Raw genomic sequence first — 69,517 nt, 5'->3', positions numbered from 1 at the left:
ATGCATTAAAGATTTAGTGAATCTGTGGGTTGTGGCAACACAGAACCGATCATTGTCTATGCTTGTGCAAAAATTAGGACATTTAACAGATGTACAGAGCAGACTCTGCCAGCTGTAATCCGCACTGATGGTTACATTCACTGACTAATGCACCATGATGCTCTCTGTTCTTAATTTGTTCACTGCCATTTGGTTTTAGGTCAGAACTGACCTGAATGTACCCTATTAAAGGTCCAGTGTGTAGGGTTTAGGAAGCTCTATTAGCAAAAATGGAATATAGCATTTACAGTTCTGTTTTCAGAACAAAAATGCCTCGATTGGGAACAGACTGGCCTGATCAGACCAGATTAGACGGAATATTTAATCCAGTTGAGAGGGCTGGTGTAACCCATTGATAATCTGTTGAATAGGAAAATATTAGGGCCTAATAACAATGTAAACATTTGATATGATCACTTCTCTCATGATGTGAGGTGACATGTTTCAGGAGAGGGAAAGAGACATTGATATATCCAAGCAACAGTGTTGAAAATGTGGGTCTATCATCGTCATCTTTTTCTATTGAACAAATTCAGCATTATCGATAATGCAGATTAAAATGTCCACAGTGGACAGGACCACTTTGCACGTGTCAAAAGTTCTTCTCTGATTGCTATTTTGGGTCATTTAAAAGCATAAATCTTATTTGATAATTTCGTCTTGCGTCCACGTAAACAGCTAAGTCACCATAAGTTCTCCAGCATGGGAGGGAGCGGTATTCAGTTGCAATCTGCAGCCCCACCACTAGATTACACTAACCCTACACACTGGTCCTTTAAGCAAACATAAACGGTCTGTAAATGCAACTGAAAACATGAGAACAGAAATAAAAACAAGTCACTGGAAGGAACTGAAAATGAAAAGTGATCATTGTGGTCCTTACACCAATTTCCTTTTTGGATTTGACAAAGGTGCGAGCGCAGGGTTCAGGATTCTTGTTGGCGCACTGGTTGTGGACAGTGTACTTGCAACCTGGGGGGAAAAACAATGTTGAGGGGAGAAACCACTGTGTCACTACGGCACAAGTAAACTGGCATTTCCTACAGTTCACTGTTGGAGGATATGAGGTGCGTGGCTGCCCCCTGGTGGCAGCTGTGAGCTCTTACATGTGCAGCAGAGTCCCTGCTTCCCGAGGCCGAGCAGCATGCTCTGGCACACGCTGCAGTATGTCGGCTTGTTAAAATGCTTCATCCTCCAGATGTGCTGCCCATCCTTCTCTGTCATCTGTGAGAAACAGGGCCCACAGTCAATCAGCGCACAACAAGGCGGCATTTTGTCCTTGAGGTATTGAGCGGAGCTGAATCACTCCAAGTTGTGTTAATATGAAAGTGGAGGTTGTGAAATATTGTGTGTGTGTGCAGTCGGACGTTTGCTTTTCACCTTCAGACCAAGCAGAACAAGTAAAGGCACATTGTTCATGCCTCCTTTCACCCACTCCTCCAGAGTGACGGTCCCGCTGTCGTCCACATCGATCGCTGTCATCATGTCTTTGAGCACCTGTCCGATCACAAAATCCCTCATTAATTATCATTAAAACTCCTGTGTGGTGGTCTCTCATTTGTCATGCTTACACACCCTTATGAGAAAGCAGATGACTTTGGGATAAGTGTTTCAAAAATACATCATGCAGGCTTATTTTTATTTTTATTTTTTTTAAAAAGAAGAAGAAAAAGAAAACATGAAAAGGAAACTCATACAGGTCTGAGTTCGGTCACATCCCAGCCGAGATAGTCAGCGGCGCGCATCATCTGGGTGATTATACGATCCACTTCCTGGAGGAGAGACAACAGACTTTGGATGGGTTTGGGTGTAACTATATCCATGTTAATCAGTGTGCAGTGTAGTACTGTAACTTAAGACAAAGGTCAGGTGCCACAGTACGTACATCGAAAACAACACTGAACCTCACAGTTATGAATGTGAGGACTATCTGCAGCCCGGGAGATGGTGCAATTCAAGTTTAATGATGTAAAGGCTGCTTCTCTTTGCATAAATAGGGACTTTTAATGGTTGACTGTAAATAGTGAGATATAAATCAGCTGGCTGTTTACTGTCAGAAGCGATTTCTGTGCGACTCTTTCAACTGTGGACTAAATTGTACAGTGCAGTCGACTCCTTTCAAGCAAAACGTATCGTCAGCATATCTGCAGTTCTAAATGAAAAGCATCCTCAGAATTCTTTTTACAAACATGCAGCAGAGTGAGAAACTTATTGTCAGCGACACTGAGCAACTTACAGAACTGTCCAGGAGCCCGTTGACATCTTTGTCGTACAATTTGAACGTGACTAGGAGCAAACAAAGTGATCCAGATCATCAGTTTCTATCATTTACCAGCAGTAAATGTAGACAGAATAAACACTGGGATAAACATGTCACAAAATGTTCAAAAATGTAAAATTAAACCAACATTCAAGCTTCTCCCGTGGCTGTCCTTCCTCCAGCACCGAGAAGTAACAGGACACATCGCGAAGAAAGACACTGCCTGGAAATAAAGAAACGTACAGAATCTGTGAGCTGAAAAAAACTTTAGTGCGTCAGTGAGAACTAAAAAGAGGAGGCTTTTTGTTCCAGATGAAAATTACTTTATAAAAAACAATCTTTTATGATAGTTCTGTTATTAGAACAGGTGCACTAATCTCCAAGGCTACGCCTACAGCCTCATTTCTATGACGCAGCACTGCGAGATATAAAAAAAAAAAACACACACTCAGACAAACAAGTGGGCGTTGGACAAACTGTCCTTGCAGCATTCATTCTTTCTTTGATCATTTTCAGGAAGCACATGTGCCGACCACACGGGATCGTGGGCCGAGGAGGACTGTAAACAATGCTTGTCCTCCAAACATCCGCTCCGTGCTGGTGCTGGCCTAAAAGAAGAGGGGGCATTTCTAATTCTTCACCTGCTTTGGACTGAGGGCACCTCACGACCCCCTCTTGCTCCACGCGCTGAAAATAGCGAAAAAGGCGCTGGCAGAAATCTGCAGGGAAGTCGTCCACTTCTAGGTAGGTCTTGAGAAAGAGGGAGAAGCCCGCGGCGTCGACGCACTGAAGAGAGAAATCGAGAAATGTCGTCAGGCTACTTCAGAACAGTGACAAAGTTCGGTGGTTTCGTCTGATGTTTATGCACAATTTGACCCCCAACAAAAAGCCTGGAAAATCTCCTAGAATGCACAATATATTTTGGAATTAATAACAATTAAATTAGTGTCCCTACATAAGCATAACATGTAAAACATATCTACAGTCAAGCAGACAATATAATATGTCCCAGTCACAGGTCACCAGTCCATCGCGGGGCAGACACAGAGAGACAGACAACAGTTTGCACACAGATCAATGGCCTACTCAGAATAATCGATGAAACCTAACATTAAAACGCAGGCACAGGGAGAACATGCAAACCCTGCACCACCACGACAGCAACGTCCAACAGGAAATTAATAGCATTTAATAAATAACAGTAAGAAGAATAAGAATGAGAGGTAGTGCCGGAATTTAAGTAGAAATAAAGTGTTATCAAGTTGAAATCAAGAGAAATTAAAATACTGAGTTACCTCTCCAAACCTGTGCTGCGCCAGGCGACCTCCAGGTTGAAACTCCTTAATCACGTCTTTCACCCTCAAGTTGCTGTCTGTGGGTAGGGGGGAAAGATTGGAGAGGTCAGAAGGTGAGTGAATCGTGGCGACCTGATAGCAGAGTGTTTAGGGATCAGACTACATGTGTGAAAATTCTGTCTTCAGCGATAAGCCGGCGGTTTAACAGACTGAATTTTGGCTTTGGCACGTCTGTCAACATGTTATTAGTTTGTCTCCACTGTTACTGTCTAATAAAGGCAAAGTGCCATACTTGTCTGCTGTATGTCTTATACATTATAGTTGTGGAGTGATCATTGTGAACCGTGGCTGTGCTGTTTGCACCGGACATATAACCTGAGTTTGGGCCCTCCACGCAGCCGTGCTTTTCCCAGATCCAAAGAGGAACCGGTGTAATTATCCATTCATCCATTATCCACTGTGCAAATACTCTCCTAAAAGCCTACAGACCCGTTTCATTTCTTTCAAAGCCCCTGAGTGGATGGAGGAATATTTTTAGACCCACCTTTTGTTTCCTGTCAACATATAATTCTGCATTATCTCTGGTGTGTGCACTTACATTTTCAGGGGGTTGTTGTTTGTGTTTTTGCACGGATGCAGAGTGATCCTCCAGAGGACACTGTGAAGTGCTCTTATGTTGACGGCCTTCCTGCGCTCAGCGACTACAGACGCTTTCGCTTGACGTATTACACAGGCTTCAGGTTTTAAATTAAAATAAGTAAGTGATCCAGCAAAACCTGCAGGCCTAGTTCAGCTAGAGCACACTTTTACATCAAATATTTGCATTTTTAGTGAGCAGGAGCAAAACAAAATAAAAAAAAAAAGTCGCTTCCGCTTGAGCTGGCTGAAAACTAATCATCCGAAGTGATTAAAAAAGTAATCTGATCGATTTGGGTGTGTGCTGCTCTTCTTGTTCCTGCTGGACTTTGATTGCAATTACACTCGCCTTTCTTCTTATCTTGTTTTTTATATTTAGTACAAGTATTCAGGTCTTGTAGCACAGACTCAAGTACAAGCACATTTTATGCATTTAAAGTCTTAAAAAATATACATGTAATACGTACTATGGACAAATAATCTCTTGTTACAGTCTTATGTGTTACAAACTGTAATTGGTGTTGCATTAAAGCGTGCTGCTGTAGCATTTGGCTGTTAGTTGGTAAAGCTGGAACTAATTTCAGCTACATTATATACAGTTGGATGGTTTCATCTGTCTAAAGTGTGTCTTTGTGTGTGTAGTTAGCTGAAATGCCGTAAACTTACATTCCATGTAATGCTGCAGCTGGATAAAATCCACAGGGGTCAGAGAGCCCTCGGTTTCATCAGATGAGGCCATGTTGATCAGATGCTGCAGAAAAGAGAGAACAATGACTGATGAGGACAACAGGATGAAGTGCTAACCTCCACTTAGGCTGCAGAGACAAAGAGTCTCTCTCTTTCTCTCTCTCTCTCTCTCTCTCTCTCTCTCTCTAGTAGGTCTTAGGCCATCCTCTCTCTCAGTTAGTGACTCAGATGAACTGGTTTGCCTCCATTCCTCTGACTCAAACACTCCTCTCTGAATGGATACTGATCAACCACAGGGTTGTTTCAAACTGTCTCTGGCTGACCTGATAATTAAGGAGGAATCATCAGTGGAAAAATCAGGGCTGCACTGTACAATGAATGTGGTTCATTTTATTGGATAACAATAATAAGCCGCAGCTTTGAAAAACACAGTCACGGATGGGTCAAAGGTTTAGAAACAACATCTGGAGCAACACTGTCCACAAGTCTGCACTGTTTTAGCATGGACACCTGACTGTCCCCAGTATACAGATATCCATCTATTCAACACCAGCCTGTTTCTGCAGGTTAAGTGCGTCCAACTAGAACCACTTCACACCATCCTATCAGCTCAATCAGCAATGTAGAAGTTCAGAAATCAACAATTAAGACCAGCTTTTAAAGGGTTCATAGATCAGATCAGGATCATGAAGTGAAGCCAGAGTGAAATGACTCAGAGGTGCCACCTCTTTCACTTTCTTCTCTCCGCACAGGTGGACAGACAGTAAGAGGACTGAAGTTAGACGCTCCCAGACGCTCTTACCTCGGTTCTCTCTCTCTCTCTCCCTCTGTCCCAGACCGACGGTGGAAATAAAATAAAAACTGTCCCAAACACGGAGCTGCACGACCCGGATCACTGATAACGTTTGCTGACGGCAGTTGGTGCTTGTGGGAGAATGTCTGCGGCGGTATTAGCGGATATAGGGGATTAGAAATGCGCGGAGGAGGAGGAGCTTTCAGACACATAATTACAGTTAGTGGCACCGCCTCGCGCGCGCACGCACGCACAAACGCACTCACGCGCACACCCACTTGTATGATCTGTTGTACCCATCATCCAAGTCATCGCATTTCCTAAATACTGAGGCTTTAAGCCTAGAAATCACAATGAGGCTCATGCTCTCTGACCTCCGGCTTCAGGAATGAATGAACTGATGTGAATGAATGGAATAAGAATTCATGAATTGGCTCTGGAAATTCACAAGCTGCCTGCTGATTATTCTTTTTTTGTGGGGTCATGACAATGATTAGAAAACCTATGGTTAGTACTTAGAGCTGCAGAAACACAAAATAAAAATGTGTCTCTTTGCCTTTGTAACTGATGTGGTTGGGGTTTTTTTGTTTTAGCTCTGGTTGGATTGTCAGGGTTTTCTGAAAGCTAAACCCTGGTTTAGTTTGAAGAAAAAGCTGTAAGTAGGATCATCTGAAGACATTTTGCTGTTCATTTGTTCGTTTGTTAGTGGTTTAGTTGTTTAGCTGGTTAGTTGATTGGTTGTTTAGTTGACTGGTTGGTTGGTTGGTTAGTTAGTTGATTGATTGGTTGTTTAGTTGATTGGTTGTTGGTAAGTTAGTTGATTGGTTGGTTGGTTGGTTAATTGGTTGGTCATTTAGTTGATTGGTTAGTTGGTTGTTTATTTGATTGGTAGGTTGGTTGTTTAGTTGATTGGTTGGTTGGTTAGTCGATTGGTTGTTGATTGGCCGTTTAGTTGATTGGTTGGTTGTTGTTTGGTCAATTAGTTAATTGGTTGGTTGGCTGGTTGCTTAGATGATTGGTTGGTTGGTTGATTTGTTGGGCGTTTAGTTGATTGGTTGGTTGTTGTTGTATCCATGGCACCAAGAGGACGAATACTAACAACTTTAGTGATCTCCTAACACACTTTTTCTCTCCAGTCCATTTTTCACTTCCTGAAAGAAATCTCGATGTACCTATCTCATGAACTTCCTCTAGCTTTGGTCCCAACGGTCATGGTTCCCAGATGATGAACTGTAATGATCCCTGTCGATCTTTGGTTGTTTAGTTGATTGGCTGATTGGTTGTTTAGTTGGTTGGTTGGTTGAACCTGTGAGGTTCACAGCTGTGGATTTGAGAAATATATTTCAACAACTACTGGACATCTTGCCATTAAATTAGGTTCAGGCTTTTACGTTCCCTTCAGGATGAATTAACAGTTTGTGCTAATCTCTGAAAGTCACTAAAAGCCATATGTGCAATGCAGGGAACACTCATAACAAAATAAGAACTTATTTCTAAAACTTTGGATTTAAACATATTGGATTTTTTTCTCTCAGAATAATGGAAGGATTAGGGAAGTCTGGGGTCCAGAAATCATGTCAAAAAAGAGATAAGAGTGGTTCATAGGTTTAAGGATTTGTGGCGATACAGTAACAATGTGCCAGTTGGCCATTAAGAAATTACAGATTAAAAATGCTGACAGGGAAGAGATTATCAAAAACAAAACAAAACACTCTGTTACCCATTAGAAACAGAGTGAAGACAGATTAAATTTGGTTTCAGTTCAAACACACACACACCAGCGCAAAGGAGGAGTCTTCTGTCTGTACCCGGCTGGCCTTAGGCAGATGGGTCCCTCCATATGAGCTGGGTTCTGCTCAAGGTTTCTTCCTGTTAAAAGGGAGTTTTTCCTTGCCACCGTCGCCTTCAGGCTTGCTCTGGGGGTTTCAGGCCGGGTTTTTGTAAAGCGTCTTGAGACGATTTGTATTGTTGTTGATGCTATATAAATAAAATTGAATTGAATTGAATTGAATTGAATGAGTTGAAGGTCCATTCGTTGAAGCAAAAGAAAAACACATATCCAAGACAAAATAACACTGCATTTACTTATTGGTCTTTCACACACCACATACACTACTTTTGTGTTTAGATAGACACTTGATACCCATTGTTAAGGAAACAAATCACAAATATCTAAAGCAATTTTTGTCTTGATTCTGACTGTACAGGGCCTCTAAATGTGTTTTGCCTTGGATTTTGGCACAAGGGATTGTAACATCTATTCCTGTGTATTAATGAATGTTACTGGAGCTAAATATATTCTTTACCACCGACAAATGTCAGACTCGGACAGAATTTACTGACTGGGTTAAGCTGATGACTGATAAATAATGAGGTTAAAAAGATGCTAAAAAGAGAACATTTAATCAGATATGGGATCTTCTTCTTTTGTTTTTGTTTTTTATTAGAAAGATTTGGTATGATTTATGTTGTGCTTTGTTATAGTCCTACACATTCTTTATCCTTTTTTTTTTTTTTTTTGAAGTGGGATGTATTGTGGATAATTTGAAATGTTCATTTGTTTGTTCTTTTCTTAATATAGTGTTTGACTCATCCAAAATTTAATTGAATACTTCAATTATAAAAGGTTAGGGTTAATCTGTTTTTGTTGTTATACCTTATTGCAAACCATGTAAACCTGTGGACAGCGTTGTATTGTTCTTCCCCGGGGCGATAGGGGGCGCTAACCCACGTTAGTGACAGATGACAGCAGCAGTAAATGAGTCGTAGAAGAAGAAGCGGTTTACGCAGATGTTTACGTTCTCCTACTTCCGTAGCTTCCAAGAGCGGAATAACGTTATCGATCTGACGTTAAAAAGCGAAATTTGACAACAAACTCTCGGTCATGTTTATTCGTTTCAACTCAAGTGCCAGAGATGCTTCGCAAAACAATATGATTGAGGCCGTTTGCTGTCCTTTGTAGGCGCCATATCGCGACTTATCCCGATCATTCATCGCAGGCGAAGCTAAAGCTAGCGCTGTGTTAGCGGCGCGTCAGCGGCTGTGGGCATAATTTAATAAATCATCGCCTGGTCCGCACTTTGCCCAGTGATAGTTTAGATATCAAGAAAGGCAGTCATGGCCACTAGGCGTCTGACCGATGCCTTCTTGTTAATGCGGAACAATGCGATCCAAAACCGGCAGATATTGGCTGAGCAAGTGAGTACATACGACCCCCGTCTGAGTACACGTAGCAATGCTGCGGTGAGTGGTCTGCATCGTTTTGACATCTTACTGTGTGTGTTTGCAAATAGCCAGTTACTGAGTGGTGTTAGCTAGATTCATGTGTGTAGTAGTAGCTGATGACTATTATTTAAGGGCGGTTTTTACGCCATTTGTTACTTGCGTGGCCCGAAATTCACCCTTTGGACTCACTGATGGATGTGAGGTGATGGAGGAGGAGGAGGAGGAGGAGGAGGAGGATGAAGGGGGCTGTGCAAGCATGTTTTGCAGCTCTGCCACTGCTAAATGTCTACAGTAAACTAGGGGAGTAACTCTTAGTGAAATCTAGGCCAGTTCTACGAAAATGACACATAATAATAATAATGATTTGGAGATTATTTGTAAATTAAAGCATGTTTTCATTTACGTCCACATGTGTTCCTCACAGGTAACAGCAAAGGTGTAGCCCTTGACTAGTAGTTGACCTAGAATTTAGTTTAGATTTTAATCCTGCACTAATACAAAGGTGTGACAGATGCAAAGACGATGAAAATGCCTGATAAGATTCATGCACATTCTAACGCTCTGGTTTGTTTAAGCTCTAGTGAAGCCTTAATGAAAAGCAACCACGCTGCCGTGAAACGTCTACATTCCACAGTACAAGCTGCAGTTAGATATGTCTTCTTCTAATACTGTCTGCAGTTATTGCAGCTAACTTTTTGTGCCTTTTCCCCCCCGCAGCAGTAGTCCCTAAAATTTAATGGCTTCCGCTGACTTTGTTTAACGTTGATCAGTCAGCACGATAAGGTCAGCGTCTGGGCCGACACGAATCCAGCAGATAAGATCGATTCAAGAATGTTGTTCCCTGCGAGTGACTCACTATTCCGTCTCTTTCAAAGGAAAGAGGAAGGCTTCACAAACACGGGAAGACCTGTCCTAATCTTCTTGCAGGTTTATAGCTGAGCTCCACTGCAGTATGTAAGTCAATGCGGGTTCTCGACGTTCCCTGGTTAGAGCCGGTGGAAGCACGCAGGTGTTGTCTATGTGTGACTGTTCGCACTCTGCAGTGAACGTTTTAGCCGGCTACCTGCTCGCCGAGGTAGATTTGTTCCTTCCTTGAAGATACCATCAGTTGCGAGGACTGCATTTCTGAAAATCAAATCCTTTGTAACAAAATATTTTTTGTGTCATGGCCAGTTCTGGTGCAAGAAGAGCAGAGAAAGTGGATCTGGAGAAGCCGACTTTTTAGGCTTACAAATAATTTCAACGCACACTACAGAGTGAAGGCTGTGGCACCTGGGCTGACACTTTACATGAATCCATTTCTCTGTAAGACACAGTGTAGAGCGACGTGTTCTGTTTATCTCAGGAGCTTCAGCAGATAGATTTGGAGTATAGGAAGTGATGCAGTGGGCCCCCAGAGCTGACAACATTTTATGAAGGGTGATTCATGCCCAAAAGGGCAGCTGGTGTGTTGATGCAGATAAACTGCTCATGCACTGTTGTTTCTCCTACCGAGAGCCCAAAACACATTACCTGCTCATTACTCAGTCAGTCGTCTGCAGTTTCCCTGCAGAATAACACTTATTTAGACTCCCAGCTTCAGACTCTGACACTGTGCACCTGTGTTGTTCTGTGTACGTCTTCATACCACAAATAGAATAGTAACATGTAGAATAGTATCTATCTATATGTGCTCAAACAGCAAATCTCTCCACACCGGACACTTGGAGTTACACTGCTTCAGCCATGCTATTTGTTATGTGTCTGAAACTGAGAAAGCTTAATGTTCAGCTGTTCACGTGTTTTTTCTGATGTCCTTCCGGTCGTGCAATGCTTGCGCTCAGTGTTTGTTTGGTGTCATTGTGTTACGCTTCATCTCAGTGTTCACACTCGTTAGAGAAGATGTAAATTAATAATACATAACGTAAGAAAATCATTTACAGTTCAGAGGGTCAACCAAGAAGATAAACACTCAATTTACCGACTGACTGACTTTGCAAGACGGCACCGTGGCCGTTTGTCAGGTTGAAATTAAAATACAGGAGACAAATGAAGTCTTAAAGGATTTAGTGACCGGTCGGTTATTGACGGATGATGATAAATTAATAGTAATGAGGAATTCTAGAAATAGAAACGTTCCTTTCTTCTTCTTTCATCCATCTCAGGTGACTTTAAATCTCACTCACTCATTCTGTTGCCATTTTCTGGATGATTTATTCTCACACTCACAATTTTTCACTTCTGTACCAGGCTGGAATTAATATCAGCTGTCAGGCCTTCATTTCAGATTAATCTGGTGGTGGGACCTGGATGCAAAAATTCAAAAGTTGTTATTGGCTGTTGATTTCCTGGGCCTCACTTTCTGTTCCTTCTGTCTTTCCTTCCTTTTCCTTGTTCTTTGTTGGATGGGACCACTCTACTATCTGCCAATCGCATTAGGAGCTTGACGAGGTACTTCTGCCGTTTCCCTTTGAGATAGATTCACCTTAGAAGCATAAAACAATCCACCATCACCGCCACGCTGCTGAAATACGATGTAAAATGTTTTAATAGTTTAATGTTTTTCTTTTGAAGTTGGCCGACGATCGGATGGCCCTGGTGTCGGGGATCAGTCTGGATCCCGAGGCCGCCATTGGAGTCACCAAGAAACTGCCTCCCAAGTGGATAGAGGGGGTTGATGAGGTAAACCTGGAACTGGATCGGAAATATGCAGAACAATATTTACTAAGAATGAAGTAGTGGCTAAACCAGTCATTCCTGTAGTGGCTGACTGCTAATCTCCTGCCTTTCAGATCCAATATGAAATCACAAGGGTTCGGCAGAAGATGAAGGATCTGGCCTTACTTCACGACAAGCACATGAACCGTCCCACGCTGGATGACAGCAGTGAAGAGGAGCATGCGATAGAAATCACTACTCAGGAGATCACACAGGTACTGTGATATGCATGATGTTTATTTTTTCCGCCATTGCCAGGAAATCTGGCGTCCATGTGGATTTGAACATAAATTACTCTTATTAGTAGTATTTATGGCTGACTGGGCCTTTCTGTGTGGAGCTTGCATGTTCTCCCTGTGTCTGTGTCTCCAGGTACTCCAGCTTCCTCCCACCGTCCAAGGACATGCTGGTTAGGTTCATTGGTGATTCTAAATTGGCCATAGGTGTGAGTGTGAATGGTTGTCTGTCTCTCTCTGTTAGCCCTGAGATAGACTGGAGACCTGTCCAGGGTGTACCCCGCCTCTCACCCAATGACAGCTGGGACAGGCTCCCTGCGACCCTCCAGAGGACAAGCAGTTACAGAAGAAGACTGAATAAATGAATGTATTAATATTCATGTAATTTACGTGACGGTAGATTAAAATGAACACCTGGCTCTTTTGTGCTCATGCAGATGTTCCACCGATGCCAGCGAGCCGTGACGGGTTTGCAGTCCCGCTGCGGCCACTGCACCGAGCAGGAGGAGAGGCTCTTGAGAAATGTGGTGTCGTCTCTGGCGCAGAGCCTGCAGGACCTCTCCACCAACTTTAGGCACACGCAGTCCAGCTACCTAAAACGTAAGAAGCGCAGTGAAGCTGGTCTTATCTCATACTGCTGTAAGAGATAAGACACGTCAGCGCTGTTATCATGGCTCATAGTTAGTCATCAGTTTTATCCTCGTCTTGTCTTAATGCCGTTATTTATTTATTTTATTTTTTTTATCAGGTATGAAGAATCGTGAGGAGAGATCAAAGCACTTTTTTGACTCTGGGCCCTTAATGGAAGAGGATGAAGATTTAGCTCTTTATGACAAAGTGAGTGATTTTAAGAAGGCAGTAATTCATTCATATGGACTATATTGTTACACAGGCCTCAGTGTACATGGTGAAATAAAAGTAGAAATATTGCATACTATCATCATAAGCACAAACAAGATCAGGAATATACACAAACTCACTCAGTGGTTCACATTTTAACTTAGTTACAGATACTAAATTTGGCTTTATATAAGGATGGACTTCATGACATAACCCTCAAAATTACCTTTTAGATTCCGTTCCCATCTTCGCTGTACCTGACTCTGCCTAACTCCCGAATAATACAAAAATGGGAATATGGGTGCAGCTAAGGTGGGCGGGTGACACCTCTCGACCTGTGATGACAGCCACCTGTCACTCAAAACGGCCTCTCCCTTGATTATGTGTAACTTTAAGCCTTGATATATAATAAAATATATACAAATTCATAGTTGTCATGAATGGAGAAGTAGACCAGTAGTAGTTTTTTTACTACCAGGCTGTAAACAGGTTTAGTTTTGCTGTAAAGTCGACCATTTGGGGGTTTGCAACTGTTGATACTACAGCAAATGTCTCTTGTGTTTTGAGCATAACATTGTATTATAAGGGTTTGAATCTCTTTTCTTTCAGGGCTTCACAGACGATCAGTTGATGCTGGTGGAGCAGAACACGGTTATGGTTGAAGAGCGAGAGAGAGAGATTCGACAAATAGTTCAGTCCATCTCAGACCTGAATGAGGTTTTCCGGGACTTGGCCGGGATGGTGGTGGAGCAGGTATTTGGCCCGAATCTGACCACTAAGAGAGGAGCATCCCCCCGTACAAGCACATAACCTGATTATTGACATCTTAAATTCATTCATTTTAAATTGTTATTTCATTTTGTGTTTATGTTTTGGGTCTTTTACTCAACAGACTATGAACCAAAATTATTTAAGAGAATCTAAAAGAAAGACTATTTGAACTGACAGTTAAAGCAGATGGAAAGTACTTAGCTACACCAACCACTGCCAACATACTCTGTATAAATGAAATAACCTACAACTGAAATAATTTAATTCTTCCTCCTCAAGGGCACCGTTCTCGATAGAATCGACTTCAACGTGGAGCAGGCTTGTGTTAAAACAGAAGATGGGTTGAAACAGTTGCAAAAGGTAAACGCATCTACACGTATGTTTTACTTTCAGTGGGACTTTGGGTCGCTATCCCCCGCTGCTCCTTTACACCACCAACAGGCGCAAGACACAATTATGATACACTGCCTGGTCAAAAAAAAAAAAAGTCACCACCTGGATTTAGCTAATCATATAGGTAGGAGCCTCCTATTGGATAATTACTGCATGGGTGATTATCTTTCAGCTGGCAACACGTTATTTAACCCCAACTGGTGCAATGAGTAGCTTCTCATTTCTTAAACAACCATGTCTAAAGACACATCCTGTGGTCGTGGAAAAGATGTTAGTCTGTTTGAGAAGGGTCAAATCATTGGCATGCATCAAGCAGAGAAAACATCTAAGGAGATTGGAGAAACTACTAAAACTGGGTTAAGAACTGTCCAACACATTATTAAAAACTGGAAGGATAGTGGAGAACCATCAGGGTAAGAAGAGAGGCAGATGAAGTGATGCACCCATCATGCCTAGTGTCTACTGTACAAGCCTGTGGGGCCAGTGCTATGATCTGGGGTTGCTGCAGTTGCTCAGGTCTAGGTTCAGCAACATTATGTGTCCAAAGAATGAGGTCAGCTGACTACCTGAATATACTGAATGACCAGGTTATTCCATCAATGGATTTTTTCTTCCCTGATGTTCACGGGCATATTCCAAGATGACAATGTCAGGATTCATGGGGCTCAGATTGTGAAAGAGTGGTTCAGGGAGCATGAAACATTGTCACACATGGATTGGCCACCACAGAGTCCAGACCTTAACCCCACTGAGAATCTTTGGGATGTGCTGGAGAAGGCTTTGTGCAGTGGTCAGACTCTCCCATCATCAATACAAGATCTTGGTGAAAAATTAATGCAACACTGGATGGAAATAAATCTGGTGACATTGCAGAAGCTTATCGAAACAATGCCACAGAGAATGTGTGCTGTAATCAAAGCTAAAGGCGAAATATTAGAGTGTGTGACCTTTTTTTTTTTTTTTGGCCAGGCAGTGTATTTTTGCTATATGTGTTTTTTTTTTAATGATTTTTTTTACAGTGAAGTCACAACTTTGTTAAATCAAAAGCACTGAAATGTAAAATTTGACATTGTTTTGATTTTTACCCGCAGGCGGAGCAGTACCAGAAGAAGAACAGAAAGATGCTGGTCATTTTGATCCTCTTCGTCATAGTCCTTGTTCTAATTATTATTCTTTTCGGAACAAAGTTTTAATCATGCATTCCTTTGGCTTGTTTCTCTGTCTGCGTGTTTGTTGTGCATCTGTGTGGACTTGGACTGGCTTCTCCTCTGAACAAGAGCGACTGTCTTTCATCTGCAACCAGGAAACGTCACGGCGCACTTTGGGCTCTGCCAAGATGTTTTCTGGTTGACTTTAATGAAAGAAACAATCGACGGTCTGTTTGAGCTGTGGCTGTGTTTTTTAATCAAATGACTGCCGGGACTGTGACGGAGGTTTGTCAGACCCGACCGCGCTGATAAGTCGTGCCTCAACGAGAGAACACACTTCTTTGTGTAGTGTAAACTAATGCACTGCCGAGGTCACTAAAGAGAAGCTGCTTCGACTCAAAGCACGAACTGTGACGCGGTCTGAAGAGGCATCGTCATTTGTGTCCAATATCGTTACAGACTTTTAGTTTATGTGGAAGAAATGTGACGAGAATGAATGTTTGGGGAAAAAAAGCATGCAGTAGGTCCAATATCACTGCAAACACAATTTCTTTTGACTAATATGTTCTGGCTCAGTATTTACCTTGAAAGACTAGAGAATGATTTGTATTAGAGCACCAACAGATAAGATTAAAACAGCCATCCAGTACCAAAAAATATTCATTTGGTTTAAGGACCACCTGTTGTTTTTATTTCCATTAGCCCTCACTGTGGTAGTTGTATTACTGAGGTCCTTTTTACTCCACTGAGGAGTGTGTACACAGCCACAAGCCTTCAGTCTTAAATCCATCCCTGTCTCACAGTCGCTGCGCTTGTGCTCCTTTTAAAACTTTATTTTGTTGTTGTTGTTGTTGTTATTTTCCATGGTCCTTGCATAAAGTGCTACCTTTTTAAAAACTCTTGCAGTTTGCACATTGAGGCCGGAGGGGGAGGGGACTGGGTCGTGTTATGGATGTAATACTACTGTCATCTGTATGATAAAAAAGAATTTATTTATTTTCTAATGACTTCAGATAATCCAGAGGTGTTCTGTTTCTGACAGATGTGCTGTACATTGAGTGTGTGTGTGTGTGTAGCCCGACAGTTGTCGTCCACTCCACTGAGGAAGCTGTGATGTAGTCCCAACACTAGCAGACGTCTGAAGACAGCATTATGATTTTATTCCCCTTTTTTTTTTTTCAAAACCGGACACATTACATGTCACTTGACTGTGTTGGACGCTCGTGTCCCCCTGTGTTCTGTACAGACTGATAAGCTGAAACAACGAAGAGCTTTATTCGACATATCTGTGCTCGACTCTACACTTTATACACCTGTTGAATCATCTCCGTCATTGATGTGAAGTCACGTGTGCGTGAAAACAAACGGTTATGTCTTCGTGCTGCCTCACTTGAGTATTGTTTTACCCAAACAGAGCAGGTTGAGGAAACGGCAACTCCTTTCTTTTTATAAATAAACTTGAAATGTGACGGTGTTTTGTGTGTTTTCGCCTGCAGCATTGCAATAGAGCAGCAAATCGAGTTTAGCACAACCAGATAATCACATATGCAGTGAGGCTAACGGCAAACTAAAATCCTTTCTAAACACTTAACAGCATGACATTTAATATCTTAAGTCATGCACAGAGAACAATGTTTAAATGCAATCAATTCCTTTAATAACTGATTAATCATTTACGTTATTTTTAAGCAAATATTCCCGGGAAATATTTGATGCAGGCTTATAATCACTATGTTTATTAGCCTGCATCAAAACCAGAGACTGGCTGCATAACAATCACCCAGTTCCTAACTTTTATACACTCACTTGCCAATTAATTTGGGTACACTAGTAAAGATTAATGCATTTTAATATAACAGTGCAGCACTACATCTTATCTTAATGTTCAGTTTATGTTGAAATGTTGAAATTTAGTGGTGCTGTTAACGTAGATTGAATTAAATGCAAACATTTTCTATAATTTGGCCTAGTTCACTGATTAAATAGGGGTTTTCAAAATAATAGAAACGTGTCAGTACAACACAGTACAATAGAAATACAACAAACAACCTCCCAACATGAAAAGTTAAATCAGTTTAAGTTTTAAAAACGAATGCTAAGGACAATAACCTTCATGCAGATAAGATTTAGAGCAGTATTAATGCCACCAGTGTACCTAATAAACTGGCAGGTAGGGTTACGTGTAGTTTGATGGCGTTAAAGACACTGCAGCGTTTGATAGGCTCTCTGACCCGGAAACTACGTATGTTTGTGTTGCCTTTCAAAGTAAAAGCCTCTTGTAGTCCCTAACTAAATTTACAGCTCTGGCTTTTACATTCAAAATACAAATTTAAGCACAATTTTACCCCCCGCTAGTTTTAGCTAATATTGTAGTAGTGTTTTTACATTTATAGGAAATCAGTGTAGAATGAAACTACAAGCGGAGCACCTAGCTACCTCACCGAACTAGCAAAGCAAGTGTGTAGCTAGCAAGTTAAAAAGCCAACATAACAACAGTGAACACCAACAAAATTCATTAAAAAAAAAAAAAAAAAGATAACCAGGTTTAGTAGCTTAAGTTAACTGCTAACGAACAATTCAATAAACTTTCCGACACTGCCCTTATAACTTGCTGCTAACTATAGTAGTCGCTAGCCGATGCTAAGCTAAGCTAAGCTAACGCCTCTCGACCTGGAAGCGGCGTTCAAGTGAAGTTCGAGTGAAATTAGTTTTGTTTTATTCAACATGACATGTGCGGAGGAAGAAGACGACCCGTTCCCCGCGGACGACTGCCTCTTCGGCGACACGTTTCACAAAGACTCCGTGTACGAGTTGATCGGTGAAGAGCTGAAGATAAGGCAGGTGTTCGGTGCCAACCTCGGCGTGGCCGCACCGGTCTGGGAGGCAGTAAGAAGAGCGGATCTTATATTGTATTTAATAACCTGAAAATATTATAATGCTGAGGTTACAGTTGGCGCAGTGGTGTATTTGTGTGTATTTGTGTGTGTGTGTGTGTGTTCACAGGCGTTACATCTGTGTCGCTACTTCGAGGAGCAGTCCGTGGAGTTGAGGGGACAGCGCGTCATAGAGCTGGGAGCAGGCACCGGTGTGGTCGGGATCTTGGCAGCTCGGCTGGGTACGTTTGGCTCTGTTGTTTGATCAGAATCGTGTCGTTTTTAAAGCCTCCTAAACTTTCTGCGAGTATTTTAAAAGTGTCGGGTGTCTCTCTTTCTGTGCATTTGGCCTCACATGTTCCTTAACACCGAGCAGCTGTTTCTGGATCTGCCACGTTTGCAGCCCTGCAGGCATGTGTCCCTCTCTGCAGCAGAGAGACACTGTAAATATTTACAGTACACACCTACATGTTGCTTATAGAAATAAAATACATAAATGGGCTTTTTTTTGGACAAGAATTTACAAAAAAAGGAAGTTATGTACTGTCAAAGTGAAAATAGATTTCTCAAAAGAGATGTCAATTAATTAAAAATAGAAATACTACACAATAAAGTAGTTATTATTATAATTATTCAGTAAATATTCTCTCCCTTCAAGTCAGTTTTACCTTTGGCTGCAATAACAGCACTGCCTCTGTGTAAATAGGTCTAAATCAGGCTTGCGCATCTGGACACTGCATTAATTAATTTTCTGTAACCACCCCTCGCCCTGGGTGGGGATCTGCTAGAGCCTATACCAGCTGTCACTGGGCCAGAGGCGGGGTACACCCAGGACAGGTCGCCAGTCTATCGCAGGGCTAATAGACAACCATTCACACTCACGGCCAATTTAGAATCACTAAGGAGCATGTCTAAGGAGAGAACCCACGCTGACACAGGGAGAACATGCAAACTCCACACAGAAAGGCCCCAGTCGACCGATGGATTCGAACCCAGGACCTTCTTGCTGTCGGGGGGCTATCCCAGCTGTCACTGGGCCAGAGGCGGGGTTCATAACCTGAGGCTGTAGTCCTCACCACAGCGGCACAGGTTTGATTCGCAACCTGAACCCTTTGCTGCATACGTCATATCCTCTCTCTTACCCAGTTACTTGCTCTCCACTACTACCACCATCAGAAATAAAGGCACGAAAATTATCTTTAAAACTGTGGTACGCATAAACACATGAAAGAAGTGTTTTAAAACTTCATTTAAAAGTAGATACAGATGCTGCAGATCTCAGGTCAACAGGCCGTTTGTTGCACAGCTGCAAAAAATCGTTCCTTAGCTTTATTTGAACTTTAATTCAAGATGCTTTCATGTCTGAGGAATCCAATTGGGACACACAGTCACTTCAGTAACTAGCACTCAACACTAAATGACCACCTCTGTATTGTGACTGCATTGGTCCCCATTAAATACTGTTTGAAGACACTGAGGTTCATGATTCAGATCATCAGTACCACAGCAACACAAGCTGCAATTGCTCCTTGTATTATAATAATAATAATAATGCAATAATCAGATTTTCACATCTTTGTCTTTCAGGCGCAGACGTGACGCTTACAGATCTTCCTCTGGCTCTTCCACAACTCCAAGCCAACGTCTCTGCTAACATGCCCCCCAGTGGCTGGCCCTCCGCCCCTCCCACTGTCCTCCCTCTCTCGTGGGGTGAGGACCACACGAACTTCCCCTCCGACTGGGATCTGGTGCTTTGCGCAGACATAATTTACCTCCCGGAGACGTACCCGCTGCTCGTGGAGACGCTGGCTCACCTGTGCAGTAACGGAGCCTCGGCTTATCTCTCATCCAAAATGCGGAAGGAGCACGAGACTCCGGGTTTCTACGAGGAGCATCTGCCGAGCAGGTTCGACGTGGAGCTCGTGCACCGTGATGAGAAGCAGAACAATAACATCTACAGGGCGACTCTAAGAACAGGACAGTGACAGCAAGGAATGGACTTTTTAAATACGGATTTATTTATACGTTTATTTATGTGTCTCGCTATTTTCAGTCACTTCAGGAATGTGTGATGTCCTGATCATATCTGACTTGTTACAACAAAGATTATGTATTTACAATAAATGTTTTAATGAACAAAACTAAATGCGTCATTTGTCTTTAATAAGTTAGTCTGATTTGTTTGTCTTTGAAAGCTGTCTAAAAGTGTTATTCTTTTGTAAAACCATTTTAAAACAATAAATCTGACTTTCAATCAAGCTGACACGGTTCAACTCTGTGGTTACAGCTTCATAATCGCCTGACTGAACTTTCCCGGTTCCTTCCTCCAGTATTCATAGAAGAGTGTGAAAAGATTATCAGTACATTTTCTTCCTCATTTCTTAAAATCACATATTTCTTCTCCTCTGATATTATCCTATCAGATAACAGATTACGATCTCTATATCTGTCAGTACAGGAGGCGCAGCTGTTGCTGTTTGGGTGCGACACAGTGGTGTGGTGGTTAGCACCGATGCCACAGTGAGAAGGTTGTGGGTTTGAATCCACTGGCATGTTTGCATGTTCTCCCTGTGTCTGCGTGGGTTCTCTCCGAGTACTCCGGCTTCCTCCCACCGTCTAAAGACATGCTCTATAGGCCTATCGATCCCTCTAAAGCAGCTCGGTAGGTCCTCCACCCCATCGTGCCCTAACCCAGCGAGCATGTATTTGGACAGTGGGAGGAAGCTGGAGTACCCAATAAGCCGGAGTGCCTATGGAGCACATTGTTGCAGCTTTAGAGGCCATGAAAACCTTTTCTGAACCAGTAGCACAAGGTATAACAGAAGTGCACCCTTACGGTTTCCATGAAGCATGTTTTTCTAACTTTGATTGTTGCTAATTTAGTCACGAATAGTTAGTGTGATAGCAAAATACTTAAATCCAGGTGTTTTTGGGAGTTCAAATCAAGTCAATACCTTCATCCACTTGGGGTGAAGGGAGTATATTTTTGTAAAGAGTATATTTTCCTATATAAATGAATTGTTGTTGGTTGATATGGGTAATGACCTAAATTAAAATTTATTGTACTTTTTAACATACAGTATAATTTTGATACAAATGTGCTTAAATGACATAGATTGGGTATATGTACATGCAAGCTATAATATGCAAGACATGGATTTGATGATATTTATTGTATTCTCTGGTGTGTTAGTGTGTGGAGTGTTCTCACTGGGTCTGGTGTGGTCATGTGATGTTGCTACCATCTATTTCACCTGCGGATGTCAGATTGACTGTGAACGTGAACCTGATGAAGCAAATTGCGAAACGCGTTGTTCACGCCAAATAAAGTCAGCAAAATACTCTCCAGTGTGTGATGTATACTACTTTTTGATTTTGTAATAGTTATATTGCACACCATCAGCACCTGGAGGAAGAAGGGCTGTGCACAGGGACTTTGTACCTTGATGGATTACTTAATAAAGCAGCTTCATCAGGGACAGAGGTTGGTGTCTTACAGTCTCTTTGATTTACTTTTAAAAAATAAAAGTCAATATTGTGAAGCAAACAAACACAAGGTGTACCTTTCAGCAGTTATTGGACTAGGCCTCATCTTAAATTCTTTCTCATAATAATAAACCAGGACGTAACAGAGCGTGAAAATATCCACCCTTAGGTGCATGGCTTGCCGAATACAATTTTATCTTTGCTCAGATTTGTAAAACCCCCAAAAAACAAAATTCATTTCCACCCCAAACTATTCCGTCAACACCAACAGACTGCCCTCGCTGCAGCCGACTGTCTGTACGCGCTTCATCCTGCACTCTGCTGAGGTACAGACTTTCTGTTCAGGAAAGGAAAGCCTGTTTGTTACGCTGGAGAGTTTCAAAGAAAGGGAGACGAACCCAACCTCTGCCCGTCACTCCCTCCGCTACAATTGAGCCCGACAAAACAACAGATCCCTATCTCCGCGCAGAGTCTGCTCGCCATCACGGCCCAGCACCCTCCCACGCGACTCTCGTGTAAAGTGCATGTCACCAGTTTTGTTGATGTTGTCTGGGCAAGAGCCATGAAAGCTTGGGCCAGGAAGTGTTGATGCTGATTAGAAAACATCCCATTAGAGATCAGAAATTGTCAACTTTTGTATTTTAATATCTACCAAGTAGTAGTAGTTAATCCAAACTATGGCAAAAAAATAATTTTGCTTAAAACATTTGTCTAAAGCTTCAAAATCAAAAACATGAAAGTTGATTTTATCCTTTTTGTCACATTTGACTGCTTCCTCAGTGGTATTTAAACTGGGCATGGATGAAAGGAGGATGGGCTTTCAATGGCAAGGGAGTGTGTGTGTGTGCTTGTGTGTGAGTGTGTGTGTGCGGTAGAGGTGTGGGAGGGGGACCGCAAACCACCGTCCTCTTAAAACAAGTTGTCCTGTTTGGACTTCATTAGACTTCATGTCACCTCGATAGCAGCGAGCGCAAGAATCTAAAACCACCAGCAGCTGAAGGTACGTGTTGACGGTTAACTAATACATTTCTGGTGAGACTTTTAGATTTTATGCAATCTAAGTGCATGTGTAAAGTTTTTTTTCCCCTCCTGCATGTTTCAGACCGGTATATGAGACCAAATGATGGAGTTCTGGCAGGAAAATCAGGGTCATTCGCACCTTTACTCCAACTTCGGTACCGTTCCTGGGAGAAACTGTACACACAAGTGAGTTGAGAGCGATGAAGATTGTTTAAGTCAGATGGTGAAAGAGTCAGCTGGCATTTCTTTAATACTCGTTTGATGAATTTACAACTATCCACCATTTTACTCACAGCTATCACGACAGACATCAGTCAGCCCATTATCCGTTGTACTGTGGTGAGCAGCTGGATCAAGGCAGAGAGTCCAGTTACTGGACTGTACCGGGATCAAGAACGGGAGGAGCTCCACATGAGTACACCAACTGGAAAGACCCAGAGCTGACCAACCCTTCCTCTTCTTCTTCTTCTTCTTCTTCCCACTTCCCTTTTATTCTGGACCGCAACACCCAGCACCACCGAGACCTGGGAGAATATCAGCCGCATGAAGCCAAAGACAGAGAGTGGACGACTGCTCACCGAGCCGCGAGGGACTACGAGAGAGGGTTGAGGGAGGGGTGGCAGAGGAGGTGGGAGCCCTGCAGCACCGTCCGCTACAACAGGGAAAGTTGTGCAAAGCGGAGCGACAGCAGCTACCGGGAGCTGGAGGCTTGGGCAGCTCGATACAGTCACTCTCTGCCGAGGAGGAGACGCATAGAGGCAGAGCTGAGGGGAGCCTCGCAGGGCCTGGCGGAGAGCAGCAGGAGTGGGATAGATCCTCAGGTGGCAGCGCTGCAACATCCCCGGCAATCTGCAAACATAAGAGAATCCGGATTGTGGGACAGAGGGGTCAGGCAGCAAGCTCCGACCTACTACCCGTCACAAAATCCCAACGCAAGCCAAATGCTGGACATGAAGGGAAACACCAGCTACCAAAGGAGGACATTCAGCCAACCTCCTGGCTATATCGCTCCTCCTCCGTACAACAGCCCTCAAAAAAATGTGCCTGTAATGCACCATGGTGACACCGGCTATGAGCAGGATGGTAAGAAACAAACATACTGGTCACAGCCAACAAAGATAAACCAGAATATCTCGGCGGATTTGCATGATAAAAGAAAGGTAGAGAAAGAAGTATTTACGTTGCCTAATGAAAGTACAACCTGCGCAGAGTTTGACGGATTAAAGCACCAAAATCAGGAGGCAAGCGGTCCCACCAGTGCACAGAATACACCCCTACAGCATGAACCTATGATGGAAAAACCAGAAGAAGTCAAGAGTTCAAAAATAGACAAGGAAATATCCTCAAAGGTCATTGAAGGAAGGAAGTTCAGGCTAAAGAAAAAGACAGGTGGGATGACAATATTCTGCCTGGTGTCTCGAAGAGCTGGAGCCACTGAAAGCTCAACTTTGCCACTCCGAGCCTCCCAAACAAACACCGAAAGCACGGAAGTAGGAAAGGTTTGTAAAGCTCAAAGAGACACAGGGGAGTTCGGTGAAGTGCATGAGGTTGCAGATGAAGTAGACTGCAGAGCCCCAACACTCAAAGAGCAGTCAAAAACCTCTGATGAGACACCGGCCTGCACCGACAGGGAGACGCTTCGAGATAATCTCTCAAACAAAGAAGAGACTGATGTTGTATTCCCAGAAAAAGCCAAGACGAATGATTCTGATTTCACATTTGGGAGACAAGCAGGTCAGTCCGCGTCAGTCAAATACCCGTTGTGGAGGGAGCCTAGCTTCACGAGCAAGGCCGACGCTGAGAGCGAGGAGAAAGAATCAGTTCAGAACACAAGCAGTCATCCGATAGACATAGAAGTAAGGAGACTGGACATCAAGGAGGACACCGAGGACGGTAATGGCCTTCTGGTTATCGACACAACCTGTGTTGTTGTCAAAATGGAGCTGATTCCATCACCCAAGAAGGAGCACGTCCAATATTTAGGGTCCACGGAACATGGCGAAGAAAGTCTATCAGATATTGAAACAGCTGAGCTGAATCGAGATGTGACTGCGGATCAAAACACAGACGCAACCCCCTTGCAAACAAATGAAAGTCTCGAGATGGATTCGGCTTCAGCACTTTTTGAAAAAGAGGAACTCGAGGCAGAAAGTGAAATCTCTGTCCCCTGCATGACGCCGTCTCCGGTTCCCAGAGGAGAAACGTTAGAGGAACGCGCTGAAAGAATCCTAGGAATCCCTCTGCACGACTGCATCCCTGAGCAGCTACCTGCAGATGTAAATTCAGTCAGTGATCTGCATTTTGAGGAGCAGTTGGGGGAGGAGGAGGAGGCTGAACCTTCTCCAACAAACAATTGTGTTCACAACGCAACCGAACAAACTGAAACAGAGGAGGCAACGGATGAGGACCAGTCACAGAATCACTTGGAGGTCGTCCAAGCTGAGGTGTGTTTGAGAGGCAGCGACGTCTCCAGGGATCAGGTGACGAATGAAGAAGTGGAGGGATTAGCAGCAACGTCTGAAGAGAACGACTCCCAACTCGAAACATCAACGGAAATCAGAGAAGAGCCTCTGCTTGAATCCACTGGTGAGGACGGCACAAGTGAGCAGGAAGAAAATCCGCCCGTTGAAGATGATCAGTCTTCTCGTCAGTCTGATTCCTGTAATTCTTCTCCACTTTCACATTTCACGCCGCCGTCGTTTATCTTAGATGCAGACGAAGGTACCGATACCGATTTGGCTCCTCAGGATGAAACCTCATCCCTTCCTCCTCAGACACCTTTGCACCAGCTGCCATCTCCTCTTCCCCTTCTGTCTCCTGACTCTTCTCCAAGCTTCACTCCCCGCACAGACTATTCCCCAAGCCCTCCTCCGCCTCTCGATTTAACAGGTGAAGCTGCCGAAGTAATGAGCTCCGAGGTCCAGGATGAAGAGGCTGAAGCATCACAACTTACTGAAAACGAGGCCGACAGTGGGTCTGCTGCCACAGATGTGACGGAGGAGGTGTCGTCATCACAGCAACAACTCGAATGTGATCAAACGGACGACGCTTTCTGCGTCACTGACGAGCGGCAAACGGAAGAAGCTGAGGAGGAACAAAACCTTCAAACATCTGAAGGAAAGGCTGTAGATGCAAACACACTTTTGCAACAACAGATCGACTGTGTCCCAACAGAAGATGCTGTAGGTGTAGAAGACAGTAATATGACTGAAGAACAAGCGCCAACAGAAGTCAGCGAGGATCCCACAGACCTTTCGGGACATACACCTGAAACAGATGAAGAAAAAGTCACGGACAGTTTGACAGGAGTCACAATTTTCCCGCAACCGTTTGATTGTAGCCAAGATGAGGAGGCTTTATGTGTAACAGAGAGTGGCATGACCGAATCACAAAAAGATCCAGATGAGCTCCCTGAAGGTCTCTGGGAACAACAGACGTCGTGCAAAGACGAGGCAACAGACTCTCAGACTGAAACGTTGGAGGACCCTGAGCCCCAGACTGAGGCCTCCATCGCTTCTACTCCTTCAGCTTCAGACTGTGAGGTGTTGCCTTTGGATGAACACTCACTCCCTGAGCCTCCCTCACCTCCACATGCATCTCTTGAATCAGACACAGAGTGTGTTTCTCTTTCGGACCTGGACTCAGTCTGTCCTTCAACTCTAAACCTTGACTCTGCTGCTGCTGCTGGCGGCGTCCCATTAACTGTTCCTCCTCCTCTTTTTCTGGATTCTTGTGAAGAACCCCTCCAGTTTTCATCTTCCCCCACCTCTGACTCACCTCCTCCTCCACTGGAACAAAATGTAAACCTTCCTCTAGATTTCCCCCCATCTGCTCAAGACAAAGAAACGTCCCAGTATCCAAAGTCCCTGTGGGATGTGGTGAATCGCATCAGGAAACACACAGCACCTGACTCTGAGAATGAAGAGGAGGACGCGGGCGAGCCGTGGGATCCGGAGAATGTGGGCGAGGCCTTGGGCTGCCCAGACATGGTAGCGAACACTGAGAATACGTTCTTTGATGAGGCAGAGCGGCAGGAGATTTCAAAGTATAACGCCGAGATGGGACCAAGCAGGCGGGATCACAAACAGTCGAGCGCTGACGAGGACACGCTGTCCTGCAGCAGCACCAGCAGCCACGGCTCTGGAGACACCGTTGTTGTAGCGAATGAGGATGAAGACGAGGAACTTGATGCCAGGACAGAATGCAAGACAGACACTGAGGACTTTCACACGGCTGCAGAGGAGCTCTGCTGTTCTGGTGAAGTAAAAGATGAGAGCAGAGCTGAGGAAAATGAAGAGAAGGATGGGGCGGAGTGTTGTCAGAGTGAGGAGTGTTCAACAGAGGTGGCCGAGGGAAAGACTGAAACTGAAAACCTCTGATGGGCTCAGGTTGAAGGATGAAGAGAAACAGCTTCAGGATGAAAAGGTGAATCTGTAAATTAACCAAATAAACAAAATAACTTGCTAAATCTGTATTGTTCCTAATATGAACGGAGGCCTTTTCATTAATAACATTAAGAAGTAGATTTGCAGATTTCTAGTATCAGATTTTTGTATCAGTGCAGTTTTGGAGGTTTTTTGTATTTGATGGCTGAACAGTAAAACCATGTGATTAACTGTTGTTAAAGTAGAAAGCTGACATTAAAACAGCTTTATTTATTTCACAGAACTATTCTTATGAAGAGGGTTTTCTTGTAATTCTTTCTTCAAATATATGTTCCTATTTATCCGCTACTTCTAGAGAGCAGAGTGTGAGAGCACATAGGATTAAACAATGTATTATTTGGTGTGATTTCTAGCCGTTGGAGACTATTATATGTAAATAAACACTGGAGTGCATTGACAAAATTATGAATATAAAGTTCATATTGTCCTTTAAAGACAGGGTTTTGTCTCTTCTGGTTTCTAAGGTGGAGAACATCCCAGGACGCATATTTGAAAATGTACAGTGTATATTCTCAAATGGACCAATTCAATGTGTCACCTACGGTTTGCAAGATCAAATATGAACTTTTAAAGTTTCTAAATGCACTCTTTTTTTATGTGCATCAACTCTGAGAAGAGACATTTTGCAAAATGTCTCAGTTTAATGGTCTGCCTGTAGCGTGTATCCTAAATCTTTTCATCTGTGTCAGCAGTGTATTACTCTAAAATGAAACCATAGAGAAGATATAGGTCTCCCCTTATTGAAAATACATTTTTATTCAGTGAACTGATCGTTTTCATGAGCAGAACAAGAGACGCTGCGATAAAAGCTAAACCATTCCACAGCATAAATAACCTCAAACATCTGACTGCACTTGTATAAAATGTTTCAGGGACACCAAATGATGACTTTAAGTCTTTTATGTCTGACTCTCTGTGACTTACAGTTGAGAAACTACAATTTCAAGCCGTGCTGATGTTGTACAAATATATTTCCACTGAGTGAAGACACAACAGATTGAGAAAAACGTACAAAGTTTATATAAAAATGGAAATTTCAGGAGAATGTTTGCGACACAGTATATTCATTTTGTTTTCACATAAGCGACACCAAAAATACTTTCTGATATTTCTACATCGACAGTACAGCATACGGACCAATGTGTTTATTACAATAATTATTGTGGACTACAGCACACTCTAGTGGGAATACACAAGAGGAGTTTTATTACAGACTGCCAGCAAAAACTAAGATTTATTATAATCCTGATTCTCGTATTCAAATAATCTCTGTGCATGTTATAAGACAAGCAGGTTTTGGTAGTGTTTAATCAGACATGATCCGTGCTGTTGGCCACATTTACCCTTGTTCCAAGTCACATCCAATGAAAGCAGCTTCAGGAACTTTTACCTGTCTCGACCATTAACCGTTAATTTTGCAGTAACAATAAACAACAACGAGGACGGAGATGGATCGGCCTCTAAATAATTTGAAACTACCTTTGCAAACGTTTGTTATCATTATGATTTCTACAACAGCAGTAAAAGTAATTTAAATCAAATCATAAATGAACTATTTATCTGATTTAACGTATTTAAATCATGGACGTTTACTTTTTTGTTTTACAGAAAGGAAGAATAAAAAAAAAAGAAAGACGTGTGATTGAAAAAACTCTCTTCTAAAGCTAGAAGTGTAACGTGGCATCAAATAACAGGCAGTATAAATGTCAATTCATTGTGAATAAAAGAAGACTATCTGCTATTAGCACACTTAGCTTTGGGAGAGAGCTTTTCCACTGTGCTTCGATATGGACTTAAGGACCACTTCACCAGATTCAACCTGATCTCACTTGTGTTAGAAATCCGGCATCTACTGCAAAAGCCAAACCTCGTTTTAGCCGTTTCACAGTTTTGCTTTGAACTGGCCGAGAGCATTTAAATGAATAATAACTTACTGTATATGTAAACAAGTGACCAAGGAATATGAGATGAGGACAAAAAAAAATGGCAAAGTGGTCCTTACATGGTACCTGATCGCAGGACTAATACAGCCCTGATGCAAACAGGTGAGAAGTGACAGCTGGAGATTTTACAACACTAACGTCGCCTCAGCTGAGGAGACGTCGGCTACGGTGAGAGGACATCAAAGTTCATCATGGGGCATCTTTAGAGCGTGGTCGCAGAGGTCTGCAGAGCACACAGGAAACAGGGAAACAGTGAGTTACTGTGGTGGAGCGACAGAAACGTTCAACAACTCATGAATAACTTGGCTTGTTGAGTAATAACATACCTGTCCTCTTGCTGCAGAGTTTGTCTTTAACGTTGTCTGTTTCGTGAGCGAAGAATTCTATGACTTCGTCTTCGTGCTGTTCAACAATTGTTTCACACTGCATAGACGAGGCAGAAAGACTGGTTACGACCTGCACGCGTCACAGTTCGGATTGTTTATCTTAAGAGTCGTGTAAGGCCTTTTAAAAAGCGTGTACTCACTGCAAATTTTAAGCTGGATGTGACTCTTGAATCCAGCGCGGCCTCTGAGAGGTCCATGGCCTCACCGCTCCGAGACTTGATCCTGACGTAAGACTTCCTGTTTGTGGCAGAATCTGTGCGCTCACCGTAGTCCTCCATCCTCTCGCACACGTTCTCCATCAAATCCAGAAGGTTTCCCTCAGAGCGCGCCAGAGGAACCTGGAAGCATTAAAAGGGTGCGAGGAAAAGTCCAAATCAATAAGGACGTGCGGTTTTTTTACTCCATGCCACGTGATCGTCTGTCCTGCAGCAGCTCGTCACGGTGCTCGGATGAACTCAGCATCACAGAGTCAGTACGGGATGATATGAAAGCACATGTTAAACCCACAAACGAAGCAATCATTAAGTGAGTAAAACCCACGCGTTTAGTATACACCGATCAGCCACAGCATTAAAACCACTGACAGGATCTGGCATTCATTCATTCATGTGGATGTTACTTAGACATGTAGCACCCACCTAGACCAGACCAGGCACCCCCACCCCATAGCAATGACACTCCTTGATGGCAAAGACTGTCCCCAGCAGGATGCAGACACACAAAAACGCTTTAGGAACAATTAAAGAAAATATGAAGAACAGCACAAGGTGTTGACATGGCCTCCAAATTCACTAGATCCCAAACTCATCAAGTATCTGTGGGATGATCCACAGAGGGCCCTCCCCTCAACCCATAGGACCCAAAGGCTCCCTCAGAAGGCCCAAGTCCATTCTCTGATGAGTCACAACTGTTTTGGAGGCACAATATTAGGAATGTGGTCTTAATGTTATGCCTGATCAGGCTATTTGCTGCAGCGTGAATACACAATGCACCCCGGGTCATATTAGGGACTGCCTGCTCATACATCATGCTCTTGAAATAGCAGCTTTGCCTCATTTCATTGAGGAAAAAAACAGCCGCAATTACAAAATATCTCGTCAAACGGATTAAAAAACACAGCAATTCTGTTCTTGTAGCTGTTAACTAAACAAGAGCTAGCACATTTAAATGACTGAATACGAGTACACTGTGTTTAGATCTATACAGACATAGTTCACTCAGTTAATATCAGCAGCATTAGACACTGAGAAAATAATCTGTAGGATTGTATTATTAGTATAAAAATCAGACCATGCTTTAAACTGCTGAATTGTGTCCAGCTCCATGTTCAATGTGGGCTTCCTCTGCCTCACCTCTCTGATGGACTGGCTGCCGTCCGGGTTGATCCTGAAGGATCCAGTCTGGATCATCTTCTTGGGATCAATCTGGGAGATGGCCCACTCCATTTCATCTACCAGAGCCCTGCAGGCTGAGAGGGCAGCAGGAGTCAGGACACACGTTAGGAGCTTTTCTGTGTGCAGACTGTACGAAGAGTCAACATGTGTCCCATACCTCCACATCTGATGTCCTGTCCTTGTCTGGCCGCCTGGCTGAAGCTCAGGAGGAGACACAGAACCACACACGGCGCCAGCAGGAGAGCAGCTTCCCTCATTTTGAGTCTAGAAACACACATTTCACCGTCACACATGTTGCCCGGTAATAAGAAGACGGTAACTTCTCTCTGCCGCCGCTCGCTATACCCACAATCTTTCCCTACCGATAAAAAAAAACACACATTGAAGGAGTTGGTTGAACTTTTAATTCAACTTACATGTTCCCAGCTCCGTCCTCAGCTCTCCTCCACGAGCTCCCATCACAGTCCCGTCAAAATGTGGTGACGTAGCAACGGAGCTGCTGGACAGGATGTTGGAGCTCGAGACAACTCACGACAGCTCCCCCGCGTGGCCGGGAAGATTCCAACCAACGGCTCAGGCCGTAACTAGCAACGCCGTTACCATGGTCACCGCTCAGCTGAACTCGGACTGGACTCCTTCATCCAGTATATACAGTCAATGCTTTCATCATGCCAATGCAGAAAGAATAAAAAGACATAAAAAAAAAAGAAATGAAATCAAATGAAACCAACGCACTGGTTCGTTGTTACGACATGGGAAGTCGTTTACACAAAAATGCAACAGTCAATGGTCAATGGTGTAACGTCAACCGTAAGTTGTGAGAAAACCGCTGCTAGGCAACCGTTGACGTCTAGAAGCCGCCGAGCCTAACGTTTTTTTTTTAGCATGCTAACAACAGCTAACTTAAAGAAAGGAAAACATACACACAGACATATATCACATTATAATTAGAGCAAAAAAAAAAAAAAAAAAGTAGTAAAAAATAAAATAAAATAAATGTAAACTTAACATAAGGCAGGAGTAAATAAAAAATACTAATTCCTCCAAAAATAAATTCCTTGAACACTGCTGACACAGTTTTATCTTGGATTAATAAATATCTTTAAAATAAATTATTTTCTTATTAGTTATTAATTTAAGACACTCAAAATACAGATACATTTTTATTAAAGAAACAACTTAAAAGATAGTGTTGACCTAGAGCATTTAGCTTTATGAATAGGACATTTCCCTAATAACATAAAGTGATAAAATAAGTGCCTAAATTTCCCTCAACACACATTATATGTGTTATTTTACATAATACATCATTTTCAAAGTCATTCTACTCAAAAAAAAGATGCGTTTCACTTTCTTGTTCAGTCTTGCAAAAAGTGATCGCTGATCAGCCTTAAAATCTTCAGTAATGAATAGCAACAGTTATTCTGTGCAAATCCCAAGTTTCAGTTTGATGTTTACAGTATTTATAGATATCAGGAAACAAATATTGCCTGTTTAAAGTTATAGTTGAGTTATAGTGGCTGCAGTGGGATGGGATTGGACCCTACATATACACAATTTTTTTGTGTCAGTTGTACTGACTTGGATCAGAGGCTGATGAAGTCATCTAATCTTTTAAGTTTTAACTTAGTGTGTGTGTGTTTAAATGTCACATTTTCACAACTAAACTTGAGTGACAACAACTGTTTATAGAGATTCACATCGACATCATAATTCAGATACATACAACACATTTTAATAAGTGAGGAGCAATGCTACATACAAGTATATAATACTACTATAATACTTATTAGTTATAAGTTCAATTAACTTATGTCTTTTTCTTGAATTAGATTGATGATTCCTGCTTAAATAGTTTGAGTTGATAAACTGAGATGATATAAAGCCACTGATTTCCGCAAAGAGCTGAGTTGAACTAACTCAAACTCAGTGTGTTTATGAGGGACACGCAATAAGAATCACCTTACAATGAGTAGAAGATATTTATGAGGTACGCCTTCATGTACAAACAAGAGATGAGGTTCCTCTTTAAGGTGTTCACTAAAAGAAGACAATTTTGGAAAGATTTAAACTTTTTTTTATTCAACAATATTAAAAAATAAAACACAGGTAACAGAAGAACATTTAAAACTAAAGACAAAATGGCAGAAAACACTCTTCTTTGATTCAGAAACTACTTACAATGACAAGTCCTCTGTCTGGACACGAAACCAAAACATGGTCTCTGACAGGTGATCCCAAATTCAAATATTGTTCTTTATAGTACTTCAAGATGCAACACTAGATGCAGCAGGGTTTATAAAAAACAAAAAAAAACAAAAAAACAAAACTGTACCTACCAAGAAACAAGTTTATAACACTCCCAGGGATCGTTTTGAGATGTGTGTGCCTGTCGTACATTCAAATACATGTCGCTAGTGTTGGGATTTGTTCAGTGAATGTTGCATATAACATCACTCATAAAAGCAGCTGCTGTCTGTTTAGCTTTACTTTTCTTTACTTATGTTATTTTGTCAATGTTCCTCCAGAAAAACGAATCACACAACTTAACGCGATGCTTTCAGTTACACCTTGGCCCATTTCTTTAAGTGCTGGTTTGTTTCTATTAAATAACGAGATCCTATAAAAGAGGCACATTGGTGAATACGAGGCACTGGGGCCCTCTGCACAGCAATTACAACACATGGTACAGTACAAGTGCAGTTTGATATTTGGTCAAGGGTAAGCTATGATTGATCAACCATATCATCAAGTGTTTTAAGTTGGACTATGTTGCTGTTCGATGTATAGTTTCCTCTTTAGCGTCTCTGTATGATATCCTCTGGAAAAGTCTTCTAGCTAATGCTAATGAAGCAGCACCAGAATATGAGCAAGTATCAAAGTTTGTTCAAAGCTTGCCACACTCGATAACACTCGTTGTGACGCCAACACTTGTCTCTGTCATTTAACAGTTAAATTTGTTCATGTTTTATACTTAGACTTTATACAAATATGGACAACGCGTCTCCACTTCCTTGCGTTGGCCAAGCTGACGATATTTTCCCGGGGATATGGGCGGCCATCGCCATCTTGCGACTTAGGAGCCAGAGTCTGCGCAGTACAGAACTCTCACTTTGTGTTAAAAAAAAACTCACATCTTGTTTCTATAGCGTCAAATAACTAAAACGAAACTTATACAAAAAAAAAATGACATTTGAACATGCATCAACATTATTTTAACTACCTAAAACAACAGAAACCATCCCTGAAAAAAAAACATTTGACGTGTATTTTTAGTGTTTTACTTTGGCCCAAGTCCCACCCACTAACATGGAGGGGGTGGAGCTTATGACCTAGACTGCAGCCCGTCACCAGGGGGAGCTGTAGTTGCTTTGGCTTCACTTTTGAGGAGCAGGTGCGCCATCCATCTTTATACTCTCTATAGCTTTATATCATGTCAAACTCCTCTGACACACCAGTTACAAAAACATATTCTCCAGGAAGAAATGGTAAATCCTGGGAGCAGGCTTCATGCAGCGACTCATGATACATTTCCCGACACTTAATTAATCTCAGACACCAATTTCTTTACTCTACAGCCATATTCCCCAAAAACAAAGGGGAGCTTTGCACACATCACACTTTGGCACACATATTGCTAAATAAAAAAACAAATAAACAAACAAACAAACAAACAAACAGAAGCCTAGCTGCTGCTGCTGCTCCCAAGAGAAAAGGCCAAGCTAAACCAAATAAAACCAGTTAAATCTTGTACAATTTGCTCTAAAACACGTAAATAAACAGATTATAAAAAAACAAAACTGGCCTAGGCTTAACTAAGAAGGAAATTAAAGAAAGAAGAATAATCGGAGATGTTAAATGACGGGCCCTGAAACACTGAGGAGATCACACTCTAACCATCTATCATTCATATTGAAAACGCGACGCTCGATTATGACAGGAAGTTTTAATTAAATGGGAATGTAAATATGTTCTGCAAAATGTACGCACAAATATTCATGCAGCTTAAGGTCTGCTGCTATTTTTTTTTTTTTCATCACTAAAACCCACTGCAGGGAGGAATCTACTGATTCCTTTTTTTTTTTTTTTTTTTTACAAACAGCTTAAAAAGACCTGAAAATACAGAGATGTACATCTACAGGAGCAAAATATACTCTTAAATATTTTGCGTGAGAGTGACATAAAACTGCCATTCTTTATTAATATAAAAAATGGGGAAAAAAAAAAAAGGTGTGACCGATGACACATAAATACCTTATATATATTTATATAAAGCGTTATCTACATATTAAATATATTATGGCAATTTAAAAAGTCTAAATTAATGTTATTATCCCGGTATTAAATAGAATGACACTTTGAACAAATACATAACAATCGGGAACACAGTGTGAATCAATCATACAGCACTCAGGTTAGCTTTTGTACCTTCTAGTTGCCAGTTTGCCTCTTTTTTTTTCTCTAAGATCATATCCAGTAAAACGGAAAGAAAGAAGTTTAGAAGTTAAAAAAAAATATATATATATAAAAATATAAAATAAGAGCCCTTTATATGCGACAATATAGACGTCCAATCTGCCACTGACGAAGCAGCGTTTAGGTATAATCGTCGTATTGTGATTGCTCCATCACTGCGGTGTCTGATTAGTAGCTTATTGTGTCACGGCCACGGGTCACATCCGACTTCTTATGGAGCCCAGATAATAAACCATTATATGAATATGCATTTGTCTGTGATGTAAGCCGAGGCCGCTGAGGAGACACTTGAAAACCATCTGAGACTGATTGCGGGTGTACTACAAGGTCACTTCAAAAAAATTAATAAAAAGAAGAAGAGATACTTCAGGCACAGAGAGGAGAAGACGAACACATACTGGCCGAGCTTCGGGGGGTCAGTGGTTCAGCAGCCACTCGGGGCCGTCATCTCTCCTCCACAGTATCCGTGTCCATGTCGTTCAGTAAGTACATGTCTGTGTGGCGGGATAGTCCCAACTGCATGTGAGAGAGAAAGAAAGGCGACATGGAGGTTTTATTAATAAGTGAATAATGAACTCATCACCATAAATCACAAATCAGATTAACATGATTCCATCAGATAAGAATTATAAAACAAACTTGATGTTTGCTGACATTTGTGAGGTTTTTTTTTATACTTAAAGATTTAAAGTTACATAGTTCTAGTTATATGGTCTCATCTTTCTCTGCTTACATGAAAACACTAACTACACTGATCACGACTTGTGAAAGCATCCGTGCTGCCGCTGCTCTTTTTCTCTCAGTTACTCTACAACTTCACAATCAGTGCCGAGTGCTGATTGATCGGAGCCCAGTCTGCTCCCAATTTAAATCTGATTGTTTGATCATGACGGATCCATTGGCGGGGGGCTCACCTTGGGTCAAAGTGTTACTTTCCAAATCTCAACTTTCCTCATTTAATCCCAGAAAGTCCTGAAAAAGAGCAGTTTTAACTGCCGAGCCATCAGGTAACGGCGAAGCTTTGACGCCTTAATCCAGGAGAGAGGACCGTCTGATATTTTAATGCTTAGAGATTAATTAAACAGGTAATGGTGACGTTAAGTGAACACAGCTCTATTTTATAGGGTTATGGAATCAGATTTTACAGTTAAAATTTTGAGTCATTTATATATTTTGAGGATGTTATTTTAATTAGAAAACTAGTAGAAAACTAACTCCCTAGTCCTTTATTTTACTTCTGATTTCTGTTTAATTCATCATCACCGTGTTTCTTAACAGTTAAAAACACACAGGTCACAGAAGACGCCAACAAATGTCCATATATCCATAATCCACATTTATTTTGGACACATGGTGAGCCAGGATTAATGAACAGACAGCAGAAATGAGTGTAGACATTACTACAGTGAAGTTCTCCATGTAACAGCAGCAATGTGTGCGTTTGACATGTTTTTTTCTTTCTTTCTTTCTTTCTTTTGCCAGAGAGGTATTCACGACACTGTATGAACTCACAACTGCCTGAAAACGGTACCTTGAGAAACTTTATAAAAACATTTGAGAACTCTAAACCGGAGAGACCCGCCACTCTATAAGATGAACACTGGACAATACTGTAACTTCTGAAAGAACCTGAGAACTCCATTGTGTTTACGTAACTGTTATTTGTTAATATGTGCGTCTTTCTTGGGGATTGCTCAGTTCATTGTACACTTGCAGACTTGTCTTTGTTGTTTAATTACATTCTCCGTGTGAAAAGTGTTTGTCGTGCACTGGTACTAAATAAACTCCATGAAATATATCTATTGACCGTGTGATATTGACTTGGGCCTGGGTTCCGGTTTGAAGCCCGGTGGACTTTAAAAAGCTACAGTAAAACGTAATTTTATTGTTGATACAGAAGAACAGGGATATGTCAAATGACAACCTGACTAAAAACCAAAACTGTTCAAGTAGGAAAATAAAGAATAAAAACAAAACAAAACACATTTTCATATCCACTGCCTTCAATTCATGTCGATACCGTGAATTACACTGTGACTTATTTACAACTAAAGCCGCGGACGAAACCCTGACAGTAAAACATTGGGAGGGCTTAAATTAACTGACTTTAATTCACAAAATGACTTCTCCTTCTTCTGAGGGTTCAGACTGGAGGGAATCAAATGCTATAAAGACTACAAAGCCCTCAGAGAAGAATCTGTGATTATATAATTATATAAATAAACTCCTGTAGAACGTCTTTGTCAAAACTATTATTCTAACTACATTATTATTTAATCCAACACAAAAAAAACATCTCTCTGCACAGCAGCCTTAATAGCTTGAGATTATTTTCCTTCAAAAACTAGGAACATATGTGTATTGTAATAGAACATGTACAGTTACAATACATTTCCAAAATCAGTTATTTATCCATTAACATATCCTAAAGCTACAAAGACAAATGTTTTAAAGAGGTTAAACTTGGTGTCATGGTAAAAAGAAACAAAAAAAAAAGGAAGTAATTACCAAATCTCTGTCAGCAAGAGGAAATTTAACATCTCCTACACTCTGCTAAAAAAAACTACTATACTCTCTCTTTCTCTCTGTGGCATCTTGATTATTGAGGCACTAGAAGAGGCTCAGAGGACGAAGCCACAGTCAGGTAAAGGTTCACTGCTTGGAATGAATTTCACGTACCAGCAGCGTCTCAATCACATAACTGCGGGAGCGTTCATAAGGCAGACTTATACCACTTTTATAAATGACAACTTTCACACAGTAACCGTGCCCCATTCAAGATTGGTTCGATGATTTCACAGTCCAAGGCTCACGTTTAAAATCATTGACTTGACTGGACGTCCAACTCTAGAGCCGTGCAGAACAAAAAGACGACAGGGCCTCCACAAATGTGACAGAGGAAGAATATGCATGATATATGTATGACAGGAATCACCTCAAACAAAAACAACAACCTGTAACCAAATGTTATTTTCACACACTTAGGGCTGGATATCATTTGGAGCCTTTTAGGGCGCGTCATTGACTTAATACTTATGTTACAGTGATTCAAAGTGTTTAGCTACACTAAGATGAATAATACGCTGAGGTAGACGGAGCGAAAACGTCGATAAAACGAGGACTAAGTCTGGACATGTCTTCACATCAGCTGGCTTTAGGAGAAGATGAAGACAGCTCAGAGAGGAGAATGAAAGAATGAAGAATCTAGATGACAAAAAGTTAGCTCAAGAAAGATTAGTGACCAGCTTGTATATGTCAGTGAAGGTCAAATAAACCAACTAATGTAATGTAATGTAATTTTTCTACTAGCGCCGCTGGTGTACCTTCGGTTATCAGGTCTTTTGCTAAAGCAAGTGAACCTCTTCACAAAGACAAACTGATCCTTCCACATGAGATTAAGCAGCGTGAAAAATCTTTTTTGGGACACAGATATTTGTTATAAAGCTACAGCTACAATTATATTATGACCTTTTTCTCAATGCTGGCATGTAATACGCTGTGCTGGTATTTAGATATATATATATATATATATATGAGAATGTAAAAAGCACCAAACTCAGATATCCAGTCCCACACAAAATAAACATGTCACATTAGCAGAAAAATGTGCGTTCAAGACACCACGGGAGTCCTGGCTGTGTACAGGTCTCTCTCCCAGAGGAAAGACAAATGCTGGTGGTTACTGTCGCGCTCAGCTCTAGGAGTCGTACTCAGACTGCTCCTCTATCAACACAGCAGGTCGATTGCTTACCCTGCTGCCAAAGTCCAGGCAGGAAACTCCCAAGGCAACCAGACAGTGCCATGCCTGCAGACAACGAGGACAGAACAACAGCTCAGGACGCTTTGTATACATGTACGCATGTTGTATTTTTTTCCCCTTAAAGATCAGTAACATACCGTAAACAGAATTTTTTTTGCCTGAAGAGCGAGTAAAATGTTTCAGTAATGTCACTCACCAGGTAGATTACGAAGCACAGGTAGAGCACGGAGAGGAGAGCAGCAAAAACGTAGAACACCACGCTGTTCAGCGCCGTCACATACACGACCACAAAGTACATGTTGATTGCACAGACCACCAGGATGATGATGCCTCCTGAAATCTTCCACACCCTAAAGAAAACAGATATTTGATTAGACATTCAGAGATAGTCTAAATGTCTGTTTTCATGACTTTGAGGGGATGAGTTGCATTTAAATCAGTTGTCCCGTGGCCTCAGCGCCATCCATTTCCTGTTTTCCTCTCCTGCAGAGGTCAGAGAAACTTTGAGGTATTTTTGTTTATTTGATGAGCTTTGTGTTGTATATGTTCAGATACAACACTTACACACAACAGACCAGCATGAAAGCCTCACTGTTTAATTATTACTTATCCTGTAAATTATAACACAATCATATTACTGCACTCACAATCCGTTAGCAAAGTCGTTCATTATGGACGTCAGGCTGGTGAAAGTCAGGATTGGGATCAGAGCGAATGGAAGCTGTTGGATGAGGAGAGAAATCCCAGTTAATATTTTATGAGGTTATGTACCACACACAAATCAAACAAGCTGCTTAAGCTTTCTCAATAACGTGTCCTGACCTGCAAGCTTTGAAGCACATTCAGGAAGTCATTCATCCCTGTGAGATGCTGGACGTCCTGGAAAATGGCCACCAGCAGCGTAGGCGTGATGGCGATGGAGCGGGTCAGGAGCACCCGGGCAAAACGAGACCACCGTAGGTTCAGGAAACCCTTCGAAAACAAAAAGGCAGACAATGTTTTATACACTTTTCTTTTTTAAGTCAGATTAAAGTTACACCTGTAGCTACCAGGTAACCTTACCTCCATCACAAACTGCCCGGAGTAAGTGCCTGTCATGGTGGAACTCTGTCCAGCTGCCAGAATTCCTATAGCCCAGATGTAAAGAGCTGCAGGGCCAAAGAAACAGCCCAGAACCACTCCCTGAACAGATAAATCAACAGAACGTTATCTAATTATCCATCTACCTATTCACCTGTTTGTTTAATCCCATAATAATGGCATTTATTTACAAAGAGATAGAGGATTAAGTTCAGTTCAAAGATGAATTCAAAGTTATTCCTTCATATTGTGTGTCAACAAGCTTTTTAAAGTTCTCCCTCACTCATAATACAACAACACAGTGCTTAAAATACACCGATCAGCCAAAACATTAACACCACTGAGCTCTGAAGATGAATCAGCTGCAAGAGGAGCAGTGCGCTCGGCTCAAATTCAGCCCGAAGCAAAATTCATGTCAAAGCGGCTAATTTAATGTTGTTGTGAGGTGCAAGGTTGGCCCTAAGGCTAAGTCCCTTAAATGGATAAACACTGGCCTTTTTATTCTGCTAACAGTGATATTTACTTCTCCTGTCAGTAGTTTTAAACTTTCTTAAAAGAGTACCTCTCTTTCTCTCTGCTCTATTGTTATACTATAACATTGTGGTTAATAAAGCTGGAGTATGTTAACCTTGTCAGAGGGGTCTCCTTGTAAAAACAGGTTTTATTGTTGTCGTATTGATACGTACCCCTTTGTAAATGTCCACCTCCAGTGTGCTGTTGTCTAGAGGGAACAGATCTGTGTGAGGGATGCCAGTTGAATTGCACATGGCGTTCTGCAAAAGCACAATTAACAACAATGAAACAAAGCTAACCAAAGCTCCATCAGTCCTCAGCATAGCACGTGTTCAGTCCATGTACTCACCACGTCCATATTGGTTTTATTATAGAAGGCCTGAGCAAAGACTGCGACAACGAAGACGTTGATCAGGAAGGAGATAAAGAGAGCGATTGTTGACTCGATGAAGAAGTACTTGTTGGCCTCCTTTACATCCTTCTTATTTTTGCGATCAACGTCCCGAGACTGGTTGAAGAAGGAAAACAGAAAAAAGCGCTCAGCTGCCATCGACACTCACATCAAACAGTGATGTTATTTTTACTCTCAAGGATGTGATCAAGACATTTTCAAAATGACATTAGAATACAGCAGGGATAGGAAAATCTAGTGTCAGCCAGCAGTCTGCACACAGTAAATAGTACATGTTTCTAACCTTGACCAGTGCAGAGTGCAGGTAGATGTTGTGAGGCATGATGACAGCACCTACGATCCCCACTGCCTGCTCCAGCTGTACAGGACCGCAGCCGGAACAGTAGGGTACAAACATCCCCTTCAGCAGTTCCCCTTGGTTTGGCTTCACCAACACGTACTAAAAGCGGACATCCCAGAATTAAACGTTTTAATCGGCCACAAAACACTTGAATTTTACTGGAGATGAGAGGGAGCCTTACCTCGTAACCAAAACTAACAGCCATTACAGTGATGAGAAAGCCAAAGAAAGCTTCAAGTTTCCTCAGACCTACACAGATATAATTAAAAAAAAGAAGTATAAACAGCAGGGTGTGGTTTTAATAGAGTCAGTGGTTCTATATCTATAAAGAAGAATCACATACCATATTTGTCTAAAAACAGGAACACAAACGTGTCTGTGATGGTGATGAGAACACCTCCCCACAGTGGGATCCTGAGGACAAAAACAATTTTTTTGTGTGTAATAATTTGCCACCGTTACAGAATTTAACTTTCTGTAAAGCTGTAAAAAATATTTGCAGCCTCTGTTCATGGACAAGCTTTAAACTTGTTACCTGCCCACAGAGAGAAGATTGAGAGCTATGGCGCAGCCAATGACCTCCTGCATGTCTGAGCCAATAATAGCCAGTTCGACCATCAGCCAGAGGATGATCCGAGGAACCTGAACAAGAAAACAATTACAGAAATCACTGGAATTATCATTAAGCTGAATTTTATTTCTTTGACCGTCAACAATACTTCGGAATATGAAATAAAAATCGTGTTTAAAGTCAGAGATTTTTCAAATATAGCTCCAGGCATAGAGTTATAGTGTTGATGTGTGAAGAGTGGGGAATGCTCACGGTGGGATACTGGCGGTTGCAGACTTCAGCCAGGTGCATCCCTGTGACGACCCCGAGGCGTGCGGCCAACCTCTGCAACAGCAGCCCGATAATGGTGGCCCCCAGGAGCACCCATAGGAGCTGAGAAAGAAAGACAGCATTAGCGTCGTGACTATTGCAAGTGATCATATGCCTTTGTTTAGAGAAATATATCAAGCTCTAAGGACATTTTACATTCAAAATAAAACGGTAACATTTTATAAAAAGACAGAGAAAAACATAGAGAATGTATCAGGGTTAAGAGAACAACACTAATCTGTAGAATCACTTCCTAAACAGATGCTTTTGGAACAAGCAACTTTGTCATAGTTCCCATAGCTAACCATCAGAGGAGAGGAAATGAGAATGACTGTAGTCCTTAAAACGCATTTTTCAGATTTACTTTTTTACAAGAGGAACCTTGTGTTGGGAGTGTCTGCTGAGTTGCAGAACATATGAATGCAGCAGTATAATGTCAGCCTTAAAAAAATTAACACAACACAAAGATGAGGATTGACTGTAAAGTCCAGGCATTACTAATCCTATATATCAGTGATCCCCAACCCCCGGGCCGCGGACCGGTACCGGTCAGTGGGTCATTTGGTACCGGGCCGCACAGAAATAATAAATAACTTCCATTATTTCCGTTTCATCTATTATCTGTGTCTGAATGATGTTTTATTTTGAAAAATGACCGGATTCTCGCCATTATATCCGTTTATGACTCAAGGCCTCGAGACCATAGATCACGTGAGACGTCCCGAGATCGCAAATGACTGGGGCCTTAAACGTCTGTTCGAGACAACAGCTCTGCCGGTGTTCTGGATTAAAGTCATGGCAGAATACCCCGAGATCGCCACGAGAGCACTGAAAACGCTGTTGCCATTTCCGACATCTTGTCTGTGTGAAGCAGGGTTTTCTGCAGTGACAGCAACCAAAACAAAATTACGAAGCAGACTGGTCATAAGCAGCACACTTCGGGTTTCATTGTCTCCCATTACCCCAAGATGGGACCGTCTTGTTGCGGCAAAACAAGCGCAGGGCTCCCACTGATTCAGTGCTGTTGCGAGTAGCTAGTATTTTCATGCACTTTTAGTTTTTGTGGTGTGTCTTATTTTGAAGGCATGTTTTAACGTTACCATGGCGACCAGAGAGCGTTGGGGCAGAGACGATGTTACTCGTGTCATTTTGTCGGTTGTTGGTGTTACGTTATGAGGACGCTGCTAATAAAGTTGCACATGAATACACAGTGGATTTACGTTTATTATTATTATTATTTTATAGAGAAAATACTACAGTTTTTATGCCGGTCTTATCATTTTATTTTGTTTTTATCTGCTACACCTTCCGGTCCGTGAAAATACTGTCGGACATTAAACTGGTGCGTGGCGCAAAAAAGGTTGGGGGCCACTGCTATATATGATATGTTGTTTATGGAACACAGCTAAGAGGCATTTCTCTACCAACCACTAGCCGGCTACTATATCACTTCAGTATTTCTATTGATGGTGTGAATAAAACAGAAAAGTCTTGGACATAATACAATATGCAGCTACACTGAGTGCTCGGGAAGTGTTGGGGAAAATTTTAAAAAGGATTGAAGGAGTTAAAATGGGTATCTGTATCTTATTCATCACCTTGAACCCAGCTTTAGCTCCAGACTGCAGGTCAGACTCGATATTCCCTGGATCCAAATAAGCAATGCTCATCAAAAACCCTGGTCCAGTGAAGGCCCAGAGTTTACGGAAACTGAAGACCTGAATGGAGAAGAGCCAAGGAGAAGAGTTGTATTATTAATGCTTGTGTTTTCATTTGCGTAACGCACACTTTCTGCTCATATCACACGCAACAGTGGTGCCAAGATGGGTTACCTGGTTGACGCTGTCTGGAATTGGCACCTTTGCCTCAAAGTACGTGGAGAAGGGTTCGTCCTGTGCCTCAGGTGAGGCAGGAGGAGAGATGGAGCTGTAGTGGTTGGTCTGGACTCCATTCTCTTGAGGGGAGTCCTCTAACAAAACCACAGAAAGAAAAACACAAGGACTCTGGTTAGTGATCAGAGAAGAGACGGACTAATGCTGTTCACGTAAAAGAGCAATATGTGGCGTGAAATTAATTGACCATGCTCTGCCATTTTGGAACTTTTGTAGCTTGTGCATAACAAAGTAGTTGTAGCTGGAAGAGCCAACAGATGCCTTTGTGTTATGAACACGATCGCTGTGTCGGTTATAGTTTGTTTTCAACCTTATCATTGCAAGGTCATCTTTATATTTCCCCTCAAGTTTATTGCTGAAAGTTGGAGACGTGGCACAATCACTACTACTAAGCCATGCGCCATATTAATAAAAGTTTGGCTCCAAATGCATTGTACAGTTTTGTTAATAATGACCCTAATGAAGGCTACGAGCCCAAACATTTCACCCTAATAAAATAAGAAAATGTGGCTAGAGTTTTGAATAAGCCATCAGTACTTTTGTCACCAGATGCTTTTCAAAACAAATCCTAAATCAAACTCTTGACTTCAAGTCTGATTAAAAAACAAAAACAAAAGTTTTTTTTTAGTTGCGCAAGTTGGTCTTAAACCAGTCGTAAATAAAATGAACTCACAGCATTTACTTTATCACAACATTACTCTGATTTTTAATAAATTAGATAAGATTAAAATATTTACAACTTCATTGAATAACCTGTCAGTCTCTTCTCAAATGTAATAAAAGAACAGTATTCCTCAGTGCTGATAAGCTAAAAACAATTCAGTGTCTGAAGTACTACACCAGTGATTTAGTTTAAGACTTTAAATTGTATTTGCTCGGTCAACCATAGCATGTGAGAGACCCACTAACATGTTTTATGAAAAGACAAACAAAAGTGCAGGATATATAAAAAAAAAAACACACGGAAACTAGCCCAGGCCCATAATTATGGTTTAGCATTCCCGACAGATCTATAATTATTCAAAGTAGTATGCCTATGAATGGAATGAATAAACTACTCACTGAGACTGGACTTTTCGTTCTTTCCTTCTTTCATCTCCAACTCACTGCTGGTCTCAAAGTCCACTCTTGCCTAACACAAGTCTCTGCTTTTATATGACTCAGTCTTCATTTTTTTTTTTTTTTTTTTTGTAAGATGTCACAACAACGCTCTGACATCTTGTTTCTAAAAATTAAGCCGATAAAGAGAAGTAGGGACAGCTCACAAACCGCACGTGTGCAGGAGGATGTCAATGAAGCATGAGACCTGCCCTTTACTCACACTGACTGAGACGAGCGCTTAAACCTACGCCTAAAGACTAAATGACAACTGCATCACTCCACATCACTAAACCCCAAAAAGTGTCTGTCCTGTGCATGTTATAATACACCCATAACATTATGACCACCTTCCTAATACTGTGTAGGTCTCCCCTGTTCCTCCAAAAACAGTTGTGGCTCATCAGAGAATGGACATGGGCCTTCTGAGGGTGTCCTGTGGTGTCTGGTAACAGGATGTTGTTAGTCGGGGCCTTTTGGTCTTATAGGTTGAGGGGAGGGGCCTCTGTGGATCATCCCACAGATACTTGATCATTTTAGGATCTAGTGAATTTGGAGGCCAGGTCAACAACTTGTGCTGTTCTTCATGTTTTATATTTTTAGTTGTTCCTAAAGCGTTTTTGGGTGTGTGTCTGTGTCAGGCTGCATCCTGCTGCCATCAAGGAGTGTCATTGCTATGGGGTGGGGGTGCCTGGTCTGGTCTAGGTGGGTGCCACATGTCTAAAGCCCAAATCATGCTTCCGCGTTGACACAGCGCGAGGGGGCGTACGGACCTATTGCGGACCTATTACGTCCTTGCGGACCCCCGTGCGTCCTACGCAAGGGCCAGACGTGCACCTCCCAAAAATCCTCGACGCGCGTCGAGGCGACGCAACAGCAACGCAGCATAATTTGGAGCTCCAACGCCAGTCTCTCTGTCTTGGTGTCCATCGTACACTGTGACTACGACAAAAGCCGGAAGGTAAATAACTATACGAGGCGAGATACGTCACAAGAGTCTCGGTCGGTCGGTCACAAAAAATCATAGCGCCCTCTACCGGTGTGGCATTGAATTGCATTTCGACACGTAAACCCCACGCAGAACCATCACGGTCTCACGACTGCGTCCAAGCAACTGCGTGGCCATTGCGTGGCCATTGCGTGATCACTACGCGGAAGCATAATCAAGCCTTAAGTAACATCCACATGAATGAGTGAATGCCAGGTCCAAAACGTTTTCCAGCAGATTTTATTGTCTCTTCTCCTGTCAGTGGTTTTAATGTTGTGGCTGATCGGTGTATGGCTTGGTGCCTATAAAGAGTATTCATCTTCATAATATATGACGTGCTGCAGCTGTATACGGTCATCAACTAGCTTAGCTTGTATGTAGAGTCTACATACATGATTTACAATAAGCAGCTCTGTCAGAGTGCACACACTGACCTAGCATTAAAGTAGTGCAGCCCTGTTTAATGTTGGAGAACATGGTGATCTGGGTTCTTTCTGTTATCATGAGCAGTTACCTTCCAGGGCGTCATCTGCAGCATTCATCAGGACGAGCCGAAGGATCCCCGGGAAGTTGAGGGATGAATTTCAGCCTCCCTGCAGAAAGAATAACAACAGTAACGTGATCTTTGTGAGGAAAAAATAACAGTTCTCCTCTTTAATGTGGGAATCTGTGTGAAACTAATCTGGTTAGCAGGTTATTCAAAGACAGGACAGCTATTTTGTTTTTAACTTCCCTCTTTCATAAGAACAAAAAAAATCACAAGTCATACTAATGACTAAGCAACATTACGGTAAGTCAGCAGGACACAAGAAACCTTGGGCTGACCACTGGTTTCACTTCCACTACAGTGGGTACAGTACATAGATATTTCCTCTTATCTCAAGACACAGAGTGGTACTTGTAGAAGAAAACATAATGACCGAAAACCTATAACCTCAGACGAGGGTAAAAACAAGTGAATTTTATAACACCATGCCGTCTGACAGAGAGAACGCAGGTTTTCTGAAAGCACATGACTGTGGGATCATATGGGGCAAAAGGCGTGCTGAGGCGTCAAGGTTTCCAGACGCTAGTTTCCAAAGCCACTTCCTCTCGCTGAACAAAGTGTTTCGTGAAACTTTCTTTTAGAACTTGAGTAACAACATTACAAAAATACAATTTCCCCAAAAAGTTGTCTGCCTGTGTGTAAAATGTAAATAAAATCTGAATGCAATCGTTTGCACTTTGAATTAATAAAAAAAAATTCATGGACTCAGGGTCCTCAACTGCAAGTTAAAGCTCTATTATACAAAGTAGATGCAAATCCTAGATGCTGCATCCTCTGGTCTAAAGAGGAGCGGGACCACGCAGCTTGTCATCAGAGAGCTGTTTAAAACCCAGCGGCTGTTTTTGGAGCAACACACGCTGCCATTCAATTTATGTACTTTACAGGAAAATCATTGCTTTTTTTTCTCCAAGATAAGACCAAGACACACTCTGAGCGCGGCTCCGCTCCCATTTTAGCCTCTCTCCATTGGCTGCCTGTGCATTTTAGAGTCCATTTTAAGATTCTTTTATTTGTTTTTAAATCTTTAAATGGTCTCGCCCCGCCTTACCTCTCTGAGCTGCTCCATCCTTACACTCCTGCCCGGTGCCTCAGGTCAGCTGATCAGCTGCTCCTGGAGGTACCAAGGGCCAAACGGAGGCTCAGAGGGGATAGAGCCTTTTCTGTTGCCGGTCCTAAATTATGGAACGATCTCCCCCTACACATCAGACAAGCCCCTTCGCTGTCCATTTTTAAAACACATCTTAAGACCCATTTTTATTCTTTGGCCTTTAACACAGCATGAGACCCTGTTTTCTGTTCTGTTTTATTATTATTTTAATACTGTTTATCATTTATTATTGTTTTTATTGCTTTTATATTGTCTATGTTTGATGTCTTATATTTTAGGTTGTATTTTATGTATAGCACTTTGTGTCAGCCACAGCTGTTTTAAAGGGCTTTATAAATAAAGTTGAGTTGAGTAAAAGAGAACCAGGTGCTAAACTGGCCTGCCGTCAGTACACACACACCTCAGGGTTCCCACGCCTAACCTGAAATTATTTTCCAGGACTTTTCCAGGACATTTTCAGCTGCTACGGAGACAAGTTATCATGTCCTACACTAATACAGTCCCCTGTCCCGCTCATTCTTTGGAAATGTTCTTTTTTTTGTTTTGTTTTTTCTACAGTTGTGACTTTATCTGTGAAAAATAATATAAATAATATAAAAAATAACATTTGAAACTGTCTATTACTGCCCATTCTTTGTTGTTTAACACACACACACACACACACTGCACTTTATTTTCTCATCCCCAGCCACCCTATATCCACACCTGTGTAAATAATTTTGTCCTATTTTTATTTAATGTGTGCCTTAATATGCAATACTTTTTATTTAACATGTACCCCTATTTTATTCTATTTATTATTCTATTATATGTAAGCCACGGGTCCAACAAATATTTCATTATCCAGCATAATCCAATCCAATCCAATTTTATTTATATAGCACAATTTAAACAAACACAAGGTTTCCAAAGTGCTTCACAGTAAAATACAATAAAGGTAAAGTATGGTAAAACAAAAATAAAGCCAATGAGATAAAAGAGATAACAAATAACACACAGTAAAATCCTTAAAATAAAATAAATGAAGTCAACTTCCTACTAGGTCTTAAAAGCCAAGGAGAAGAGGTGGGTCTTTAGGTGGGATTTAAAAACAGAAAGTGCATAACTTTTAACCTATAATGACAATAAAGACTCTCTTGTCTTCTCTTGCATGTGCATAACTTTTAACCCGTTTGCATTCGCTCACAAGGCAGGGGGAGGATAAATAATTTTCCAGGATAACGTAATAAATTTCCAGGACATTTGACCTTTTTTTTTTTCCCCCCTCATTTTCCATATGTTTTCCATGACTGGAAAACTGGTCAATCATTTTCCAGGTTTTCCAGGACGCGTGGGAACCCTGCACCTGTCATCAACTGGAAAACATTTTGGCACACTGTGAAAAAAAAAAAAAATATGACACGGAGGCTGGGAACTGTTGATATGCTAAAATCCTATCTGAACTTAGAAAGTGAAAAACGTGTCACTTTATAAGACTTTGATACAGAAATAATCGTTCTCCTGAGTCCACAAAGAGCCACAGCGTGTTGTGAAAGGAAGACTTGATAAAGCACAATGAACATTCTGTCAAACGTTTTTTTTTTTTTTTTTTTTTTTTTTTTAAATGTCTGGCAGACATTAAAGGGGAACTCCGGCGCAAAATGAACCTGGGGTTAATAACACATGTGTACCGAGTTCGACCGTTCTCTGGTATTTGTTTTCATGCATTTGTTTTGTTAGTCAAATGTGACCAGTTTTCTTGCAAACCGCTAATTAGCGTATGACGCTAGCCTTAGGCAGTTTATTAAAAAAGGAATACAGTACCGTTCGCGTCCGGCTCACTTATCCAGGCGGGCGCCATCTTGGGGAAACTGAACTCTCTTCGTTCAGTGCTCTTTTCCGGCAACAGACAGTTCAGTTTCCCCAAGATGGCGCCCGCCTGGATAAGCGAGCCGGACGCGAACGGTACTGTATTCCTTTTTTAATAAACTGCCTGTATACTTGCAAAGTTCTCAATGCTTCGGTTTACATGTAGAGACCCTAGTTATGCTACAATGTAAGTGTGGTGATATTGTGAGCCTTGTTAGTGGTATAGAAATAGCGATTTCTTTTCATGTGTAGGTGTGCCCCGAAGGCTAGCGTTATACGCTAAATAGCGGTTTGCAAGAAAACTGGTCACATTTGACTAACAAAACAAATACATGAAAACAAATACCAGAGAACGGTCGAACTCGGTACACATGTGTTATTAACCCCAGGTTCATTTTGCGCCGGAGTTCCCCTTTAAATTGACCATAGATATAATGTCATATTTCCGTTTCATGTGTTTGATAGAGTTCCCTTTGTCTACTGGATCAGGATCTGATGATGTTTTGAGTCATTTTGAGTCAGAAATGTAGTTAAATCCCGAAGGATGCAAAAACTTTTAAGCATCACTGTAAACGGAGGCCCCCTGTGGTAAATATACTGCATATGTGGCTCTGAGATGGTGAGTTTGTGTGTTTTTTTTTTGCATCTGAAACTGAGCCTCTCTAGTTTCCCTCTGCTCTCCCTTATGCAACCAAAGCTCTGCACTGTTAGCAGCACGAGTCTGTGTTTGTATTCCTGGGTGAAGGTAACTTTCCACACAGCCGACGAGGGGAAACAGCCTCGTGTAAACTACTCAAAGAAAATAAAACCTCCACACCTCTTAAAGAAATGTTGTTTTGTTGTAGGTTTAGAAAGAAAGATTGTGGAGGCAGCTCCCTAAATGTTCTGTTTGTTTTTGCACCTGAAAACTAAAAACTAGGGGCTGGATTGAAATAAATTTTATTTTAAAGAATTAATTCTCGTGTTTCACGTGAGCCACCTTGTGAAACTGTCTCGGGGGCAGGATCTGGCCGCCGGGCCGGCCGACTGCTACGGATTACTGGGTCACACAGCGCACTTTGATTTTCTGCATCTCTGACCGTGACCTATTTGTCATGTGTTCTCATGTGGCCGCAGTCAGCAGGCACGGTTACCAAACACACCAGAAAACCCAGATGGAAAAAGAAGTTTAACACGATTTCTGGCACCGTACAAACGTGGTAATACCGTGTACAGCTGCCACAGCACATAAAGACAACACCTCTTAAAATATATCCTTACTTGCTACTTACTACACTGGAGCAAGAATCAAAATTAAGACTTCATCTTGCTGATTTGCCTGATGATCTGTTTTCTAAATAAGTAATAAAGCTGTAGACGGCATAATTTGCATTTTCTGTTTTTTTGATTTGTAAAGTCTTGTAAAGATTTTTTCCCCCAATCTTGCTGCATTCTTATAGATTTACAATTCTGCTGCACTTAGAGCTTTTTATCACTCGTTTTTAACAACCAGTGTCTTGTGAGTAAGTGCAATGTACGCCGATCAGGCATAATATTATGACCACCTTTCTAATATATTGCGTAGGTCTACCTTGTGCCTCCAAAACATGTTGTAGGACCTTTGGGTCCTATGGTCTGAGGGGAGGGACCTCTGTGGATCATCCCACAGATACTTGGATCAGTTTAGGATCTAGTGAATTTTTGGAGGCCAGGTCGGGTCCGTGTAATGCTTATCAGTTCAATTTTCTAAACACAAACGGACATTTGGAAAAACTGAAAAAATGGATTCAAATATCCAATTTTTCATTTTTTTTTCCCACCTTGACAAATTTAAAAAAATTGGATTTTTAAACTGTTTTTCCAATTTTCTGTTTTCATTCAGAGGATCAGAAATTTAGAAAATTACAAAATTGTGTAAAAAATTGGCGTCTGGGCTCCAATTATTCAATACCGCAGAGATATTCTCTCCCTCGTTCCACGTAGTTCTATGACGTTGCGCCGCCGGTTGTGAGAATTGACCTTTGGCTAAGCCCCGCCCTAGAATGTAGATTGACCAATCACAGCCAAGAGAGCTCCCACAGGGGTCCGACACTTTTTCCACAGCGCTCCATTGACTTTAACGCAGGCGTCTCATATTTTCGGTCTCGGCAGGCTATACTGTCGGTATATATCCAGCATCCAGGGTATGGATAAGCCCAATGATGTGCTCGCAAAACCCTGTGGAGCTAACCAAAACATCACCGTTACAGCTTAAGTTGCATAGTTGTTGATACGCTAGCACACGCTGAAGAAATACAACGTTATACGTGCGTAACGTTAGTCCGTTTGCTTCGTAATAACGATTATAGAAGTGAATAGAGACGTACCCAGCTTTGCATGAACAGTGTTGCTCCTTGATATTGATACCAGAGCCTTATAGATAACCAGAAAACCACAGCCCAGAAGAGAATGTCGGACGTAGCAACAGTAACTAAGGGGGGCGGGGCTTAGCCAAAGGTCAATTGGTTGGCTACTGGCTAGTTATCGTGGGTGTGTCTGGGTGTGTTTAGGCGGGCGTTCAAGAAGACTCGGGGCAGTCATGTCGACGCTGCATAACTACGAGAATATAATCCGAAATCTTGTTGAGAATGAAGGTTATACTTGCGGGCAAGTGCAAAACAAGTTGATTTGTCCCTTCCTAGTCTTGCATAATCAAGCCTGTGTATGTTACGATCCATGCAAAACTTGTACAATGACGAGATGCTTGCCCCCCCTGTTCAGTCCAAAGTTCGTCGTCTGTAAGAAGTTTTGCACTTGACCGCAAGTATAACCTACATTCTCAACAAGATTTCGGATTATATTCTCCAGCGTCGACATGACTGCCCCGAGTCTTCTTGAACGCCCGCCTAAACACACCCAGACACACCCACGATAACTAGCCAGTAGCCAACCAATTGACCTTTGGCTAAGCCCCGCCCCCCTTAGTTACTGTTGCTACGTCCGACATTCTCTTCTGGGCTGTGGTTTTCTGGTTATCTATAAGGCTCTGGTATCAACATCAAGGAGCAACACTGTTCATGCAAAGCTGGGTACGTCTCTATTCACTTCTATAATCGTTACTACGAAGCAAACGGACTAACGTTACGCACGTATAACGTTGTATTTCTTCAGCGTGTGCTAGCGTATCAACAACTATGCAACTTAAGCTGTAACGGTGATGTTTTGGTTAGCTCCACAGGGTTTTGCGAGCACATCATTGGGCTTATCCATACCCTGGATGCTGGATATATACCGACAGTATAGCCTGCCGAGACCGAAAATATGAGACGCCTGCGTTAAAGTCAATGGAGCGCTGTGGAAAAAGTGTCAGACCCCTGTGGGAGCTCTCTTGGCTGTGATTGGTCAATCTACATTCTAGGGCGGGGCTTAGCCAAAGGTCAATTCTCACAACCGGCGCAACGTCATAGAACTACGTGGAACGGGGGAGAGAATATCACTGCGGTATTGAATAATTGGAGCCCAGACGCCAATTTTTACACAATTTTGTAATTTTCTAAATTTCTGATCCTCTGAATGAAAACAGAAAATTGGAAAAACAGTTTAAAAATCCAATTTTTTTTAATTTGTCAAGGTTGGAAAAAAATTAAAAATTGGATATTTGAATCCATTTTTCTGTTTTTCCAAATGTCCGTTTGTGTTTAGAAAATTTAACTGATAAGCGATCAATCTTACTAAAAACACTAATGCAAATGCCTCAAACATGCTTTCATTTAGTTGCCATGTCTCTTGTCTGTGTCATGTCTCACATGCTGCTATGTGCTGTACTGGTCCTTTTGTGGTCTGGATTACAACCCTGGATTGTGTAAGTCTACTATCAGAACTAAACTTGTCGAACTGCATGAACAACCGTGTACGTGGTGGTGATAACAGACATTCAGATTCTGACCAATTTTCCCAGCAGATAAAACTCGAATCAAAATGAAGCCACATGATGCCCTTAACGATAATGAATAACAGTTTCAATATGATGTTCATCAGGAAAGATCTGCTTACGTCATCAACTACATGAGTCATTCTGACTTTACCAAATGTTGCAAAGCTGGATTAACCAAACTTGAAAATCCAAATTAAAATGCCCACCCATTCACTCAACTTCCCTACAAGCCTCAACGAACGAAAGCTTATCGGCATGAAACAGCTTCCACTATCACTACATCTACAACAACTCCCAAACTGACCAGTGATCTCTAACGTGACTCCCCTTAATCTGCGGCTCCTGCAGACTTTTACACAATCCTAACACGGTCAGATGAAAGTAAACACGTTACAAATCTGAAGCTGTAATCTGACGACGCTGAAGTATATTAGTTTATGAATTAGATAGATAGATAGATAGATAGACGACTTTATTGATCCCTTTGGGAGGTTCCCGCAGGGAAATTGACATCTCCATCGCAACCAGCACTTTCAGACATACATGTAGGAGACAGTATAAAAAGCCCAGAATACCAATACACCCAGTGAAGAATAATAAAATAATGGAACTTAGACGGTTTCTAATCAAAAATCGAATAAGCAGAATAATATTTTTTAAGAGAGAACTTAGAAGGACCACTAACATATACGACCTGTCACATCCAGCAGAGCTCAGATCCGGATCCAGATCTTAAGGGACATTCAGCTGCCATGATCACATCTCATATGTGGATAAGTTTCCCACTGTGACTTTTTTTTTTTTTTTTTTCCCCAACCACAAATTAAATAAGCATATTTGGGTTTAAAATAAAATACAAACCAACTCCTGTTTGTATTTGAATAAAAGAGCCTGCACCAGGGTTTATTTTTACAATGCAAATAACAAGGAGACTGTCAGCAGCATGATCATCGAGGCAGTTCCTCTTTTTTTACAACAGCCTTATCTGTCGTAAGAGACAGCCAGTAGGAAGGTAACAATACCTACACAGGCAGATTCAAGGTAGAACTGCATCACATGAATTACATGTCAGCAGCAACATTCAAAGCTGCTTTGGGACCGTGAAGTAACTGGTGCGATACCCACTACGTCCACGCCTGAGCTGCCTTGACTAAGCACCTGAACCCCCGGCAAACTGCGCACAAGGCCAATAAAGATGATTGATTTTGGCTTAGCTGATTTAGGAATATTCATTATAGCTATTATGTGAATTGTCCTACTTGTGGTGGGTTCAAACTCAATTACACATAGCTTCTTAAAGCTGCATGAATGTATTGTCCTTTTCCAAGCACTTCATACAACAGAATTTCTCAAAGATAACAGGTCATTTCTGTGATATTGTTACATTCAGTTTTATGAGATTTGCACAGCTGTACAGTTGCAGCGATCATTTCTAATGGCCGACCCTAATAACAGCCAACTGATGACTAGATCTGATCCTGAGCTCTGACACGTGAATCAACACCTTGACTTTAATGATCTCACTCAAAAGCAGACGCTATATTTAGCCTTTAAGTGTAACACACTGGTGTATTGACAAACTAGTCACTCCTTGGCACAAGTCAACATTACAATGCTCAAACAGTTTCAGTGCACTGTAAATAATAAGGAGTAGAATGAAGCTAACCTGAGTGACCTTTCGTCCGCTGCATCGTCTAGCAGCTACATGGTGATGTAGTTTTAATAAACGAGCTAAACAGCTAGTTGGCCCTCGGGATACGTACATTATTATACCGCCTCGCTTCCGACAAAACCAACAACATGAACCTTACAACGCCAACACTGTGGCTGTGACTGTACCGTTGCTATGTGTCATCAAGCTAACGAGTTTCCATAATGTGTTAGCTGCCGGGTCGGCTCTGCTCACGTTACCCTCGCCAAAGTATGAAAACGCTCTTACCTGTGTGTATTCTACGGGAGGATAAAATCAAATGCTGTGTTTTGGTTATTAACTTTCCCCTTTAAACTGCCACCATTTGTTTAACTTCGAAGCTAGCTAAGCACGTTATCAGGCTAAAATCCGGCAAAGTCCTATCATTCCATGTCAACTGTCGGTTCAACGTACACTGCGCATGTGCATTAACCCTAAACTGATTTGATTGGTTGTGACTACCCGCGAGGGATTTGAGCCCCGAGTTCCGTCTGGCAGGCTAAGTAACGGTCGATTCTCATGTGGTAACTGCATAAAACTACGTTCATTAAAATATATTTTAGTATTCACTACAGATGAAAAAAAAAAGAGGAAGTACAATATCAATCAAATTATGTCTTCCCAATTGTGGTGTACACAACTTTACCACAAAAAAGTACAATGCGAGTATCTAGAATAATATATAAAGAGAATCTTTTTATTTATTTACCTATTTTCCTTAAACTTTTGACGAAATAAACAGAACTGTATTGGTAAATTTATATTCGTCTACCTCAAACTTCAGGTTAAACTATTTTTGGTATTATTTATTATTAGTTTTAAGGTAGAAAATCTATAACTTCAATCAAAACTAAATAAATAAAAATATAATAAATAAATAAATAAATAAATAATGCCAGCACAAATGTGTAATCATTTTACATTGTTGGAGTGTAAAAAAGAAAAAGAAAAAAAAAAAGAAATTAAAACCTCTCGAAATCACGTTTCTTTAACTTCTCTCGCGATGTTTTGGCAACTGTGCCGTACACGTCACACATCCCAGTTGCTAAATAAGCTAAAGCTAGGCTAACTAGCTGCTACAAAGTGACATGTAGTTGGATTTACTCAAAGTCTCAATGAAGGAGCTTCCAGAGTGATCGGGACATGGAGTTGAGAAATATCAAGGACCAGGTATTAAATGGAGCGTTTTGCTGTTGTCTCACTAACCGTTAGAGGACCAGGAGTACTTCTCACTCCTGCAAACGTCTAGCTAGTAATGTTAGCGACATGACGAGGAAAGTTTTCTAAAAGGCTTTTTAATGTCACAAATTCGTTGCCATGCAAAGATAGATAAGTAGTAGTTTTAGGGAGATATTTGCAGCATCAGTTCCTGTGTAATTTGCAATAATGCATTTAAATACTGGGACAATTGAGGCTCCAGGTACATAAAGTACAAACACTACCAAAAAAAAAAAAGACATTTTACACATCCATGGCACATTTATTTCTCGACTACCTTTTAGCTAAGATTTATTATTAGTCATTGCTAAAATCTCCCTCAAAAGTCCTCAATATCCACAAACAGTGTGTGGTGTTTGCAGAAGTTTTTAAAATTATTTTTCTATTAAAATGCTTTTACTGTTGTTTTTTCATTTAAAATGTTTCACAAAGGTCAGCTCAGTCATTTAGATTATTCCTGGAAAGTGTTAGTCAGAAAACTGGCATCCAGGCTAAGCTATAAACGGTTTTATTACCGGCAGTGGGTCACAAAAAGGTTGCTGGTGAAATCTATTCATCTAAAATTACCGATGTGTTATTAACGCCTCTCTTGGCTTGCTCTTCTTCTGCAAAAACACTGTTTGAGAAATCATATTAAACGGATTTTTAATGTCATTTCATTTATTTATTTATTTTCATGTTTTGCATCTGTCAAATCTCCGTTTCAGTCCCCATTGGTCCAGGCCATATTCAGCCGCAACGCAGAAGATGTGACATTTTTGTTGAACCATAAAGAAGATGTCAATTCACTGGTAGGATTATCAGACATAACCTCCCTCAGCAGTCATCATGTCTTTATATGCTGCGGAGTTTTGTGGTTCAGTTGTGTTTCAGCGTCAGCTTATATGTTTGATAAAGTAAAATAGCACTTTTACGCTAAAATGTAAAGCAAGAGTGGAAAAAAGATTAACTTTGAAGTCAAATTCTAGCTACGATTACAAATTATATAAAATGGAAAAAGCATTGTCTGCTACTACATTGTTTTGTTTTTGTCTCAGGACCAAGAACAAAGCACACCACTTCATGCTGCTGCTTATTTGGGTGATGTCCATATTATGGAGTTACTTATTAGTTCAGGTAAAAAAATAAATAAAAAATCTTGTTGGAAATATTACCCATTAAATTATAAACCCAACAATTCAGTCACATATATTTATTTTTTCATGTTGCTACAGGTGCAGATGTCAACGCTAAGGACCAGGGCCTGCTGACTCCTTTACATCGAGCTGCTGCCTCACGAAATGAAGTATGTTCATATTTTTAAAATGCAAGAAGAATAAAGCCACAGAGGACCAGATCTTCACGTCTGACTCTTATTCTTTAATGTTTTTTCTTTTTCTTTTTTTCTACCAGAGGGCTGTTGAGCTGCTGCTAAAACACAACGCAGAGGTCAACTCGCGGGACAAATTCGGGCATACACCCCTACACATGGCTGCTGCAAACTGGGCGATAGGCTGTGCCAGAGCCTTGATACCGCATGCTTGCAACTTGGATGTAACTGACAGGTCGGGAAGGACAGCGCTACATCATGCGGCGCACAGCGGCCACAGAGAGGTAAACTGTAAAGTCAACAGCATCTGATTGAACCTTTCAGTTTGATACGTTATCAGTGCATAACACTGCCTGAAAGTAGGTTTATTTACTTTAGACAAGGAAATTATGATTGAATGACATCATCTTGGTTCCTGGCAGCATTCTGGAAAAAGGAAATATATTAATTAATTATTAATCATTATTTGCACTTGTGTGTAACCAAAATATAATATTTATAATGAATGTGTAAGTATGTTTGCTTAACCGCATTCAAGACAATAATTACACCATCCACTGGGTCATAACTATTGAGATGACTTTGCATAGACACACCAGTTTATCCAGTTATTATGTTTCTGCAGATGGTGAGCTTGTTCCTGTCTAAAGGTGCCAGTGTGAATGCCAAAGATAAGAAGGACCGGCAGCCCATCCACTGGGCAGCGTACCTCGGTGAGTGGCGTCACTTTACAGAGAGACGCTTTTATCCACACTTTTTACCCAGAATGGACATTTCTTTTGTCTTTTACGAGTGGAAAGAAGAATAGAAGAAGACCAAAAGGTCTGTCAGTGGCTGTAACAGTTACTCAATGTTGTAGTTGTGTCTTAGTGAGTTCATATTTTATTGTGAATTTAGGAGTATAATGCAAGTATCATGTGTAGAAAAGTCTATTTTGCACAAAAAACTCTTGCGCTGTAGAAAAAATTATTTCATTAGCTGAATGTACGCTGTCTTGATTTAAAGCACGAAATGGGATATTCACAAAAAAAAAAAAAAGGATTTCTTTGGTTTGTTAACCAAACTTCATTTGGTCTAAATTGGGCTCGTTGTTGAGTGAAATGTCGCAAACTGTGCTTCAGTTTGCAGGCTACAGGCTCGCAGGCGGATGTAGGTTGGGTGAGCTCCGGGCAAGCGAATTCAGATACTGCAGCTAAACGTTAAGCTCTTCTTACAGGACACGTGGAGGTTGTGAAGCTGCTGGTGTCTCACAGCGCAGATGTGATGTGCAAGGACAAGCGTGGCTACACCCCGCTCCATGCTGCAGCTGCCAGCGGACAAATAGATGTGGTCAAATATCTGTTGAGGCTGGGAGTGGAGGTAAAGTAGCCGTGGCTCGGTCATTAGAAGATGCCCATAACCCAGTTGCTAAGTTAGCAACTATATATTTTTCTGATAGTAATAAGTTGTTGGAGCTGCGATTTATTTGACTTTATTTGTATTATGTACATACACCAATCAAAAACTCATTAGTTGTTGTTGTTTTTTGTCTCCTCTCCATCTCAGGCTGATGAACCTAACGTCTTTGGGAACACAGCGCTCCACATGGCCTGTTACACGGGTCAGGACACTGTAGCCACTGAACTGGTGAACTGCGGTGCCAACATCAACCAGCCCAACTACCACGGCAACACGCCGCTGCATCTGGCCGCCGCCTCGTCCAGCGGGGTGCTGTGCCTCGAGCTGCTCGTCAACAACGGTGCTGATGTCAACATGCAGGTAAAGAGGATGAAAGGAGAGGAAATCAAAGAATAACTCAGTTCTCTGGTTAGACACATGTTGTTTTCTTTACCTATGTTTAATAGAATAAAGAGGGGAAGAGCTCTTTGCATGTCGCTGCGATGTATGGACGCTTCACGGGCTCCCAGATTCTGATCCAGAATGGTAAAATATTTTATACCTTCCAGTTGTAACGTGCGATTGAAGTTCATACTAGACATATCTAAACCTGGAGAGTGAATATGATTTTCCCCACTGTGCACAGGTGGAGAGATTGACTGTGGTGACATGCATGGAAACACTCCTCTTCATGTTGCTGCCAGATATGGTCAGGAGTTACTGATCAGTACTCTGCTGACAAACGGTGCTGAGAAGAGCAGGTAAAGAATTAGAAAGATTTTGTAATAAATGAGTTGGAAGAAGAAGTTTCTAACAAGTGAAGTACTTTGACGATTAGAGGGATGATGATGAAGGAAGGTAGGGTCAGGATCCCCCTGTAGTATAGACAGTAGTCGTGGGAGCAGCAGGAGGAGTTGGCAGGTGTCAGATGGAGAGAACGGGAATCAGGACTCGAGTGGCTCAGAGAAGGTGGGATAATATAATAATAGGAAAATAGTGTTGACGTAGTTATTGAGAATGAAGAGATGAGCAGGAATAGCCTGTATTCACTTTAGAGGGAGGAAAACGGAACGTGAGGGGGCAGATATTCCTTCTTGAACTGTCTTAAAGTTTAATGATTGTGGCCTATAATTACAATTTGAGATGGACAAATTGGATTGTATGCCAAACAGTGTTATTATCTCTAAAGGCAGGGCATTCACGGGATGCTTCCGCTACATCTGGCCTCGCTCTATGGCTTTCCAGACTGTTGTCGCAAGTTACTGTCTAACGGTGAGGATGTGTTTTATCTCATCAAGCTCAGTTTTTACAATTGAATCCCTTTTTTTTTTTTAGATTTAGCTCCTAAGCCAACTCTAAAGTGTTTCTCTTGTAACGTGTTTGACACAGGACAGTTTTACAACACCATGCCAGCTCTGTCAAGTGGTCCGACGACAGCAGTGGGGTTTGATATAAACACGGTGGACGAACATGGGAGGACCTGTCTGCATGCAGCCGCCTCTGGAGGGTCAGTGATGAACGCGCATGTTGCCTCTGTCTATTTTTGCTCTGTGAATTTGTCTTTTGATGCCTGGACCGTACCCAGGCAGATAAATATAGCATGAGCAGCAGCAGCAGTCCTTGTCGGGGCTTATTGATTCTTATTGTTTTGTTGTGAGAAACCTGGTTCTTAAACTAATAATAAACGTATAATTTTGTTTTTTAGAAATGTTGAGTGCCTCAACTTGCTGTTAAGTAGTGGCGCCGAACTGGACATAAAGGATGATTTGGGAAGGTAAGCGGCGTCGAGGTGAGAACTGAACTCTGCGCTTGTGTCAACCTGATATCACAGCTGCGCTCTGTCCTTGCAGGTCTCCTCTGCACTACGCCGCAGCAAACGGGAACAGCCAATGCACAGTCTCCCTCGTGAGAGCCGGCGCAGAGGTCAATGAGCTGGACGTGACGGGCTGCAGCCCCCTGCACTACACCGCTGCCTCGCACACCTTCTGTGGGTGAGGGGCTTTAACTTTTAGGCCTTTAGTCGGCTGCGTGACTGGTTGGTTGGACGCGCGCTCTCTTCCAAGCAAATGCTCGGTCGTAGTTTTAAGCGGCTTTTTGTTTTTTGTAAGTAGGCTGTCTGGAATATAAACCAGTTTTCACAACTTTGAACAAGCTCAACCCAGGTTACAGTGTGTTGTCTTGAAATCAACAGCTCCAGATTAGAATAGAATAAAATAGAATATCCTTTATTGGCATTGCAGAACGTGGGTTGTACAGTGCCACGAGATGTGCTTTACAAGTCTGCAAGATGCTCAGTATAAACAATAAAAAAAAAACAGTATTAAAAAAGATAAAAAATAAACCGTAGTAAAAAGAAAAATATCTTAATCCATGTCAGAGTGGAATGGAATTGAACGAAATGTAATATAAATATAAATATGACCGTGCAATAGAAAATCTGGCTAGGGAATATACAGTTACATGTACAGTATTGTGCAAATTGTCATAGCAGCTTTACTTGGTTGTGTTTTCCAGCAGAGAGAGAGTTTCTTGACACCTTATCGCAGTTAAAAAGTATGATCAGAGAGTGTAAACTGCAAACAGCAGGTTACATAACACACACACACCTGACAGCCAACATGCTATGTCCTCTAAGAATAGTTGGCTGACTTGTAACGATGCCCAGTGGGGACACATCAGAACGGACAGATGCACGTTTTCATTTCACTATAAAACGATTCAATGTGCTGCACCTCTTTATTATTCATTAGAAATAACAATGCTCGCTTTCAGAATCCACTCGGTGCGTCGTTGCGGATCGATTACTCTGTAGTTAACGCAGGTTGTTTACAGTTCTGCAGTGTTTTCACTTCAAGTTCTCGTCTTTCTTTTCCTGCAGAGGGGAGTCTGAACCAGACCTCGTTGTGGAAAAGGAACAAGAAGCCTCTCTGTAAGCCACAGATTGTTTATTGTGTCCACAAACCACATTCTCTTCTATTTTTATCCATTGCACTGCCATTATGTGCTCTACTGTGCGACAATCCACTATAATCTTCTCGTCAGTAAGATGATAAATAAACATTTTACCTCATTAAAAGCACTGAAAATACGTCGAATATGCGCCGACTGACACAGCTATTCTGAAAATTTTAACAGCACAACGAAAAAGGACGAGAATGTGACATGAATACACACCGAACACACGTTTTTTATTAACTATACACAACGTATATGAGGTTTTGCTTGTGTAAAATGAATATAATATAAGCAAAGAAGGGCTCCTAATCTTCCTCGGACTCTCTGGGTTCAGGTGTTTAGACTACCTGCTTGACAACGGGGCGAACCCGACTCTGAAGAACATTAAGGGTTACAGCGCCGTCCACTACGCAGCAGCGTATGGGAACAAACAGCATCTAGAACTGGTCGGTGGTGTCTTACGATAATTTTTCAGGATTTGTCTCTGATTAACTGACTGCAGCCTGGGCCTAATCAAAGCTTTATTCCTCTCGCAGCTCTTGGAGATTTCTTTCAACTGTCTCGAAGAAGCTGAAAGTAACATCCCAGTCAGTCCTTTGCACTTAGCTGTAAGTATGAATGAACTGAATGCGACTTTTCCACGAAGCCCTTCCTTATAACGTGTCTTTCACTCCGCTGTTGTCACCGCAGGCCTATTACGGTCACTGCGAGGCGCTGCATTTGCTTTGCGAGACGCTGGTGAGTCTGGATGTGCGGGACATCGAAGGCCAGACTGCTCTCCACCTGGCGGCTCAGAGAGGCTTTTCCTCGTGCGTGGACGTCCTGTTGAAGCACCAAGCCTCCTACACCCTGAAGGAGCACAAGCGCAAGTGGACGCCGCTCCACGCTGCAGGTGTGTTTGGACTCCTGGACGCGTTTGGGACCCTGTTAAGACGAGACCTGAACCAGTACACACTGCATGCCTGGCAAATGTTTATTATTTAACGACAAACTTGGTGGGAACTTTTATATTTGTGAAGAACAGCTCTTCCATTTTATTCTCCTTGTCCTGTGTGCAGCCGCTGAGGGCCAAGTGGACTGTCTGCTTTTATTGGTCAACCGGGAACAAAGTGCCGACATCATTGACAGTCAGGACACACGGGGACAGTGAGTCACTTCACATTTCAGATTATTGTTTGTCTCCTATTAATTTGTTGTTAATTTGTGGAATTACCGACTTCATCTCTCATTTTTTCTCAAGTTTTCCTCTGAGCAAATATCCAAGATGATAAAGTTTCAGGCTAATCTGCTCAAACAGGACAACAATCTTTACCAGACATGATCAGAGAGTTATACCTACTAACCCCTATATCACTGATTAATTCATGTTCTGTTTGTCAGGACGGCCCTCATGCTGGCAGCTCTGGGACGCCACACCGATTGCGTCCACATCCTGCTGGAGAAGAAAGCCAAGGCCGACGCCGCAGACGAACAGGGCTTCACTGCATTACACAGAGCTGTGAGTGTGTACACATCTGTTAATTACGCTTCATTCTCTTAAATTGAAAATCACACCTTTCCGGCCTCGCCAATGCTGCACATGTGATTGTCCTTCTTTTGTCCTACAGGCCATGCTGGGCAGCGAGGACTGTGTCTCTGCTCTGCTGGAACACGGGGCTTCTGCCCTCTGTAGAGACTCTCAGGGAAGGACTCCGCTGCACCTGGCAGCGTCCTGCGGTCACACGGAGCTGCTCCACACTTTGCTGAAGGCTGCTAAGAGATCGGACCCTCTGGACTCCATGTTGGACTACAGAGGCTACACGCCCACTCACTGGGCTGCCTACCATGGTGAGACATCAGGGCAAAGTTAACAACAGTGACTTTAGTTCAGTGTTATATACACCGATCAGCCACAATATTAAAACCACTGACAAGAGAAGTTAATAACATTAAAACCATCTTGTGACAATTCAGTGTTCTGCTGGGAAACTTCTGGACCTGGCATTCATTCATGTGGATGTTACTTAGACATGTAGCACCCACCTAGACCAGACCAGACACCCCCACCCCATAGCAATGACACTCCTTGATGGCAGCAGCCATCCCCAGCAGGATTCAATCACAAAAACACTTTAGGAACAACTCAATAAAACATGAAGAACAGCACAAGGTGTTGACCTGGCCTCCAAATTCACTAGATCCCAAACTGATCAAGTATCTGTGGGATGATCCACAGAGACCCCTCCCCTCAAAGACCCCCCCACTAACAACATTGTGTTACGAGACACCACAGGACACCCTCAGAAGGCCCATGTCTATTTTAATGGGTAGCTGATCGGTGTACATAATTACATACATCAATAGAAAGACATTTTTAGAGCTGCACTCTGTTCTGTATTAACTATTTCATGAAGGTTTTAATAATAATCATTTCTTCGTTGTTTCTTCTTCAGGGCATGAAGGCTGTTTACACATTTTACTTGAAAACAAACTTTTTAGCAACCAGGAAGGAAACTTATTCACCCCTTTGCACTGTGCTCTGTGAGTACTATGATACATACATGCATGTATATTATATATATTCAAACGTACGTGTTTTAGACTTAAGTTACAATAAACATGGTGTCTTTCATGTTCTTCCCTCCTCGTAGAGTTAATGGACACGACGTTGCTGCTGGACTTCTTGTGAAAGCTGTTGGTCCTCAGACAGTCAGTGTTAGTGATGCCAAAGGAAGGTGGGTTTAAATAAAAGTGCAAAACGTTTAGGTTCATTTTAAATCTGCAAAGAAATGATCTGACTAGTGATACATCATTTTAAATCATTTTCAGCATTGATTGGTACCTACCTACCTAATTTTGCTTCTGTTGGAGGATTTCTAAATTCAACTTTTCAGTTTTTCCCCCACTGCTTGTATAAAGATACAGACTGAACAATATTTCAGACCCTGAATGTGTCGTCCTATGTTTTGTTTTGTGTGCTGTGCAGGACTCCACTGCATGCAGCCGCGTATTCGGGAAGTGTTGCTGGGCTCCAGTTGGTCCTGGCCCAGGGGGCAGAGGTCAACGCTGTGGACGGCTGTGGATGCTCTGCTCTGATGGTTGCTGCCGACCGTGGGCAGACCATGGCTGTTGGTATGTGATTGCGGCAAGGTCACGTAAACATGGATGTACACCTTTTAAGAAGCCTCTCAAGTGTACCCTCACTATTTTAAACGCACCGTTGTGTTCCCTGTCACATCAGGTAAAGCCTTGTCGTGTTAACCGTCTGTGTTCCCTTGATTTTAGAGTTCTTGCTGCACAATGCCAAGCCAGACCTGACCCTGGTGGATGTCAATAATAACACAGCCCTTCACTTAGCCTGCAGCAAGGTCACATACACACACACACGCACACAGATGGATGTACTGAATGCATGCAGTGGGACATGAACTTTTTGCATGAGAGCAGCAGCAAGAGATAATTTTACGATCTGACAGATAAGGTGATAGCTTGTCAAAAATTTACTCTGCAGGGTCATGAGATGTGTGCGCTGTTGATCCTGGGAGAGATCACCGACCCGTCCCTCATAAATGCAAGAAACAACGCTCTGCAAATGTGAGTTTTCCAACGGCACTGGCGTCTGCACCTTGAACTGTAAAAGAATAGATGTAATCAGCAGTCAGACGTGTCTCTGTTTCTCTTGCAGGCCCCTTCACATTGCAGCCAGAAAAGGCCTGGCGACAGTCGTGCAGGTGTTACTGAGCAGAGGAGCTGCAGTCATGGCCGTAGACGAGGAAGGTATGCTGGAATAATTCATATTTCAGTGACAGAATACCAAAGCAGTTCATGCTTCCAGCCAGAAACGGTGTAACACTCCCCCTCTGGATCCCCTGCAGGCCACACACCAGCTCTGGCCTGTGCCCCAAATAAAAACGTGGCCGACTGCCTGGCCCTGATCCTCTCCACCATGAAGCCTTTCCCTCCCAGAGAGGCCGGCACAGCCTCCCACTTCAACCCCATCCTGAAGAACTGTGGCATCGCCGCCACCTGCGGCTCCAGTGGAAACCTGTGTCACGCCTAAGTTCATTAAGGACAAACGCTACTGTGTCGTCCCAGTGTGGACGCACGGCAAACGCACATGTGTGGTCACGCAGCTGCGCACACTGCATTTACTCATGTACCAGTAGCGGTGATTGCTTTTCTAAAACTCTAGTCTTACGCGTTATACTAATATTAGCAGACCTGTTACGAGTTATTTGAATGACGTACTAACTATTCGAAGTGAATGGAAGTTTTAACGTGAGCGCACTACACAGGCCTCCCCACTTGAACCTCCGTCAGTGTTTTTTGAGCTCTTTAACCAACGAAGCCTCAAATCCCCGTCTTTGTCCTCAGCTGATGCGAGAATCCTCGCGCGTTTGTTGTGTGCATGTTTGATTTATGTCTGTGTCTAACACTAGACACCGCTTCTTAACATAATTATAATATCTAACAGGTGCTGTGAACCTTTTATGCAATTAATAAGACACTATTTTCTTATCCAGACCAGGGTGTAGCAAACACTACGCTAATATAATAATAATATAACTTTTCATTTACTGATTTACATTTCAGTGCAAGTATCAAGCATGTCTATAGTTTTAGTATTATAGTTTACCAGGTCTAGTGTATATATAGTTCTTAAACCGAAGTCAATCTTTTACTTGTATTATGTTGAAAATCCCAAATTATTGAGAATAAACCTCAGGTCAGTGAGTACTGTACAGTAGGTGCAATAAGAAGCACACGCTGAGCTGGAAGCTACCAAGTGAAAAAGCTCATATTTCAGTTAAATAAGCCAGAGAAATAAATATCACGTGTTGCACAGGAAGAAAATCATTCAGGCTTCGAGCTTAGAAATGTGTTTTTTTTTTAGTTCAACTGTGTTACCACGTATAAGTTATATTTCTGAAAAGCAATTAAAGACCCAAAGACAGTTAATATTCTATATAAACCAACACGGTGCAAGTCACAAATGTTTGGCTTTTTAGTTTCAAGAGTAGGAATTCTTATCAAATGTTCAGTTTGACCAATCAGTGACTTGTTTCAGCTCTACGTCTGATGTTTAGTCATTGAAATTAAAATGCCACAGTCTCCGTGAAGCACCAAAAAAAAAGAAAAACTACATTTTGTGTATTTTATAATTAGCTCTTTGTGATTTTTTATTTTTTTTTAAACCAACTTTCTGTTCTCTGTGTTTTAAAAAATTCCCAAAGTGACTGGAAACACTTGAGCGTCCAGTATTTGACATTCAGTGAAACCGTACGTGTTTGAAATTGAAATTGGCAGCGCTTTCAATTTTTGTTTTAATATGAGTTTGTACCTTATTGTTAATAAATTTAGCACAATACACCTGTACTGTTACAAACATGTCACTGCCTCTCTCTTTAAAGATCCTATTTTTTTTAAAATGGTGTCGTGCATTAAATATTTTGTCTTTTTTCCAGCATTGTAAGCCACACACAGTCTTTTCCTAAGAAAACCTAAAATGCTTTAAGCTGTTTGCACACTGTTTGACACGAGAGTGCGTTATTTTAAGTATTCTGCAAATGTTTTTTTTTTGTTTTTTTTCCACACTTGAAATTTGTGTTTAATTAACGGCAGCGATCTGTCTGACATTTCTAAACATATGTTGAACTGAAACGTTAGGAATAATCTTCAGGATTTTTTTTTTCTGACGCTGCGTTTCATGTCAATAATCTGTGGTGTCTTCCAAACAGCTTACTGAGATTTAGATGCAATAACTTGAATACTCTGTGTGGTTTACTTGTGATTATAATTCATATGACAGAAAATAAATAAATAAATTACTACCGTCTCAAAGGTTTGTGCAGTTTTTATTTTCAGATTTAAGTTTATTTAAAGTGAAACACATGATTGGGTTTGCTCTTCTGCAGCCAAGCAGGAAATCCATTATTGTAATGGTTTATAACGTTTGAGAAATTATGAATTAATGTGGTGTTTTTAAATGAGGCCAGTAAAGAACGTAAAAGACAAACTCATGGTTTTGAACACTAAACTATTTCTGAATACTTTGCAGCTTGTTAATGTGACACGGAGTGAAACACACAGAAACCTTAATATCCTGTAAATAAATATTTAAACCTGAATCATTTCTATAAAACTTTAACTTCACATTGACCTCATGATTAATACAGATTAGTGCTTTATGTACACAGTTTAACTTATGTGATAGTAAGCTAAAACACACTCTCACAGAGGATAATGCTAATGTTTTTTATTTATTTTTGTTGGGGTGGAAATGTTTGTGAAGACTGTCAGTCACCCAGATCATGGTGTATGAACAAAAACAACTGGACTGGTTGCACCACTCATCTCTAAGGGCTGAGGAAGCCCCTAGCAAGAGTGGTGCAACGTTTTTAAAACACTTTTAAAGCTTTTAAAAATGTCCAGTTGTCTGTAGAGTTTGGAGGAATATGTAATGATCTGGATGACTGAGAAACTTCACAAAGGGGGAGGGGGGTAAGGGTTGGGGGTGGGGGGTGTCTAGTCCGGTGTAGTGTCGCTGTGGCGGCGTCTCATCATCTTGCGAGCTCTGCACCACAAGCCATGATGTTTCTTCTTCTTTTCTTTCTTTTTGTCGTCCTGTGGTGGAGACGCTGTGGCTTCATCCTCTTCAATGCTGCCGTTTTGCTGCTTTTCACGCGTCAAGCCCCTCTTCTTCTTCTTCGTCTTTGTTTTCTTCTTGTTCTGAAGGGTAAACTCTTGAAGACGGATGTTCTCGGCGATCACAAGCTTCAGGTCTTCTTCGGCTTTGCTGGCCTTCTCCTTCAGGGCCTCTTCTTTCTCCAGCCACAGCTTCTCCATCTCTTTCAGTCTGGTCTCTGAGCTCTCCTCTCTCTCAGCCAGCTCCTCCTTGAACTTCTCCTCCAGAGCCTGGCACTTGTTGATGCTCTGGTCCAGTTCAGCTTGTTTGAGGCTGAGCTCAGATGAAATGACCAAATGGTCACTTCTTACAGTGTTAATCAGGTTGTCTTTCTCGGTGACCTGCTCCTGCAGCTGGTTCACCTTCTTCTGACATTCAGTTTCCATTTGCTGCAGGTCAGAGCTGCGCTGGGTGTCGTATGTCGATCTGAGCTTTGTCAGCTCATTGTCAAAGTCAGTCTTCATCTGGTCACAGGTTTTCATCAATGAATCTGTGACTGTTTCTGTCTCCGTCTTCTGAGCATGAAGAGTTTCATGAAGAGAGGAGATTTCCCGGTCTTTCTCCAGAATAATTTCCTCACTTCTCTTGCGCTCCTCAGCTAGCTTCTCCTTGAACTTCTCCTCCAGAGCCCGACACTTGTTGATGCTCTGGTCCAGTTCAGTTCGTTTGAGGCTGAGCTCAGATGAAATGGCCGATAGGTCATTCTTGACGGTGTCGATCAGGTTGTCTTTCTCGGTGACCTGCTCCTGCAGCTGGTTCACCTTCTTCTGACATTCAGTTTCCATTTGCTGCAGGTCAGAGCTGCGCTGGGTGTCGTATGTGGATTTGAGCTTTGTCAGCTCGTTCTCATAGGTAGCCTTCAGACGGTCTGCAGTGTTCATCCAGAAGACTTTGCGTTTCTCT

General features: G+C 41.8%; 6 protein-coding genes across 11 annotated transcripts in view; 3 read left to right on the top strand and 3 right to left on the bottom strand.

Moving 5' to 3' along the window:
* dgkab (diacylglycerol kinase, alpha b) overlaps window positions 1-6,059 on the bottom strand; it is a 14,330-nt gene extending 8,271 nt beyond the window's left edge. The window contains exons 1-10 of one of the 2 annotated variants that reach the window (XM_084542693.1): window positions 5,720-6,059; window positions 4,897-4,981; window positions 3,595-3,671; window positions 2,941-3,085; window positions 2,448-2,522; window positions 2,276-2,325; window positions 1,737-1,811; window positions 1,420-1,536; window positions 1,146-1,263; window positions 923-1,011 (exon numbers count right to left, since the gene is read on the bottom strand). In XM_084542693.1, coding sequence (XP_084398819.1) covers window positions 923-1,011; window positions 1,146-1,263; window positions 1,420-1,536; window positions 1,737-1,811; window positions 2,276-2,325; window positions 2,448-2,522; window positions 2,941-3,085; window positions 3,595-3,671; window positions 4,897-4,969 — 819 coding nt within the window. In that variant the 5' untranslated portion in view covers window positions 4,970-4,981; window positions 5,720-6,059. Of the gene's footprint in view, window positions 1-922; window positions 1,012-1,145; window positions 1,264-1,419; window positions 1,537-1,736; window positions 1,812-2,275; window positions 2,326-2,447; window positions 2,523-2,940; window positions 3,086-3,594; window positions 3,672-4,896; window positions 5,575-5,719 lie in introns of those variants that run through there. The other variant, XM_084542694.1, reaches the window with a different exon arrangement.
* A 2,229-nt stretch (window positions 6,060-8,288) lies between these two features.
* Window positions 8,289-16,494, top strand: stx16 (syntaxin 16). Of its 3 annotated transcripts, none has more exons than XM_084543279.1 (8): window positions 8,289-8,908; window positions 11,489-11,596; window positions 11,707-11,847; window positions 12,306-12,468; window positions 12,617-12,705; window positions 13,318-13,461; window positions 13,759-13,839; window positions 14,964-16,494. In XM_084543279.1, the coding sequence occupies exons 1-8, from the start codon at window positions 8,828-8,830 to the stop codon at window positions 15,063-15,065; spliced, it is 909 nt and encodes a 302-aa protein (XP_084399405.1). In that variant the 5' UTR covers window positions 8,289-8,827; the 3' UTR covers window positions 15,066-16,494. The 3 variants fall into 3 exon arrangements, with proteins under 3 accessions (XP_084399405.1, XP_084399404.1, XP_084399406.1); XM_084543278.1 differs by having other exon boundaries at window positions 8,289-8,953; XM_084543280.1 differs by lacking the exon at window positions 8,289-8,908 and adding an exon at window positions 9,252-11,365.
* A 477-nt stretch (window positions 16,495-16,971) lies between these two features.
* LOC311487547 (EEF1A lysine methyltransferase 3-like) lies at window positions 16,972-20,021 on the top strand. Its single transcript, XM_084543854.1, has 3 exons — window positions 16,972-17,906; window positions 18,024-18,135; window positions 19,481-20,021. Exons 1-3 carry the CDS (start codon window positions 17,745-17,747, stop codon window positions 19,876-19,878), a joined length of 672 nt encoding a protein of 223 aa, XP_084399980.1. The 5' UTR covers window positions 16,972-17,744; the 3' UTR covers window positions 19,879-20,021.
* Window positions 20,022-27,841: 7,820 nt separating this feature from the next.
* On the bottom strand, window positions 27,842-31,063 carry cnpy2 (canopy FGF signaling regulator 2; the record flags this gene model as incomplete). 2 transcript variants are annotated; one of them, XM_084542033.1, is made up of 6 exons in its annotated part: window positions 27,842-29,010; window positions 29,114-29,210; window positions 29,314-29,511; window positions 30,526-30,641; window positions 30,725-30,831; window positions 30,984-31,063. In XM_084542033.1, the coding sequence occupies 5 exons, from the start codon at window positions 30,822-30,824 to the stop codon at window positions 28,967-28,969; spliced, it is 555 nt and encodes a 184-aa protein (XP_084398159.1). In that variant the 3' UTR covers window positions 27,842-28,966. The 2 variants fall into 2 exon arrangements, with proteins under 2 accessions (XP_084398159.1, XP_084398158.1); XM_084542032.1 differs by lacking the exon at window positions 30,984-31,063 and having other exon boundaries at window positions 30,725-30,845.
* A 1,387-nt stretch (window positions 31,064-32,450) lies between these two features.
* LOC311487322 (natural resistance-associated macrophage protein 2-like) lies at window positions 32,451-55,480 on the bottom strand. Of its 2 annotated transcripts, XM_084543563.1 has the most exons (17): window positions 55,341-55,480; window positions 46,521-46,599; window positions 43,861-43,997; window positions 43,627-43,746; window positions 41,972-42,091; window positions 41,684-41,790; window positions 41,492-41,562; window positions 41,330-41,397; window positions 41,092-41,247; window positions 40,746-40,904; window positions 40,570-40,656; window positions 39,866-39,985; window positions 39,626-39,775; window positions 39,451-39,524; window positions 39,000-39,153; window positions 38,795-38,848; window positions 32,451-35,559 (listed from the first exon to the last, which is right to left on the bottom strand). In XM_084543563.1, exons 2-17 carry the CDS (start codon window positions 46,546-46,548, stop codon window positions 35,488-35,490), a joined length of 1,677 nt encoding a protein of 558 aa, XP_084399689.1. In that variant the 5' UTR covers window positions 46,549-46,599; window positions 55,341-55,480; the 3' UTR covers window positions 32,451-35,487. The 2 variants fall into 2 exon arrangements, with proteins under 2 accessions (XP_084399689.1, XP_084399688.1); XM_084543562.1 differs by lacking the exons at window positions 46,521-46,599; window positions 55,341-55,480 and adding an exon at window positions 44,983-45,061.
* A 588-nt stretch (window positions 55,481-56,068) lies between these two features.
* On the top strand, window positions 56,069-67,764 carry ankrd52b (ankyrin repeat domain 52b). The gene is made up of 28 exons (XM_084543334.1): window positions 56,069-56,261; window positions 57,017-57,100; window positions 57,347-57,425; window positions 57,524-57,594; window positions 57,702-57,902; window positions 58,244-58,331; window positions 58,835-58,977; window positions 59,164-59,376; window positions 59,463-59,541; window positions 59,642-59,756; window positions 60,185-60,267; window positions 60,385-60,502; window positions 60,701-60,769; window positions 60,846-60,986; window positions 61,874-61,924; window positions 62,285-62,396; window positions 62,487-62,558; window positions 62,641-62,842; window positions 63,009-63,096; window positions 63,331-63,448; window positions 63,558-63,777; window positions 64,383-64,470; window positions 64,581-64,664; window positions 64,916-65,061; window positions 65,215-65,297; window positions 65,441-65,523; window positions 65,615-65,706; window positions 65,805-67,764. Exons 1-28 carry the CDS (start codon window positions 56,235-56,237, stop codon window positions 65,987-65,989), a joined length of 3,135 nt encoding a protein of 1,044 aa, XP_084399460.1. The 5' UTR covers window positions 56,069-56,234; the 3' UTR covers window positions 65,990-67,764.
* Window positions 67,765-69,517: the final 1,753 nt, after the last annotated feature.

The sequence above is a fragment of the Chelon labrosus genome, assembly GCF_963514085.1.
Source record: "Chelon labrosus genome assembly, chromosome: 4".
Taxonomy (NCBI): Eukaryota; Metazoa; Chordata; class Actinopteri; order Mugiliformes; family Mugilidae; genus Chelon; species Chelon labrosus.
This window is presented reverse-complemented; position numbering and strand designations above follow the sequence as displayed.

What these genes read in the sequence shown, in the direction of transcription:
- stx16 (XM_084543278.1), top strand. Translation starts at nt 8,828, where the DNA reads ATGGCCACTAGGCGTCTGACCGATGCCTTCTTGTTAATGCGGAACAAT. An exon ending in CCGGGATGGTGGTGGAGCAG is followed by an intron (nt 13,462 to 13,758) that starts GTATTTGGCCCG and finishes TTCCTCCTCAAG; the next exon opens with GGCACCGTTCTCGATAGAAT. An exon ending in GGTTGAAACAGTTGCAAAAG is followed by an intron (nt 13,840 to 14,963) that starts GTAAACGCATCT and finishes TTTTACCCGCAG; the next exon opens with GCGGAGCAGTACCAGAAGAA.
- LOC311487547 (XM_084543854.1), top strand. Translation starts at nt 17,745, where the DNA reads ATGACATGTGCGGAGGAAGAAGACGACCCGTTCCCCGCGGACGACTGC. An exon ending in CCGCACCGGTCTGGGAGGCA is followed by an intron (nt 17,907 to 18,023) that starts GTAAGAAGAGCG and finishes GTGTGTTCACAG; the next exon opens with GCGTTACATCTGTGTCGCTA. An exon ending in GATCTTGGCAGCTCGGCTGG is followed by an intron (nt 18,136 to 19,480) that starts GTACGTTTGGCT and finishes TTTGTCTTTCAG; the next exon opens with GCGCAGACGTGACGCTTACA.
- LOC311487322 (XM_084543562.1), bottom strand. Translation starts at nt 45,016, where the DNA reads ATGAAAGAAGGAAAGAACGAAAAGTCCAGTCTCA. An exon ending in GCAACCGCCAGTATCCCACC is followed by an intron (nt 41,791 to 41,971) that starts GTGAGCATTCCC and finishes TTTCTTGTTCAG; the next exon opens with GTTCCTCGGATCATCCTCTG. An exon ending in ATGTGCTTCAAAGCTTGCAG is followed by an intron (nt 39,525 to 39,625) that starts GTCAGGACACGT and finishes CTCATCCAACAG; the next exon opens with CTTCCATTCGCTCTGATCCC.
- ankrd52b (XM_084543334.1), top strand. Translation starts at nt 56,235, where the DNA reads ATGGAGTTGAGAAATATCAAGGACCAG. An exon ending in GGAGTTACTTATTAGTTCAG is followed by an intron (nt 57,426 to 57,523) that starts GTAAAAAAATAA and finishes ATGTTGCTACAG; the next exon opens with GTGCAGATGTCAACGCTAAG. An exon ending in AACGGTGCTGAGAAGAGCAG is followed by an intron (nt 59,757 to 60,184) that starts GTAAAGAATTAG and finishes TTATCTCTAAAG; the next exon opens with GCAGGGCATTCACGGGATGC.